Genomic DNA, 72,089 nt, shown 5'->3' with positions numbered 1-72,089 from the left:
CCACCGATGTCCATTCTTAGATGAGGCGAAGAGAGTTTTGGAAGATCGTCCGGTATCACCGTTACGACTTCCTCCTGGATACCAAAAACTCGTGCCTAATCCCTCGATAGTTGAAAATCCAGCTGGCCCGCTCAAGTGGTCAGCTGAAGTGTCAGTCATTGAGAATGAACCTGCTGAATCCAGACCAGACGAAAGTCTAAAGGTCGAAACGGCAGTTGACCCGGTTCTTCCTTCAGAGGTTTCATCCTCAAATGACACCGTCGTTGAAGATTCATCTTCAAATGACACCCTCATTGAAGAGAATAAGGATGACACCGTCCAGATTCTTTTCATCAACACAGACTCTGATGAGCATCAGGGCAATGTGCCCATTCCTTTATCACAAGAAGGAACATCGTCAGGGTCGTATCCGGCCGTGTATTCGGTCCCACCACCAAGCAACCTGGTTGTATCCTTTGATTGGAACCAACTAGGCAGACCCCGGTTACCAGCCAGTATACCATTCAGAATCATTGTCCAAATCTATAGAATGGTAATGGCTAGAACCATCATTGATGAAGGGGCATCTGTAAGTATCCTTTCCTCCATTGCTTGGAAAGCACTGGGTTCCCCGGCGCTTTTACCTGAGATGAGAAATCTATCGGGTTTTGATAAAGGAACTAGTCGCCCGTTAGGGATTCTCCCCAATGTTCCCATTACATTGAGGAAGAAGACAGTTCATATGAATGTCATGGTCGTCCAAGGACCCTTGGATTATAACCTACTCCTTGGACGGGACTATATATATTGCATGGGAGCAATAGTCTCCTCACTCTTTAGAGTAATGTGTTTTCCACACGAAGGAAAGATGGTCAAGCTCGTGGACTAACTTTCATTTCTGGGATCTCGCATCGCAAATAGTCAAATACCAACCCTAAACGGCTTATTCACTCAAGAAATGCCTCCACCCCCGGTTCTACTTCCCGATGAATGCGAGTGATTCGGAAAGATATAACTGGGACCCAGGGGGCATGCACCCTGGCCTGCCTTGGGCAGAGGAAACCTTGGGTATAAAGTTGATTTCCGCAGAAGAATATGACTAGTCCGTACCCCGTCCAAAAGAAGGAAGAGAGGGTTGTTCTAGAATAAGATTCTTTTGTCAAAGTTATGTGAGTGAGATAATCTGCTTCTCGCTCCCCTTGTCTAGATAATTAGGATACCGAGGAAGGAGATCCATTTGTGGCGGCAAGTAGCCACCATCTTTGAAGGCAAGCCTCACCCATTAAAACATATGTTTTGAAGGATAAGTAGGGGTAGCCTCCAAAGAAAGAGATGAAATTGCTGCAACAAGTGGTCACCATCTTTAGTAACCTAGTGATAGACATCGCCGGAAAAAGGGGTTTAGTTTGCGGCAGCGAACAGAACTATTTTTCGGATAATAAGTAAGAGGCAGCGCCTCGAAATTATACTTTATACTTTGGGGCATGCAAACCTTTTGGAGTGCAAGCATGGGACGACTATTTATTTTTTAAATTTTTAGGTCCTCCCTTTAAACCTGTAGGTCTAACCCGTTAAACTCGTAGGATTAGCCGTTTCCAGCTTGCATAAAGAAAGGATGTGGGGCAAAAGTTAAAACTTGCCAAATTGGAGTAACTAGTGAGGTATAGCTCCTTAAATATGACTACCTCACCTGAGGCGTTCCTTGTATTATGACTGGTATATTCGAGCAGTTTTAGCACATAGTTCATGCTCGTTAAAAAATAAATGCAAGATCCGAGCAGTTTTAGCACATAGTTCATGCTCGTTAAAAAATAAACATAAGTTGTGAGCAATCTTCCCCTAGAGTTCAAGCTCACCCAGAAAAAATGAACCGGTAAATAACCTTGGTAAATGTAACCTTTGACTGCCATATTAAAAGCCATTGGTCGTGTTTATATGCCATCACCTCCATCCGTTCATTTGGCCAATCGTTCATCTCCATATGTTTGTTTACCCATTTTGAGGAACAGCTGCGAAGAGTGATTTCACTTAGCCATCCTTGTGACACTGCCGTGATTGGAATATTCCAACCTGTACCTGGAATCTGCTGCTATCCCTGTTTATCACTCATTCCTCAAAAGACGAGTCTTCTTTGAGCTCTTTTCACTGACTCGTAAAATATGAAAAGTTTGCCGAGTTTTGGCCTTCCAGCTCGTTAAAGTGACCGGAAGAGTTATCCCTCCTCTAGATTTTAATCTTTTTGGACATGAGGGATTATTGCACAAAAAGATCGAGCGCTTGTTTTGTTCGGCTCGTTAAAGCAATCGAAAATTCATCCCTTCTGTATTGTTTTATACTTTTTCGGACTTAAGGGATTAGATGACGAAAAAGGAATTTTGGAGTTGACTTTATGTACCTTTTCAGACTCTCTAAAAATGAAAAGGACCGAGTTATCCTTGTCGTTAGACTCGTTAAATTCATTAAATAGCGACAAACTTGTCTTTAGACGAGAACGAGTTTCCCTATCGCTAGGCTTGTTAAAACATAGCGATGGGCTTGCCCGAAGGGCAGGTTATAGAACAAGCATATGTTATCCTCCTCAAGCTTGACAAAAATAAAGAGGTACTGGTCAGCAATGACTGGGGAAAAATTGGGAGAACCTCACAGCTTTAATGGTAGCAAGTCGCTCTTGAACATGACACTTTGTCCTCCGTATCACATCGGGTTGGGTTGTTTCATTCACCGGTCTCATCACCATGGTCCTCGCCACACCATCCACATTTGGGGTAATGCTACCGATCCATCACATCAGTGTCGTTATATGTTCAAGAGAAGTTGTTCTGCAAAGAGTCAACCGTGTCCCATCCACTACCATACATTGTCCTTCATCCATTTCATGACCGCCACCCTGAATCATACATCACAGTTTGTTTTCACCTCATCACAATCATTAGCTCTGTTCCGTGTCACTGATGTGGGATTCATTAAGGCCCTCCTTTGACGGATCGCTCCTTGTCGACATCAACTCATTATCCAAGGAGTTGATCTAGGAACAACCCCTTCAGTACTTTGAAGCTTGCATGCCTCAATGGCAAGTTTTTCACTTCCGGCGATAGGTATACATCAATGACCTTCGACCAGAAGATTTTGCATGGTGGTCGACGCCAAGTCCTTTATTCCCACCATGTGAATTGTACTGTTGTACCTTGAGGGTCATCATCCTTATCGGTGATTCCTCTCGCGCTTGTTAACGGTTTACATCATTGACCGGTAATCAAGCGATGTCTTTCCATGTTCGACTTCAAGAAATTCTCACATGGATCGACTTGTACATCGAGTGAAGATCGGAAGAGATTGAAGACCCCGGATCTAGTTTCATCCATCCGGGCTGCGATATATATTCAGGATATAAAGACATTTGATATGTACATCATTGCAGCAGATGATCATCCTTCTCAAAGGATGATAATTTCAGCAGAGAATTATCAGTCTACCATCAGACGATCATCTGTTCTATGTACCAAAATGAATTTATAAAGCTGAGCATGGGAATGCCCGCCTCAGCTAGATCATGAAAAAGTATGAAAAATAATGTATTGTATTGTATCTTATTACAGGACACTTCTCAGCAGATTGAATGAACTTCGGATCCTCCTAATAAAGCATTTCACCCGATAAACGACCTCATACTTTAGGGGGCATCTGTTATAGACAATTTTGTGCCTTGCAGCATCAGGCATGAATTGTCAATAATCCAAGGGATCCAAAGTCCCTAAACATGATGTTCCTACCCCTAGAGGAACAAGGTCAGCAAACCAACAGCTCTCAGATCAGTTCTCCACCTGAAAACACTCAAAAACAAGAAATCTTGAAATCAAAGCAGGTGCTCCACTAGGCTTCTGCGCTGAAACTCAACTCCTCCATGGTGTACCTGCGTTGCAAAGCAAGTGGAACAAAGGCCACCTGCGCTGAACAAGATGGGACAAGTGGCACACTGAGTCATTGCTCTGGAATCTTCCAAAAATGACACTTGGATCAGGGATTTCGCCTTGTGATGAGTCAGAGGCTCTGTTTCTCCAAGTGGAAGCAAGGTTCTCCAAGTGGACTCAAGAACTGAAGATCAACTGAAGAGAGAGAGGACACAAGGCAGCTACACATCAGTTGCAAGCTGACTCATCCTTTCTCAATTCATCTATATATTGAGCTCTCTCCTATGAGCTCAGGAGGCTGGAATTTTGTGCAAAGTAACGATATGCTGTTGGTTTCACTAGAGAACTATTGGGTGATTGCTTGAAGGAGGTGAAGAGGAGAAATTCTTTCTGCTGGGAGGTGTTGCTGGATTGGGGCCTTCAATGGTTGTAACACTCTCAGAACTTTACTTCTTCTATTAATAAAAGCTATTGAGGTTCTTCTATATACATTTGTTTCAATGATGTGTTGTGATAATTGTATATTTGATTTATGCTAATCCTTGAATCAGTTATGATTGCATGCTTCTTGTAGTTTCCTTCTTTGTTATTTTACAGGATCTCATTGTAGCTGGACCAGTAAAAGAGCAAGGAGCTGGGAGCAAGCAAGCAAAGAGAAGAGTTGGGATTCGACATTAAGCGCAAGGCAACGGTTAGTGCATTTCTTCATTCTCTCTTGTTTTCATAAAGAAGTAAACCTTAAGTAGTTTTCTTTACAGTTGTTGCTGAGGTACTATCACCCTTAGAGTGGGATAGGGTCATCCGAATCGGATACTTTTCCCTACAACAGCGTGATTAGCCAACTTGGATTCACAATGGTTGGCATAATTATTCAACACGAATTCGCGACGGTCGTCCAAAATAAAATGCGGGAAGTCTCACAGTGGAACCGAAGGAATTTTTTCCCCAAAACCACGCGACGATTTCACCTCAGGTGCGCCTTTCAAATCCTTCACTCAACATATAGGTTCCTCGACTGTGAAACGCTAATACCATGTTAAAAACCGATGTTTGAATTAATAAAAAGCAGCCACTGGTTAGCTCTACGACAGAGAGTCTGAACCAGGAGAGTCTGGCTCTGCAGAACGCTCTACATTGTCCATGTACATCACACATTAAATAGCACACATGATTTTAGGGAAGTTAGAACCATACCCTAAGAAATAGAAACTAATTCCTATCCTGAGGTATCGTGAACCAATTCACTATTCTAGGATATTCTCCATTATCTCTAACATATACAAATATAGATATTATGTACTATTATATAACCAGCCCAGATCCATCTTAAACCAGGACCTATCAAGTGCCAGAGGCATCAATTATCTTGAGGCACAAACTTTTCCTCAAGTTTTGCACTCAAAAAAAGATTTGCACCTCAAGAAATTTGATCCCACTCAATGCTCCATAGAGCAAAAGTTAAAATAGATCTAAACTAGTGAATGCATAATGATAGATTATCTTAACAATTATGTTAAAAATAATTATTCTATTTTCTTATTTGAATAAATATATAATTATTGTTTATCTCCCATGTCTTCTACATAACTATTTCGGTAATTTTATCATTGTCATATTTTATTTGGTAGAGAGGCACGTACCGAAGCCATCTGTAGAGATTTGTAATGTTAGGGAAGATATTTGTAATGTTTTTTTAACTCAAAGAGAGATTTGAGCTTTAACAAATTTGATCTCTTAGTATTTTGTAGATCCAAACTTAAAGAGGATCTAGGTTAGTTTTATGTTTAAAAGAAAAATATTTATTAATATAAATTTATTTATTATTTTATTAATTTTAATCAATTTATGTTAAATTAAAATATAAATTAATTTAGATATCATTTTTGGGGATTTAACTGTTTTAAGTAAGTCATTCATCTATGACCATTTCCATGACGGTAGTCATAACTAACTAATTTCTCATGATTTCTGAATAGTCCACTTAGCACCCATTTCCATGAGAGGTAGTTGTAACTCATTAATTTCTCATGATTTTTAAATAGTCCACTTAGCACTCATTGCCTCGGGTGATGCTCACATGGGAAAAATATATAAAAAAATAATAATTTAATTCCATTTTTGCAATTTTTAATTTCATGAAATTTGAATTAAATTTTGGTTGGAACTAAATCCCATATTTCAGATGAATTTAAATAATAAAAATATTATAAAAAATAAATTTAGTTCAAGAAAATGAAAATATTGTTGACTAGAGATGATTTTGGAATATTTATCATCCCTTTTCACTATATAATGTTATTTTCAAAGTTTTGATCCAAACACACCCGCACAAATGGACTTGATCAACTCTAGTGGCGTGAGTCAAAACAAAAATCAAACTACTTTTATATCTTTTAAATTTGATTTTGCATGTTAGATATATTAGATGTAAAATGAAACTCTAAAAATAAGTAATTAAAAAAAAAACAAAGTATATTGGGCAAAGTTTATGCTTCATCTTACATAGAAAAAGTTAAATAGTATCTTTTAAGGAGACTACAATAGAGAAAAATATGATGGGAAAAACTAGGAGTTGCCAAAACTGTGAATGGTAAATTAAGCAATTTACCTCAATTTTATTTAAATTATTAATTTCATTTGAGTCAAAATATTTAACAGAATTAGACAAAACAAGACAAGAAATTGTGAATGGTAAATTAAGCAATTTACCTCAATCTTATTTAAACTATTAATTTCATTTGAGTCAAAATGTTTAACAGAATAGATAGACAAGAAATTGTGAATGGTAAATTAAGCAATTTACCTCAATTTTATTTAAATTATTAATTTCATTTGAGTCAAAATGTTTAACAGAATAGACAGGACAAGAAATTAGAACATGTCGTCCATACTCAATAGATAGAGATACTAAACAACCTAGATCCATCTTTTACCCTAAAAAAATGTTTGCACCTCAAAAAGAAATTAGAACATCTCGTCCATACTCAATGAATAACATCTTTGGGTTCAAGTATAATTAAATAACCTAGATCTATTACTCTAAAATGTTTGCAGCTCAAAGATTTGATGCCTCTGCTTGGATAGATCTTGAGTTTAAATTGATTTAATTATCAAGTATAATTAATTATGCTTATAATTATTTATTATTATTATTATTATTATTTAATTTTTTAAGAAGTAAAAATGTTTTAATTAATTATTGATATTATTAATTATTTTATCTTTTAATTTCTTTTATTGTTATTTTTGTTTTTATATAATTTGATTTAGTGGAAATTTTAAACACTAAAGGACAAGACTGGACATTACAACATCTCAACCATACTTGATTGGAGACTTGATTGGAGAGTGCCTCTAGAAACTAGCATAGATCTATCTTCACTCTAGATCTACCAAGCTCAGAGAGAGGTCAAATCTCTTGAGATGAAAAACTCTTTTACACTGAAAAGAGAATTGATCCATCTGAATGCTTTATAGATCTTGAGTTAAAATAGATCTTTGTTGGTATAACTATTTCTGCAATTTCATCCATAATGTCTCTTATTTGTTTGTATCGATATATAACTCCTCTTATTTATCATTAATTTAAACTTTTATATTTAACTTCTCTGAGTTGTTGTCAATTAACTTTTATGATAGAATCTTACTTCAATACGATTTTTAATTTACAAATAAAAATATTTTGTCATTACCTTTTTAAATCTTTATTTTCTCAATAAAACAACTGCTTTTGAGTGAAGACTCAAATAAAAAGAATTAAATTATTAATTATAATTATTAATTTTTAATAATTAAACCACTCTAGATCTTTTATAATTATTAATTTTTAATAGTTAAATCACCCTAAATCTTTGGATCTATCAATAACCAAAAAGGATTAAATTTCTTGAGAAACAAACTTAATTAAATAATAAAATTATTAATTTTAATTTCTAATTTTTAATAATTAAACCACTCTATATCTTTGGATCTATGAAGAAGGATTAGATTCCTTGAAAAACAAACTTAATAAAATATTAAAATTATTAATTATAATTATTAATTTTCAATAATTAAACTACTTTAGATCTTCGGATCTATCAAAGACTGAGAGGGATTAAATTTATTGAGAAAAAAAGTTCTTTTAAAGTGAAAAGAGATTTGACTCCGCTGAGTGTTTGGTAGATCCAAAATTAAAATTAAGATATATCTAAATTAATTAGTTGTAAACTCAGTCAACATCTTTCATCTCCTAACATCCATAATATTAAGATTAACGTGGACTCGGGATTGATAGTCTATAGCTAGTAGTTTTGCGGACCATGGTTTTATTACAGTTATTCTTGTTCGAAAAGAAGCCTATAAATAAGCTTATTAGTCTCTATTTTAAAGTGCAATCTGCTGAGGGTTGAGCAAAGCTCCCAAAGCTAATGTAAGGGGTCAACGATTTAGCAATGAATACTGTGTGAATGTTCCTATTTATATGTTTATTTTACCTTGTCTTTTAATACCTATCTATCATCCCTATCGAGGGCAGCTTCCATTTGCTATTTATATAGTTCTTCTATTTATATGGTTTTTTTTATGTACTTTGCAGTAAGCAGATTTAACACAGTATTTGCAATCTGCTAAGGGTTCAGCATGCGAATGTGCGGACCAAGGGTTGTGCCAGGCTCCCAGGCTAATGTAGGGGGCCAGGTTTAAGCAAATTTCCAGGCAAGCTTGATCAGAGTTTTTCCCAAAGACTATGGAATTTCGTTAGTCTCCCCAAAATTATATTTTCCGTATTTCTTGATGTTTTTCACAGATCTGAATACTGTGTGATTGCTCATGTTTATATGTTTATTTTGTGTGAATGTTCATGTTTATATGTTTATTTTACCACGTCTTTTAATACATAACACATACTTATCACACCTATCCATGGCAGCTTCAATTTGCTATTTATATGGGCCTTCTATGTACTTTTTATTAAATAGATCTAACACGTGTTGTTTTTTATTCTTTTCTTTCTAGCCGTTGTTTTCCTGATACTGCTTAGTGTTTTAAACATTCTCCGCACATGTTTGTATTTCTGTTCTCCTTTCTTTAGATTAGATCGATGGAGACGGTTGAGCGCTACAGTCAGGAGGAGGAGGATTGCTTCTACTTCCGCGATTCTCCTTCGACGAGAGAATGGCGCTTGGGGATACTATCCGATTGGTCGCTGGAACTTGGATTCAAAGATAGGATTTCGCCTTTTCTGATTTTCATCAGCTTTTGATAGATATTTCTCAGCAGTGAATATTATATCTTTCTCCCCTGTAACATTTCATAGTTATGAGTTTTACATTTCTTGATATTGACGCAATGTTGAAGCTGCTTATTTAGATTAGGCTTAAGATTTAGGGTTATGATGCAGATCTAGCGGAAACTGAAATCGACTGGAGGGTTTTCCGACTTTCCTTACACATAACTCTGCTCAACTGTATGTTGTGGGTGTTATCTCTCGTGTGTGGGTGTTTTGTAGGAGTTCGAATACATCGGTTACTGGCAACATTGTCGAGAGTTTTTACAAAGACATTCTGGAATTGTTACTGGCATATTATTAGAAGGGCATTAAACAAAAGAAAGAGGGAATGGCAGTTACCATAATCAACAAGGATGATGCATACATGAACACATTGAGTACAAGCATTTTGTTCCAATGGTTGAGCTCCTGCTTCGATAGATGGGAGTTGCAAAATTGCTGACCGCAATAATTGTATTTTATGCAGAAGTGCCAAGTTTAACAGTAACTTTAGATCATACCCATAAGAGAGGGACCTCATTGCAACAATTTACATTCTATTCAACGTATTCATGTATGCATGACCCTTGTTAATCGTGGTAACTGCCCTTTCATTTCTTTCCAATACAATATGATTATTCCGGACAATGACTGCAGTAACTCCGACGAATGAAGCCCTCCTATAGATGCAGTAATAATTTTGTGAGCAGCGTCTTTTCTTCATTACTTAACGTGTGAATATTGTTGATAATATCTGTGGATGTATACCACTAATGTTCTCGGAGGTCTGCTGGGTGCATGCAAGTTGATGAAGACGAAGAAAAAGAAAGAGGTTGTCCACATAAGAATGAGGATGGAAAATCACAGCGGATGAAAATCTTATCTGGAGTTGCAAACGCTTATGATGTCAAGATTGCTGATTTTGGAACTTTGATAGACAAACGTGAGATCAAAACTCCTATTCATCAAATTCTAGTATCAACATTCAAAATCGGGTCCAGTGTTTCATTACATTGGATGCATTATATGTCTGAACATTGATGTAAAGTTCACAAGTTAAGCTTTCATGTGAAATTTTGCAATATTTGTTGGTGTTCCTGATATCAATATTTTTTAGGAAGTGGATTTTTAAATTGATGAGTTTAAATATACTAAAAGAAGTTCAATTTTGAATATTAGTCGCTATTATAGAGAATTCATTTAGTAAATTTCTGTATTTAGTTGATGGGATATTAAAGAAAACATACTGAAAAATACCACTGGAAGTCTTTTTAATAACCCCTCTCCAATACGTGTTTACAATTTTTAAAATCCTTATTTTAATCACCATATATCTTAAGTATTTAATTTTTATGTGGAATTTTGAATACCTTTGTTTATTTCTACCCCTCCATGAATAGTTACTAATCTAATCATATATTCCTAATATTGTTCATCTACCGTATTTCTATGGTTCATCTATACATTAATGTTGTAGATGTTTTTTTTTATACATTATTAAAATGTGACGCCTCGTTTTAATTTATAATATAAATCAAATTCAATTACATTTAATTATAATTAATATCATTAATCATGTGTTTATATTTAGAAAGAAATACATTAATTAATCATGTGCTTATATTTTGAAAGAAATACATTAGTAATATTAAAGAAACATAAAATCCAAGATTCACTTTCAGTTTGATTATAAATGTGAGGCAGTCATAAAAATTATGAAGAATAAGCTCAAGTAACTAGTGAGCAACCTCATCTAACAGTTTAGAGTATGAAAAAACCTATATGTCATGGCAAACATGTTCTAAGTATTGAATATCCTTCCTCATACTAGGAGAGGTCAGAGAATGATATACATCTACTATCTCTTGATCTTGTTGCTCAAAACATGGCTGAATTTGTTGTCCATAGCCCCCTGCCCTAGGATGCACGCTTGTATGTCTATGGTCTCAACATCATTACATCAATCAAATAATTAACGCTACATCAGTTATTACAAAGCCACCAACACTACATGAAACCAAGTAATTCTTCCCTAGAAACATGCAAACAAGGTGCATGTCTAGTAACGTATCCACCCCACGCACCTTCAGGAAAAACATGACTAATTTTCCCCAGGGATGCACAACTAGTCCAAATGGAAATGGTTGAGGAGACAAACCCACCGAACTAAACAAAGTGGGGCTAAAATGCTAGACTCTATGTGAAGATGTCAATAGGTACAAGAACACATAGAAGCACAAAAATAAAGATCTAGGCTGAAACAAGACATCGCACTATCACGCCTTGGAAAATTTGCACCCACTAGGTCTAAAGCAACTAAAGAATATGTGCAAGCAACAACACACAAATATCAACTAAAGGTTGAGAATTACCTAATAATGATCACAATAGGATCTCGAATACTTCCAAGGTAGAGCTCTACAAGCAAGGTTCATGGTTGTGATAATGGGCTAGCCACCTTGAGAAGGACCACCTTTTTTAGCTACCATATTTTGACCCGTATCAAATCCCACCTTCTTTGAATTACAATAACCTCCAGTATTTTGGGATATTTTAATGTTTTTGTTGAGCTTATCTATCTCTTTCCTTAATGAGACAATTTCTGCTCCAAGCTTTTCATAGTTTTCTTCCTTTTCTTCTAGCTACCTATTCAACACTTCTTCCACTCCTTTTTCTTCCTCTCTTTAAGTACTTATGAAGATAATTTCCTTGGATGGTCTCTTTTTATTTTTCCCAAGCTTATCAATTTGTTCTAATGCATGCATTAATAAATTATACTTTAAGATCCACTATGCCTTCAACTCTTTCTTCTTCTACTTTTTCATTTTTTTCCCTCTAATTTGTCTATGTTAGATTCCTCATTTATGGATAAACATAGATCTATCTTATATCATCATCATAATCATATTCTTCTTCTTTGCATAAATCATTATCTTCTTTGCAATCAGGATTTTTATTTTTCAAAAAATTCCTCTGAAGACCCCTTTTCTGGGTTATTCTTCATTTGCACTATCTTCCCTCTAAGAACACTTAGTAGAAAATGTCCTATCTTTCCATAGTTAAAATATATTATTGATAAACTACCTTTGAATTTGTATTTTCTCTTTAGGTTTATCACTAGTTGAGCCATTTCTATATCAGATTCATTAATCAAACATTTGTTAGACTTGCGTTTTCTTGACCTCTTAGATTCTTTAAACATTTCTTCTTTATGTGATGAGTTTACCATCCTAGTTTTGTATAAAGTGTGAATTTCTTGAAGCTAGTCCATTTTCAAATTAGCCAAATCTTTTAATTCTTCTATGGAAGAGACCTTGCCATTAAAAGGCAAAGGAAGAGACATCAATTTTTTTTAATAATTGTTGTTTTTCTATCTTATTCACTTAATCCTTTGAGATAATTAACCATTTCATAGACTTGAATAAAATAAGTAGCAACATATTCATCATTCATTTTCAGTCTTTCAAATGATCTCTGAAAGGAGTGAAGTTTTTCCTTCTTTACTTTTTCATCTTCATCATAGTTTCTTGCAACCTTGTCCCACTACTCTTTAGCTTATTCACACTTCATAACTCTAATAAATGATAAATATGAAAAAACTTAAATGGAGTTCATATATTTTTCATTGGAGGCATAAACCTTTCTCTAATCTTGATCATTTGGAGGATAGGATGGGATGTTATATCCATTTGTAATAGATTACTAAACTTCAGCACTAAGACACATCATATGTGTTCCCATTCTTGTCATCCAAAAGATAAAAAAAATTCCATCAAAGAAAGTAATTTTGATTGATATTGTGTGACTAGACATGGCCCTTGTAACCTCTTCTTCTAGTTGTTAGATTGTTCTTCAAGAAGCATGCTCTGATACCAATTTTTTGAAATATTGAGAGGGGAGTGAATCAATATTTTGTTATTTTTGACAATTGTTCACTCAATTAATATTGAAACTAATTTCACATCACATAATCAATCATCCATAATGTATGAACACATATATTAAAGTGGAAAAAAAAAATTGATAAAGAAATATTTGAAAAGAATCTTTAATTTTTACAATCTCTTGCAAGGACACCAATCCTCTATAAGAACAAACTTACAAAAATTTTAGGCTCTAGCTTGTCAAGAAGATGAGGACACCAATCCTTGGTAAGAACCAACTCAAAGTAATTATAGGATCCAATCTGACCTTAGCCTTGAATACATAATAACTTATACTTCAAATCAGCCCTAAAATTTTCCTTCAAGACACCATGACTTGGCCTCCAAACAAAGCCTAAATTAGACCCTCAAATGGTAGAACTCAGCCATGAAAATCATCCTTCACAGGAATAAGACTCAACCCTCAAATAAGAACTATAACTTAGTGATGAGATAGGCCCAAAACTTGACCTCTACCGGGATAAAATTTGTCCTTCAAGATAGGCTTGAAGCTCAGCCTTTCTCCTCACTAGAATCAACCTAGTTGACCGCTAGGAACACTTATACTCGACCCTAAAAAATATGCCTTAAATAAATTGTAAGCCCTTCCCAAGAAAAAGTCCAAAAACCTTTCAAAAGATGTGCAAAAATCCTTCCATAGAATGTTACTTCAACTAGGCTTCACTTCACTTCTTCTTAGTTCATGAGGTATGAAATTCAGACCTGCTCCTTTTCTCTCCTAAACAAAAAACCAAATATTGAGATGAGTGGTTAGAAACACTCATTCTCATGCCTATTTATAGTGCATTTGGATGTTGGGTTAGGGATAACTTGTCCTATGACTGGGCTAACATGTGCAACTAGAAAAATGTATAGTGAATATTCAAAAATTCATTTTGCCTCAACCATGAGGATTTAGAAGGTGTACCATATAACGTTGGAAAGAACTCGAAGTAAGGTTTCCAATTATATACCCTGTGATTCCATTTCAGCTAGGTAATTAAAGAAAAAATTCCTTCAAATACATGGTATCGAAATGGGCCATACTTGTAGTTTGGTTGGGTTATCTTCACAAAACATTTCATATCTCCTCATTCCTATGGAATTAGAGGGAGTTCAATATACCTTTGGAAAGGTCTCGAAATATGCTATTTTAATATGTAATTTACTCTTTCATTTGAATAGTCTTTCACATCAATAACATCCATTTTCAATAAATTCCTCTAGTCATAATATATTGCTTTTCAAGTATGACCACCGAGGAACAGTAGTAAAACAATTATCTATAATATCGAAATCATACAAGGATGCCCATTATTCCCCACCCTTTTTGACTTATGCATTGATAAGTTAAAAGTGTGTTTGAAGGAAGTATATTTTGTTGGCTAAACACTTATTGTCCTTAAAATGTTGGCAAAGGGTCCTTCAAATGTTGGCAAGCAACTAAAAGTCCTCCAATATTATTTTTCCAAGATGGATATGACTATTAATACCAAAAAAATCAACGCCATGATAATTAAATCCAAGACTATCACATATGATACTTTTGAACATGACAACAACAACTTCAAAGAATTTCATTCCTAAAAATATGTTTAAATCTATACGCATCACAAACTCAACTCAAATTATATCACCGTGAAAATTATTAATGAATGGTGGAAAGTTTACTGTGGACTTGAAGACAATTCTAAATCAATAGATATTTGGATATGGAATTAAAGAGGATAAAAAAATTCCTCTTTTCGTATAATGTTATTCCATGCAATTTATTTCTCGAGAGTTATCAAGAAAGATAGAAGATACCCAATAAAATTTTATAACCTATAATGTAAAAATTAAAGAAAAGATTCCCTATCCTATCCTCCTCATAAAAAAAAGCATTTACCCCATTCAGGTCATGGCCATGACCATGTATCTAATGCATAAGCATAGGTTAAACAACATGGAAGAGAATAACCTACTAAAAAATTATTGAAACTCTATCCAAAAACGCCTTAATCTCAAGGAAGATTGAGTAAGGATGCCCATTCTTGACTGGAATATTTGGGTATAAGGAAAGAGATGATTTTAAAAAGTAAGGATAATATTATAAGTATCATTACTACAAATTTTAAGGGAAAATTGTGGTGTGATAAAGAGTTAGAGGGAAAAGGGAAATTAAGTTATTATAAGGAGATAATCAACCCGAAATGTCAAAATATCTCTCTATATGGACTGATTTAAAGATGAAAATAAACATCGCTAAAATAAGAACAAATTCTCATGAGCTACATTGTGAAACTTTCCAGTGGTCAATTCCCAAAATCCCTTGGGTTGAAAGAGTTTTTCACCTTCATGACACTAGAAGGGTTAAATATAAAAAGTAATTCTCTTAGATTTTCCATTATATATTCATATTATATCCAAATTTCATTTTGTCACACTACCAATCTTATTTCAATTTTAATTTACTCAAACTATGGTGATATTGAAACACTTAGTTTAATACTTTTAAAGTATGGAAATAAACATTCAAGGAATTCAAGTAATATGTTTCCTTCTTAATTCCCATAAATCATTTTTGGTATCACATGACAATGTTCATCATTATAGCCACGAAACAAAAGATTATAGCTAATTCAACTGGGTATATCAAAGGAAAAATAAAATCACTTTCTTGTAACACTTTTAATACTCTTTAATTCATAGTAATATAAATTAATAACATATCTAATTTATGTTCATAAAATGTATATATTACGAATTTATTTTTCTTTTGTCGAGTAAAAGTTTTTTTTTCCCTAGAGTAAAAAATGTACATTCATACTTGTTGAAGTCTAATCTAGCCTACCACTAAGGAAACAAGATTTGAAACATAACTTCAATTGATTCAAAATGTCAAAAGATAAAAGCATTTTTAAAATTTGAAGAATCAAATAATAGATTCTAATTGTTTTGCAGTTAAAACCTTTCTCATCCTAAAAACTATTTAAATGAAACATGGAAAAATTAAAGACAAAGGAGTAGAAAAAAATTAATTCCTATATCTTTGAATCAGTTGCTTTGATGGGGATGGGTTCTTTGTTTCTACCTTGGGAGAATCTAGGGTTAGGAGGAATTCCCATCTTCCTTTCCATTCTCACTAGCCTGTGGTCCATTGCGAACGTATGTCACTTCATTTGATCAAAGTAAAGATGATAACTTCCTCGATTCCATTCCTATATACAAGCATTTTGCCTAGGAGAAAATTGAGATTCTAGTAGATGTCCATAATGTACATGTATTGATTATGTCGTCCTTTGGTGTTACCCACATAAAGAACCTATTATACCACTACTACAGGAACCTTTATATCTGTAAGAGTGTGACTTTCATCAATAAGCTCCCTTTCCACTTGAGTCATCTATTATTGTACTAGTTGAGGGGTCGGGTCTCTATAGCATGTGGTTGAGCTTTCAAATCGAGTCTTGGCTCTAGAGCACACTCTTTCCTAATAGTAGATAGCACCCCAATAAAATCTACACTATTTGTTGGGCATAACTATAGACCAAGAGGAGAAGAGAGTTGTGATCTAAGTGACAGACCTTGAGTTTATGGAAGAGCAACATCTCAGCCTTGAGAGCCAGTGCACATAATGTTGAGTAGGAGCAACCCAAATATATGTATTAGCTATAGTGGTAATGATTTGAATAAACAAAGTGTTAGGAATGAAAACAAAAAGGAGGAGAATCACTACATACCTAACCTCCCTTAAACAACATAACTTCGAAGGTGGTTTTCTTGGAAGGCCACACATAAATTTAGTCATTCACTAGCTAAGAGGATGGAGCAACACCTCTATAACTATAGACATGTAGTTGTGCAAAACAAAAATGCAATGAGAGAGGATGTTGTATGTGGTATGGGTTGAGGAAGCATGTTGGATATATCATCTTTTCCTACCTATCCTTTGGGCCAGAAGTCTTCCAGTTCTATTTAGATATCCATTGAACTAGGTTGGAGTAACGGGGCTCACTTCATATTTCAAAGAACTTAAGATGAAGGAGAACTAAGGACCTGTGAGCCAAAGGCCATTTCTAGAATTGATGTGGGAATTCTCCACCATGGACCAATATTTATGGACTAGCTCCCTCCCCAACGCTGGTATCCATGGTGAAATTCATATTAATATTTGGTTAATGAATCCCAAGTGTGTGAAGTGACCATGATTTCTAGGTTCACCCATGAGAGTAGTACCATCAACTATAAAATCCCACCAAAAATTTGTTGGTGTTTCCCATTTCACATTTAATAGAGATCTGTATTGAATTCCAAGTAATATCTCCTTTTGGTGGGCTATGGTGACTTTTTGTGTAAGCTACATGTTTTAATTAAATTATTTAAGGGGCATGTTTCCATGTCTCATTGGCATGTGGGCCAGTGGGATGATAGAAACACACCCCCCCATTGGAAAATGGAAAGTGGAAATTGTTAATATTATTTCCTTAACATTAAAATTTTCTTGTGAACTTATTAGCTTTCTTGTGTTCTTTTAGTTACACCTTTTATCAAACAATATCAAGATCATAAATTTCAAATATAGAGGACAAAGATATTAGGCTCTCAGTTAGGGGAAAACCCCTCAAAGGGGAAGCTCGACCTTTATCCTCACCAGAATCAACCTACTTGACCTCTAGGGACACCTGTACTTGACCCTAAAAGATATAAATAAAACAAAATAAAAATCATTCCCAAGATCAATTCCAAAAGCCTTTTAAAAGATGTGCCAAAATCCTTCTATAGAAAGTTGATTCAACTAGGCTTCACTTCACTACTTTTCAATTCATGAGGTATGAAATTTGGACCTGCTCCTTTGCTCTCCTAAAAGAAAATCCAAATATTAAGTTGAGTGGTTAAAATGCTCATTCTCATGCCTATTTATAGTTCATTTGGATGCTTAGTTAGGGATGACTTGTCCTATGGTTGGGATGACATGTGCAACTAACAAAATGTATAATCAATATTCAAAAATTTATTTTTCCTCAACCGTGATGATTTAGAAGGTGTGCCATATATCATTGGAAAGACCTCGAAGTAATATTTCCAACCATATATCCTATGCCTCAATTTCAGTAAGGTCATTAGAGAAAAAAATCCTTCAAATACATGGTATCAAAATGGGACATACTTGTACTTTGGTTGGGCTATATTCACAAAATATTTCACATCTCCTCATCACTATGGAATTAGTGGGATTGCCATATATGTTTGAAAAGGTATCAAAATATTTTATTTGATTATGTAATTTAATATTTCATTTGAATACGAATCTACCTTCCTCATCGAAAAAAATGGCAGCCAAGTGCAGAGGAGAAGTTTCTCTAAAGAATCATGGCGGTGCGACTTCATTTATCTGTGAGGGCGGTGGACTTGGCTCGTGGCTCCACCGGTCAAGGAAACCGCTTTGCAGCTTTGGATCGGTGCCGAAAGAAAGTCAAGTGCCTGGTTCTGGAATAGAACAACGTGTTTCGGCTCAAACCCTAGCGTAGGAAGAGAAGGGAAATCTTGTGGAGCGAGGAGAGTATTCTGGGGAACGAGGGGAGTCCTCCTCAAGGAGATCGAGGGCGCGTTCAGAGGATACAGATGGGTCGGCGGAGGCAAGAAATGATCACAGCGGACGCGTATGGCTGGAGCCTTTTCTTGAGGCGTCGGCCCAAGCGGTAGCACCCGAGACTACAAGTTGTGGCGGCGCGCTTGCTGTTGGGCCTGCAGTTGTGAATGTATTTCAGGAGAAAACCCCTCCCTATCCTCGCCATGGTACTAAGAAAACCTCGACCTGTTGGAGCTCGGTAGCAGGGGCCAGATCTGAACCAGATCTGCATGAAGAATCAAATGCTTTTCAGATCCAAGTCAATCTCTCGGGCAAGATGACAATGCAATGGGCACGCGCAACAGATCTCGTGTAGGATCTCTTGCAAAATCTTGAACGCCGGCTGGGGATCCCCTCCTCTTACCTCAGATTGCTATACAGGGGTAAGCAACTTATGAATCCCCTTCCTCTCTCCTATTACAACATTCATAGGGACGCTTCTATTGTGGCTACCTTTTGTTTGAGAGGTGGTTCCTTTAGGCAGACCTCCTCTACCCCTTCTTTCTCTTATAAAGATGCAGTCCCCAAAGACGCTGCCCATTCACAACCCTCTTCGACAGCAGCCCATCCATCTGGGGCTCCAAAGCCTTTTCTGGTAGACAAATCAGAGGAAATTCCTTCCATCAATCTCTCTCATCCTGGGATTGACCATCGCTATCAGCTTTTTGCAGAATCCGCACTCATATGCAGATTTAATGGGCTCTCGCCTCGCACATCAGATCTATACCAATGGATCCATACCAATTGGACTAAAAAAAGTAAGACCTACTTATGTTCAAAAGGATTCTTCATTGTGGCTTTTGACTTAAATGAAGATTACCAGAAGGCTTTAACAGGAGGCCCTTGGTTCTGGGGCTCGGCTGGGCTTTTTCTCACCCCCTGGTTTCCAGAATTCGACCCTTCTATAGCTGTCATCACCAAGATTCCCATTTGGGTCAGGCTCCTGAATCTTTCGGCACATCTATGGCATATCTTTTTCTTCTTAGCCATTGCAGACACCTTAGGACGCTACCTGGCTGTAGATTCTTCACGGAAGGAAAATGGACTCTACACCTACGGTAGAATTTGTGCAGAAATAGATATTAGCAAAGGACTGTCGGATCAGATTAATCTCACGTTTGGAGATTTCCACTGGACTCAAACCTTGGATTACGAGAATACAGCCTTCCGTTGCTGCCATTGTCATCAAACGAGGCACCTCCAGAGTTCCTGTACCCAGTTCCTCGACAAAAAGAAGAATCTGAATCGCAAACCCAAATCCAAAAGTTGGAATCCCTGTGTGCCTCCCCCTCCTATGGACGATTCAGATTCCTCTAGTTCGGATGAGGAGGAAATTGTAGCAGATGGGCAGAATGTTGAGATTTCGCTGGAAGCTCCCTTGGACGATCCGGCAAACCCCTCCGTCTCTCAGATCTCTCAGAAACGTTCTCATTTATCTTCGTCCTCAGACTCTGATAAGGATATTCCGCCGCTAGGGCATAATAGTCTACAACTTGTTACGGCTCAGCCAAACTCCACTGGATGGGTCAAAGTAAGCAAGAAAAAAGGAAAAAAATGTCGTGTGGCAGTAACTGCCCTCTCAGGGTAGATCTCTCTGCTTAGTTCCGGTTTTTTGTATTCCTGTGTTCTCTATAGCCCTCTCCTTGATTGTCTCTAAGGAGCAAGGTGGAGCCTATCACCTTCGGCTCCCATGCTTTTCTGCTTCGCTTGCATGCAAGCTTGATTGTACTATACTCTTCTTATCTTAATAGAATTAGTCTTTATTCAAAAAAAAAAAAAAATCATTTGAATAGCCTTGGACATCAATAACATCCATTTTCAACAGATTCCTCTAGTCATAGTATATTTCTTTTCAATTAGGACCATCGACATCGAGGATTGGTAGTAAAAAAATTAACTTTAATATCAAAGTCAAACAAGGATGCCCACTATTCCCCACCCTTTTTGGCTTATCCATTGATAGGTTAGAAGAGTTTTTGGAGGAAGTATATTGTGATGGCTCAACTCTCATTGTTATGGTAATCACTCTTCTTATTTATGTTCATGATATTTTTGTTTGGCAAGGAGTCCTTCAGATGTTGGAAAACAGCTAAGAATCCTCCAATATTATTTTTCCAAGATGAATATGATTATTAATACCGACAAAACCGATGTCGTGATAATTAAATCCAAAAACATCACATATGATACTTTTGTATATGACAACAACAAATTCAAATAATTTCACTCCTAAAAATATGTTAAATCGATATCTATCACAAGCTGAACTCAAATTACACGACAATTGAGTAAGGAAATAACACCTAAACATACGTTGGATTTTAGTGTTTTTCAGTTCATGAATTGGACACCTTTCATGGCACAAAAATGGGTAGGACTATGTATGTTTGTATTAGCACCATATTTTCCGTCGTAAATTGCTCCAGAAACAACGTCGGAAATAACGCCAAAAATAGCACCATAAATAATGCTTGAAACATCAACTAAAATAGCACCCCACAATTTTCCTTGACTTGCACAGTAGGTTGCGATGGAAATAACGATGTAAGTAGTATTCAGAATAACATCATAGATAACTCTTGGAATAACACCATTTTATCAACTAGCATAACATGAGAACTTACTTCCAATTTGGCTCCTAGTTTGGCTTCAAATTTAATGTCCAATTGGGCTTTTCGTTTTTCCTCCAGTTTTTCTTCCAGTGTGGCTTCCAATTTTACTTCCCATTTTTCTTCTAGTGTGGCTTCAAATTTTGCTTATTGTCTGCCTTCCAATTTTACTTCCAGTGTGGCTTCTAATTTTTCTTCTAGTATGGCTTCCAATTTTACTTCCAGTGTGGATTCCAATTTTGCTTCTAGTGTGACTTCCAATTTTTCTTCCAGTTTTTCTTCTAGTGTGGCTTCTAGTTTTGCTTCTAGTGTGGATTCTTATTTTGTGTCCCATTTTGCTTCTAGGGTGACCTCCAAATTTTCTTCTAGTTTTTCTCCTAATGTCGCTTCCAATTTTGCTTCTAGTTTGGTTTCTAGTGTACCTTCCAACTTTGGGTCCATTTTTGCTTCTAGTGTGCCTTCCAATTTTTCTTCCAATTTGGCTTCCATTGTTGCTTCTTTTTTCGCTTCCAATCATAGGAAATAATGTCAATTTTACTGCCAGTTTTAGAACTAGGTTTAGTGCTAGGTGTAGCACCAGGATATGCATCAAGTTTAGTTTATAATTTGGATTCTCATTTTACTTCTAGTGTGGCTTCCAATATGGCTTCCATTGTTGCTTCTTTGTTTGCTTCTAAAAAATGATAATTATTTTGCATATAGTTAAATTAATATGTTTCATTTCAATTAAATTAGTTAAATATATCATGTCTCTTAAATAAGTTATATCGGTATACATCATATGAATTCATTTGAAATATTTTATAAGATAACATTTATAAATGTTTTTTAGGGAAACAAACATCCATACAAATTAACAACATCATTATACTTAATAAATATCCTTCAAAATAGAATCTACAAAATCAAGTATATATAAAATAACAAGATAATTATTGTAACATGATTGTCATCTATAATTAAAACAACTCAATCAATAACTATAATTTAATTGAATTTGACAAAATCCATCCTGAGAAGTAATACGTAATAAATATGCATCCAATTCATCAACCACTTTTAACATATAAAAATTGACGAGCCAATACTAATAATATCATCATCATATATGTATTTGGAGACTCTCTCATTACAATTCAAAAATGTATCAAAATGAATCATTGCAAGGACCCAAATACAAGACCAACTCTACAAAGAATCCAATTTATCATGAATAATTTTGAAATTTTGGAGTAGCGGAACCATTCCAACAGGAGGAAGCGGACACAGTTGGTATGGAGGAACTTGGCCAAAACAATGCGGAGGGAGTCAGGTAGTTAATTTCATAGTAATAGCTAGGTAGATTATTTTATTTAGGTATGTAAGTATTAATGGGCTATTTTCGAGAAATTACAAGAGTAATGATGTAGTAAATCTGGAAAAAAACATTACTACATATCCAAAGATATTGGTCAGAGAAATTTTGGAGGTCTCTAGAAATTTGTATGCTTTTGAATGTAATGTAGCTGACCAAATTCAAGTTTGATTAATAGAAATATACATGTTCCTCTTTTTTAAAAAATAACATGTGAAAATGATGCAAGTCCAACAGTCGACATAAATCAAAATGATACATCATGTACAAATGATATAAATAAAAATAATGAATTATGTAAGACAAAATGATACAAGTCAATATGATATGTATTGTCCAAACGATATAAGTCAAAATTATACATGTCAAAATATGCAACTCAATAATATGGTATAGGAGGTTATGAAAATGATACATGTGATAGTAAACATGAAAATTAGCATCATAACAATATATATAAAAAATTATCCACAATGCAGCCTACATGATCATGAATATCACTAGTTACTACTAGCAACTACCTCATGATCATCATCACCATTGTCATAATCGCCATCATCATCATCATCTTATGTATCAGCATCGACCTTGTTGTTATATGTATATGTGTCATCATGAGCATCATCTGCCATCTCAGCATCAGAGCCAACATGATATGGATCTATGTGATGAGGATCATTCAGATCTTTTTGAAGATCCTTGCTCTTCAAAAAAAAACATTTAGAATGCAAAGTTATTATCTATTTGATGCAATAATTAATATCTCTGTTATATATCTAATATTATAACATACAAAATGAAACAATAATCATATTACACCATATTATAGTGCACATACGATAATAAAATTTCAATTAAGTTACCACTATGATGTTGTAATAGAAAATCCTATAATAATGGATGTTGTAACAACAAGCAATTTCATCTTGCTTGTCACAGCTTGAAACTGGGAAACCAGAGAGGTGTTTCTGCCACCAAACAAGAAAACAAATTGAGAAGCACAAACATAGCTAACAATGGATTGATAAATATATGTTGTAAAGTAGATGATGTAACAACAGATGTTGAAAATATTGTAACAACCATTACTATTGAAAATGTTGAAACTTTTGTAAAAAATGATGCTATAACAACTGCTACTATTGAGACTACTAAAACGATGACAATTAGAGTGAATATTGTAATAACATATGTTGTAATAATGAATGTAACAAAAAATACTGTAACAATTGAGGGGGTAGAAATCCATTTCATCTGGTTTGTCAAAGCTTGAAAGTGGGCATCCAAAGAGGCATTTCTGACACCCAACACTACACCTGCACTTGGGGGATCAAGAAAACAAATTGAGAAGAAAAACATAGGTAACATTGTATTGAGAAGCAGATGTTGTAACAAAGACTTTGTAACAATAAATTCCATAACAAATGTTGTAACAACAAGCCATTCCATTTTTCTTGTCAAATCTTAAAAGTGGGTAGCCAAAGAGGTGTTTCTTCCACCCAACACTACACCAACGCTTGGGTATCAAGAAAAATAATTGAAAAGCATTAACATATGTAACAATAGATTGAGAAGAAGATGTTGTAGCATCAGATGTTGTAGCAACGGATGTTGTATGAGTGAATGCCATAACATCATGTCAATGTTAAATATGTTGAAAATTATGCAACAATTGATACTATAACACCCATTACCTTTGAAAACTCTATAAAAGGTGATGTTATAACAATTGTTACTATTGAAACTACTAAAAAAATGACCATTACAAAGGATGTTGTAACAATGGATGTTGTAACAATGGATGTTGTAACAACAAATGTTCTAGAAATTGATGGGGTAGAAAGCCATTCCATTTTTCTTGTCAAAGCTTGAAAGTGGGCATGCAAAGAGGTGTTTTTGCCACCCAACACTACACCAAAACTTGGTGGATAAAGAAAATAAATTGAGAAGCACAAACATTGGTAACACTAGATTGGGAAGCAGATGTTGTAACAGGGGATGTGTAACATCACCCGACCCCTCATAGTATTAGAGGAATGGGATAAAACATATTATTTTTTTTCCTCTAAACTCTACTTGACTTCCCAACTTGTCATAAGGACCTCACAACTAGAGTTGTTACTCTACATGCTTATCTCTCTCTCTCTCTCTCTCTCTCTCTCTCTCTCTCTCTCTCTCTCTCTCTATATATATATATATATATATATATATATATATATATATATATATATATATATATATATATATATATATATAGATATATATCTATATCTATATATATATATATATATATATATCTATATCTATATCTATATATATATATATATATATATATATATATATATATATATATATATATATATATATATATCATGCCCTACTGGATGCAACGATCTCCACTCACTACATGAGCCTGTTGTCGACCTATCAAGAGGGTCCACTTTTGACCAATCACAGAACTTTCAAGCTAGCATGTCAGCCAACTCATCCTGGTCAATCCCATAGCTGCGCCACACAAGCCTCCAAGGTAATCTTCCAGATTTGTACCTCTGGACCACATCGTCACTTCCTCATATAATTGTGTTAAAGGAAAAATCAAGTCGCACTAATGAAGAGTCTCCATGACTAGGGTTTGGAGCGGTGCAAGGTTTTTTAAAATTTTTGTTATAGGTTTAAGGCTTCCCCTTCTACGTCGCATAAATATTTCCTTCAATCTATGCCATGGCTCGACTAAGCGATATTGACCCTATCTTAAGTAATGCATCAGACGAGGATCTTTATGACCGTCGTAAGAGCAAGTCTCGACCCAACCATAATTTCCCTGAGTTGGTTATTTCGACCATGGCTCTATCTCAGAGGTCCTGTAAACCTCTGTATCAATGCCAATACTTAGTGATGATGTCGATGTATTATTAAGCTTCCCTATGGTGCTATCCCTCCTGAGATTGAGCCAAGGGGCAGGCCTCTGGAATTTGATTGCTTAAATGTTTTCCTTAAAATACATTTTTTGGGCATTGTGAATTCAAATCCTCAGATATAAATCCAATGCCATTAGTATGTATTAGAAGCTCTCCATTCAAGTCATAAACCTAATTTTTATTCTCATCCAAATTTTTTATATCCGCCACATGGATAAAATTTACATCTGACATATCACCTCCAATGGGAATGGTTTTTGAAAGAATCAATGTAAACGAAGCTATGTACTTCTTCATACTAGCAATAGTATGTACATGCATAAAAAAGAACTGTTCCTAATGGATAGATTTGTTAAAAAAAGTATGTACTTTTTCCATCTACTTCTGTAAATGATTCAGTGCAAACAAAATATCATTTGACTGATGATGACATGGGATTTTTCCTTTTTTCCTTGCCACCATCCTTGATTAAGTGTTATAGGGAGAAGGTAGGTCTAGGTCTTAATGCAGGTGTGACATGTGGTGTAGTTGGATTTGTGCGATAAGCCACAAGGGAACCTCTAAACTGAGGGAGCTTAGGACAGTTGGGCAACTAAAATTCCTGGCTCATAATGGTAACATATAATGAGGAAGGAAACATCTAGTCCTAGGAAACTTATATCAAGAAAGGAAATATCTAAATAATATATTTATCCTTTTCCTGTTTGGAAACTCACAACAAAGGAGGAAAGTTCTAAATATATTTGTAATCTCTTTAATGTTAGAGTTTTTATCTTATTTGTGTGATTGTGTTTGATTCATTAATTCTAAGTAGAGTCTATAAAATCCAGAAGACAGGTGAGGCTTAGGGAGACTCACCTCTGATGATCTGTAGATAAATTGGTATCACAGAAGGTCGCTCCTTGGGGTCTGATCTAATGAGGAAGGAAACATCTAGTCCTAGGAAACTTATATCGAGAAATGCAGTATCTAAATAATATATTTAGCTTTTTCTTGTTTCACAACTCAGAGCAAAGGAGGAAATTTCTAACTATGTAATTGTAATCTCTTTAAAAATGGTATCAATCCTTGTGATAATACAAGTGAATTTTATAGTCGTTTATCTTATCTTGTGTATTGTGTGTGACTCATTTGTTTCTAAGAAGTTTTTGGAAGATCCAGCTGAGAGGTGAGGCTCTCTAAGCCTCACCTCTAATCAATTTCATCAATAGTGGTGCAAGTAATGGCCATAGGCCCACCAAGATAACTCACCGATTATTTCTTTCCCATTTAGTGAGATCTTACATATGCTAGATGACAATAATTCTATCTATGATCGGTATAAAGTAACCTTATTTCCTCTATTTCTTCAAGTGAAGGTAACTAAAGTTGTCTAAAGGAGAGATCTAGTAGGGCAGCAAAGTGGGTGTAAGTTGTGAATAGTTCTTGTCCTATGGATGTAGAAAGGTGAAAGTGACAAAAGGGTTGAGGGGTATAAGAGGCTCTTTATAATGCTAGCCAAAGTCAGTGAAACTAGGATTTTTTTTTTTTTGTAAAAAATAAATCACAGTAAATGAATGTGGTAGATCAGACGTCAAAATGGGTGAGGGGTATAAGAGGCTCTTTATAATGCTAGCCAAGGTCAGTGAAACCAGGAATGTTTTTTTTTGTAAACAAAAAATCACAATAAATAAATGCGCTAGATCTCACAAATGCAACATCTTTTTACCTTAGTTATCATATATTAAGATAACTAACCCAAGCATACAATGACATAAATATAGTATTATCTCACCTCAATTGGTGTCATCAATTCTAAATGCTTCTCCCAACTTGACTCCCTTGTATTCTTGTTAAATTAATATCTACACAAGATCAAAAGATTGCAATTCACTCAAAAGTGCCATTTTAATTCAGGTATTGTAAAACCTAGAATTAATAGGTACTAGAATGTACAAATTAAATTTATTCCTACAGAAAGAAAGTTGACAAATCTTCCAATGTATTAGATACAAAAGTTCTTTGTTGCGTAATATAAAATTGTAAATGATTTTAATGTTTGTAGTATTTCTGTTGAAGGTATAAACTAAATAGAAATTGAACATGTAAGCAATGGGAAACAACACAAGATCACAATTACATGTATCCCTCCTCTTGCTACTCATGATATCAACCCCATTCCATCTTTTGACCAAATAGTAACAATTAAAAACAATTAGTACACCTTTGAATTACCATTTCTCATACCTTCTTCCATCGGCAACAATATGTTCTTGCCAATCTAAAGAAATTTGTAAGTTGGAATTGCGAGGTTGTAAAACAACTCCCTTTAAAATACAGAAGAAATGTCAAGTTAGTTCAAAGATCTCCCACTCATATAACTACAAATACGGTAAGTAATGTAGTTCATTATGCATAAGCAAAAGGGCATCAACTTGAAAGTAACTTACCTTGAATGCTAAATGTAATGTTACAATTTTGATCTATTTTCTTTCAATAGTTGTTCCACTTCAACATCCAAATTGGTACTAGTTGTCCTACACATATTCATGAGGCCAATGAAGAAAACTTACATTAAATTTGACCAAATATTAAATTTAATTGTATGAATAAATAATAATTAAAAGGACTTGAATACATGAATAGATAAAAGAGCTCCTCTCGGTTTGGAGAATAAATTATTGTAATAGTTTAATATTAGAGCAAACCTCCCTCCACTCAATGAAGTAGTAGTGAAGTCAACATTGACTTTGTTGTTTCCCTATTGGATAAAGGGATTTTTTCTCCAACATTATCCAAATCCTAATTTATTCTCTATTGAACAAGGCCAAACACATGAAGGTGGAAGCTCTCACGGCCTCTGCTCCTCGTCCTCCCCACCCCACGTCACTCTCAATTCCATAGTACCCAAACTATCTACTATATAGGAAATAGTTGAAAGAAAGACATTAAGATACATATAAAAAGCAAATAGAAAACACTAATTCATTCATAGATCCACAAAATATTTCATCTTAATAAATTTTATCATAAAAAATATGTTTACATAATATGAAACAAGGTCATGTACATAAAGAAACATATAACAATTATTCATTAACATATTAAATCCATTCACTAATCATAAACACAAAATACTTCATCTCAATAAATTTTCATCTTGTTTATTAAGATTAATCTCAATGGATTGGGATTTTTAATCTAATTAAAAAAATTATGATTAAAATATTAAATTTAATTTTTATTTATAACATTAAAATATTTCTATTGCGTTACTTTTTTTATATTACATGTTTTTTAAAAATAAATATCTATCTATTTATATATCATTTTTTTTATAATTATTATCAACAATAATTTAAAATAAATTTATAATTTACTTATGTTTTTTTTTTCACTTAGCAATATAAAAATAATCATAAAATCAATATTATGATATTTATTATAAATTAATACATATTAATAGTAACTAACCATTGAATTTATACAATTATATTAATAAATATAAAAAATATCAAAATTACAATTGATATTTTATTTATAAATAATGAAATAATATAAATATAGATATAATAAAGTTATTTTAATTATATTGACACAATATTTTAATTATATCTTAATAATATGATGGGAGGATATTTTAATGATGCATTTATTTATTAATAATGAAATAATATAAATATAGATATAATAAAGCTATTTTAGAGATTGACACAATATTTTAATTATATCTTAATAATATGATGGGACGATATTTTAATGATGCATCAAAATAGGAATCAGTGGAAAATCCCCCAATCATATATAAAGACGGGAACCAATTAGTTAGAAGAAATATTTTCTATTTAATTAAATCTAGCAACCAAATTAAAAAGGAGTCGGCTATTGAGGCCGACGAATTGTCTGGACGACCAAAAATGCTTGGAATCTATGAAAAAAAATCAAAAAGTTTTATAGAGGGAGTGTTTGAATCATGGTGGAAATAGATTCAGCATCATCAAAAATTTCCAAGACACCTAAAATTATGAAGTTTGACAGCGTTTGCTTGGATTTACAAAAATCCCTACCAATTTTTTTCAAAATATTACCAGAATTTCCATAACTTTCAAGGAAAATAAACCATCTCGTTACACTACAGCAATAAAGAACACTCACCTTTCCACATTAATCTAAATAAAATAAAAAGAAAATTATTTAAATAATCCCTACTAATCTACAAGTCACCGATATTTTGAGGGACACACATATAGATATATCATAAGATACAGTGTCAAAAATAGGCTCTCGCCCTCAAATTGTTGTGTTGATTTTCTGTTCATATATAGTTTTCATATTCTTGCCACCAATAGTGTTCCATAATGTTTGCAGAATATTATGCATTTTATGATAATTTAACTAATTAACTAATGCGTTCCATAATGTGATGCGTGTTGAAAAAAATTACGCGGAGAGGCAGAGGGGAGAGTTTCGTGAAGCTGGTTTCGTGCAACTTGATTTCGTGTAGCTATACAGAGGCTTAAAAAACACAGTATTCACTCACAACAACAAAAACTCAAAGTAAAACAAAGTAAGCTTGGAGCAACAATTAAAACTTAGGATTAATTTCTAATTCATGAAAAATACATTCATATCAAACTACAGCTCATTCACCAAGTAAAACAAGGTTTACAATGTAATAACACATAGTAAAACATAGTAACTGTTGTTTTCAAGCACCCTCCAAAATTTGCTCCACGATTTTCTCCTCATAGACTCTCTCTCTTTCTCTCTCACTTGAAAAATGATTTTTACATAAATATTTATCTCAAAATACAATTTTACATTAATACATGACAGAACAAATAATTAATGCGTTGTTGTTCTTGAGTGTGGACAGTAATCGCGCAGGTGTTTGTGGCTTGTGGGAAATAATCGCGGAATGAATGCTTTCCCATATCTATTTACAAAAATACATGAAATGCCTTAAATTCTTTGCTGTGTTGCGGAATGGTTCTCTCGGTACTTTTGTTCTGGCTTGAGTCCTTTCATCTTCAAACAGAGACACAACCTACAAAAATACTTCTGACAAGTATGGCTACTATCAGGGTGTTTATTACGGTGGTTGGGATTATTATTTCCAACTCTCCCTCTTTATCACAATTGCTGCCATTGACAATTCCCAAACAGTTTCTGAGATAAACAAAACTTTCACATGCCAATGGCTTTGTGAAGATATCAACAAATTGTTCTTGTGACCTGCAGTTGATCTAAGAGGATATTGGTGGCCACTCGCCAATTCCACTTGGACCCCCACCATTGTTTCTTTCAGTTTTTCAGTTTCCTTAATTGTAGCACAGTTTACTATTTTTAGCAATTTTTCGGGTCTTGAACTTCTAAAACTGTTTTGAGGCCCTAAACAATGTTTTTTGGGAAAACTAGGAGCAACATGGGTCCAAGGACCAATGTTTTTCATTTCAAAGTTGTAGTCCTCGAATAGATCTTTCTAACAAGGAATTGTGTGTGTCAAATGGAGATCGTATGCCAAAGTTACAACCCCAGGAAGTTGATGTATCAATTTACCCAAAACGGGGCCCATAGTTTGGCGCTTCATCTCCTACGGTTAGGTTTTTGAATGTTTATGGTTTTCCATTATTTTTCAACAATAAATAGGCCTTCGAGCCTCATTGTAAGATAGTTCAGAGGCATGTTGTAGAAATTTTGAATAATATGACACACATTCACATATATTATCCTGATTATACACTTATAAGCGAAACATGCATAATACATAACCTCCTCTATTTTGATCATCAATTTACAGAAGCAGAAACATTCACAAGCGTACATAGAAGCATCAATCACACATATCAACACAGTATTTTCCCGGGGAAAGCATCTCGCTAAAAACCCCAGCTATTTGTATATTATAGTGATTGAATCATGTAACAATACATAGTACAATACTCCTCACAAGTACTCAGTACTATCTCCACATGCTACACACAATACAGCTCAGATCTGATCTCCAAATCTCCCCCGCTGCTTGCCTGCCTCCACAACTCAATACTTGCTCAAGAATGAATGAGAATGGTTTACCAAACTCGTATTTAACCTCCAAAGAATCACTCACACTAGGAAAGATGTGAGCAGAGGCTATAATACTTGGTATTGGCCAATTCATTGGCATACTCAATCCCTTTGATTGTGCAAATCATCATGCACAACTATAGTCACAACTGATAGCAATCTGATCCTCTAACACCTGTCCCCGCTGAACTGAACATGCACTGACATGCAACTGAGTTAACTGATGTATTCTATAGTTGCATTATGAGTTAATAATTAGTTTAACAACTCATCATTAGTCTATTTGCAGTTAGACTAATTACAACTAGTTTAACCAAGTCAAACTGAACACAACTCCATCAACTCTACAATCAACTCCACCAAACTCAACTGATTGAGTTCTAACTGAAGTCATGCATGTAAAAAATCAACTGACCCAAAAAGAAAGCGTACTTCCTTCTGATAGCTGCATGTGGCACATCTGTAGCTCAAACTAAAGTGCTCCAAGAGAATAAGGTCAAGTTTATAGTCCAAATATTATTATGAGACAATAATATTTGACTTTTATATTTTTGACAGCCAGTCTAAAAATATAAATTGATCACTCCTGTTATGATCACTCCTGTTGTGATTACTCCTACTGTGATCACTCATGTTGTGGTCAATCTTGCTGTGATCATCCCTGTTGTGGTCACTCCTGCTGTGATCATCCCTACTGTGGTCACTCCTGCTGTGATCATCCCTGCTGGGATCCAAAAATAGAACTTGCGCCATAATTTTCCTGCGGGCCTACTTAGTGAAGGCGACTCCTTTCCACTAAGCTCCATCATCTTGTTGCATTCTCAACAAGAATTTCTTGTTGCAGACTTTTCAACACTCCCTCTCAACAAGAAAGGCTTCCTCTCAAACCCGATCCTGTAACTCTGGAATGTTCTCCATGCAACACATCTGGCCGATCCACTTGGTCTGTCATCAAAGTCTCTGACTGCTATTGCCTCTGTTGACTGAAAACTATGCATCTCTGTGCTCTTCAGTATCTGATTGCTCTAGCCTCTGTCACTTTGATCTCTTACTGAATCTTTGCTACTGCTAGTTCTATCTCCCAGCATTGCATCCGCACTGCACCTCCCAACTGACCTCCTTGTTGGGCTAGAAAAATCCTCTGATGCTGAAGCTCTACCTGCTGCTGACAAGTGCTCCCTCTCTGACATCTGCACTACTGCAACATCTCCATGCATCTCGCACCATTGCACACCTCTCTGTGCCACCTAGCACTGTGCAAAACACTTGTGCCTCTCGCATTGCTGCAGCCTGCTAGCTATGCGTTGTCCTGGGATTCCCTGCACTGTCGCTCTCTCTGCTGCTCCATCCGCATCTGTCTCTACCTACTCAGTCAGTTCCTGCTACTCCACATCAGGGCTCTCGTAGCAAGGTCTCAACCAAGAGGTTGGGTACCTCAAGGATCCTTCCCCTCCTCCTTGGGACGATCACTCTATATCGCCCCACCTCCTATTTGGAGGTATGGCTGCATGTGATCCCTCAGCCCACCTGACTCGAAGTTTCCCCCCACTTGAGGTCTCTGCATGAGTATATGTCTCTACTCCATCTCCACACAGCTTCCCCTGTTGTGGCTGCTCCACAACCTCCTAAAGTTGCTGCACCAATCGTGGCTCCTCCACAATTGTCTGAGACTTCTTCTGGCTCTGCATGTTGAGAGGTAATATACGCTCCCTCTCAACCACCAAGTCTCCATTAGATGCCTTGTTGCTCAAGGCTTTGCATGCATCTTGAACCTCAAGAGCATACAGGTTCTTGACCCGTGAACTAATCTCATTACAACGAAAGCATCTCACCTTCGACTTGTCAACCTTCTTCCCATCACTGGAAGTACTGGATTCAGAAAGAGAAACCTTCCCCTTCCCCTTCTTCACCTTACTCGCTAAGGCACAGTTCTCCTCATCATGCATAGATGAAGAACTGTCTCTGGTGTGCCGTCTAATCTCCTCTTGCACAAGATCCGACCAAAGTCTCTCCCATCCTGGCAATTTCTCCCGTCCATTCACCGAGTCCTGGTAACTATGCCAACTCTTAGGAAGGCCAAGGAGTGCTAGACTCACCATATCCTCATCCTCAACAGTTACCCCCACACTTCCCAACTCATCTCGGCATTGGGTGAACTTCGTGAGATACTGGGGCATACTGTCTCCATTCTCACACCTAATGTTTCTGAGTTTATCCTTGAGCGCCAACTTCCTCTGGTCGCTCTTTCTTTGGAATAAATGAATTCCACCAGTTCAAAACTCAACCGCTTCTGCTCTAAAATTCGTGAGAACAAAGTATTTCTTGTACATAGATCGACTATACGGGCATTCACCGGATACCTCACCTTCCAAAAGAATGATGAATCCAGAGGCTACCTGGCCCGATTACAGACTCTGCCTGAAGAAATAAAATGTAAACTCTTTCTGAATAATAGATCCAATTATCAGTCCTCGCTTGATATCCTATAAAAATATCTTCTACAAATCAAGCAGCTCTGATACCATGTAGAAATTTTGAATAATATGACACATATTCACTGAGATTATCCTGATTATACACTTATAAGCGGAACATGCATAATACATAACCTCCTCTACGTTGATCATCAATTTACAGAAGCAAAAACATTCACAGGCGTACATAGAAGCATCATTCACACATATCAACACAGTATTTTCCCGGGAAAGCATCTCACTAAAAACCCCAACTATCTTTATATTATAGTGATTGAATCATGTAACAATACATAGTACAATACTCCTCACAAGTACTCAGTACTATCTCCGCATGCTACACACAATACAGCTCAGATCTGATCTCCAAATCTCCCCCGCTGCTTGCCTGCCTCCACAGCTCAATACTTGCTAGAGAATGAATGAGAATGGTTTACCAAACTCGTATTTAACCTCCAAAGAATCACTCACACTGGGAAAGACGTGAGCAGAGGCTGTAATACTTGGTATTGGCCAATTCATTGGCATACTCAATCCCTTTGATTGTGCAAATCATCATGCACAACTATAGTCACAACTGATAGCAATCTGATCCTCTAACACCTGTCCCTGCTGAACTGAACATGCACTGACATGAAACTGAGTTAACTAATGTATTCTATAGTTGCATTATGAGTTAATAATTATTTTAACAACTCATCATTAGTCTATTTGTAGTTAGACTAATTACAACTAGTTTAACCAAGTCAAACTGAACACAACTCCATCAACTCTACAATCAACTCCACCAAACTCAACTGATTGAGTTTTAACTGAATTCATGCATGCAACAACTCAACTGACCCACAAAGAAAGCGTACTTCCTTCTGACAACTGCATGTGCCACATCTGTAGCTCAAACTGAAGTGCTCCAAGATAATAAGATCAAGTTTATAGTCTAAATATTATTATGAGACAATAATATTTGACTTTTCTATTTTTGACAGCCAATCTAAAAATAGACTTTGATCACTCCTGTTGTGATCACTCCTGCTGTGATTACTCCTGCTGTGATCACTCTTGCTGTGGTCACTCCTGCTGTGATCATCCCTGCTGTGGTCACTCCTTCGGTGATCATCCCTGCTGGGATCCAAAAATAGAACTTGCGCCATAATTTGCCTGCGGGCCCACATAGTGAAGGCGACTCCTTTCCACTAAGCTCCATCATCTTGTTGCATTCTCAACAAGCATTTCTTGTTGCACACTTTTCAACACATGTAGCCGCCACATCTCTCCTCAAAGATAAACTACCATCGCCCAAGCTAGTTTATTTCCATTTTTTTTGTAAGCATATTTCAGTATTTTACATTAATGAAATGAAGTATTATTTATGCTGCATCTCTTTATTTATGGTTATATCTGTAATTTGTTGCGTTCCTGTTTAAATCTAGATCAGCAGTGTTGCAACACAATTTCATCATTGTTAATAAACTCTCTGACAAAATGATATTTAGCATCAATATGCTTGGTCCTCTTGTGAAAGACAAAAAATTTTGACAATGTAATTGCTGAGGTGTTGTCGCAGAAAATAGTTGTCATTCCCTCTTGGTCATGAAAAAGATCCCTCAACATCTTTCTCATCCAAATTGCCTAACACGTTGTTATTGTTGTTGTGACATATTCAGTTTCTGTTGTTGACAGTGACACTATTGGTTGCTTCTTGGAGGCCCATGAAATGACTCCAGAACCCAAATGAAAAACATATCCTGACGTGCTCTTTCTTTCATCAACACTTCCTGTCCAATCATTGTCAATGTAACCAACCAGCCTGAAATCACTTGTTGTTGTGTACAAAGCACCATATTGTTTTGTCCCATTGACATACCTTGGAATCCTTTTCGATGCTTGCCAATGTGTCTCCTTGGGTATCTCCATGAACCTCGACACCAAACTCACTGCATATATTATATCCAGCCTAGTGGCGGTCAAATAAATCAAGATACCTATGATTCTCTTGTATAATGTCGGATTGACATTGCTGCTGTAATCTTATTTGCTCAACTTCAACCCCATGACAATTGGAGTTGGTGTGGACTTGCTTTTCTTCATTTTAAACCTCTCCAAAATGTCTGCCACATACTTTTCTTGAGAGATAAAAATGCCATTTTCTGTTTGCTTCACTTCTATGCCCAAAAAATATCTTAACAATCCCAAGTCAGTCATTTCAAATTCACTCTTCATGACTTGTTTGAAATCAGCAATGAGGAAATCATCACTGCCTATAAAAATAAAATCATATTCATATAAGATGACAATGAGAATCTTACCTTTGCTCTCTTTGATGTAGAGAGTGGGTTCACCGTCACATTTGTCGAAACCATTTTCCAACAAGTAGGCATCTATCCTGTTGTACCATGTGTGCAGTGCTCACTTCAATCCATAAAGAGCTTTCTTCAACTGGTACATTTTGTCTTCTTGGCATTCTACCTCATAACCAAGCGGTTGCACAACATACACTTCCTCTTTCAGCACTCCATTCAAGAATGTTGATTTTACGTCCATTTGATACACTTTCCATTTATGCTACATGATAATCGCCACAATTGTGTGCACTGTCTCCATCCTCACAACTGGCGTGAACATCTTTGCATAATTTCTTCCATGTTGTTGCTTGTATCCTTTGACAACTAGCCTTGCTTTGTGCCTTTCAATCTTTCCCTCAATGTTGATTTTGGTCTTAAAGGCCCACTTCACTCTAATGACATGTTTTCCTTTCATAAGGCTCACTAACTCCCATGTGTCATTCTTTTCTATTGCTTCTATTTCTTCCTCCATTGTCGCAACCCATTTTTCTTCTTTGACTGCATCCTGAAAATGGATTGGGTCATCTACATGACAAAACAAGGCAAATAAGGAATTCAGACCAGTGCTACTATCAATTTCATCTTGCTCATAAATTTCATTTAAATTTCTGAATTTTGGTCTTTTTTGCGCTTGAATAGGAGTAGAGGGAGTCACTGTTGAGGAATTACTTGTTGCTGTTAATTCCTCTTTGTCCTCATGTGGTATACATGCTTTGACATTGACTTTCTTTTCTAAACTTCCATCCCATGCTTCCTCTTCTATAAATTGCACATCTCTGTTGATTATGACCTTCTTGGTTAATGGATTGTAGAGTTTGTATGCCTTGGATTCATCATTGTATCCAACAAATATACATTTCTCCCCCTTGCTATCCAACTTCTTCCTCAACTCATCCGGGACATGTGCATACGCCACACATCCAAAAACTCTCATATGGGTGATACTATGCTTTCTTCTACTCCATGCCTCTTTAGGAACTATTTTCTGGACGCTTTTGGTTGGAAATCTATTCAAGTAATAGCTTCAGCCCAATAATCATTTGGAAAATGCTTTGCCTTCATCATACTCCTTGTTATTTCCATAATGGTCCTATTCTTCCTTTCTACCACATAATTTTGCTAAGGTGTATACCTTGTTGTAAATTGCTTGTGAATTCCATGCTCCCTACAAAATCAAAGGAAGTCATTTGAGATGTATTCTCCACCTCTGTCAGTCCTGAGGACTTTGATGTAGTGTCCACTTTGCTTCTCAACAAGAGCTTTGTATTGGCGAAAGTGCTCAAACACTTCACTTTTCTGTTTTAAGAAATAGACCCATGTCTTCCTTGTGTAGTCATCTATGAAGGTCAATAAATAGTGGCTACCACCAATTGATGGTGTTTGCATTGGTCCACATAAATCTAAGTGGACAATCTCCAAAGGTGCCTTTGCCCTTACTGACTTTCCTGCTGGAAATGTCTCTCTATGTTGCTTGCCCAAGATACATCCTTCACATAGGTTGTCCGGTTTTTCTATGAGTGGTAGTCCCTTCACCATACCTTTCTTATGCAACAAATTCAAACCTCCAAAGTTGAGATGACCAAATCTCAAATGCCATAACCAATTTTCATCTTTGACCTCTGCTTGAAAGTTTACTTGTATGACAACTACATCTTTTCTTCCATTCTCTTGTGAGTTCATTGAGAGTTGTGCTTGTGCACCTTCTTTCTACAAATTTGATCTTATTTTTAGGGGAAACATTCTATTGTTTGTCATCTAAACCTTTGCAATCAGCTGTCTATTTGGAGGTCTATCCAAAATTGTGCACACATCATTTTTGAAAAAGACATTGTAGCCCTTTTGTATGAGTTGTCCAATGCTCATGAGGTTATGCTTCAGACCGGGGACAAAGTAAACATCTGAGATGTACTTCTTCTCCCCCTTCTTTGTTAGGATATTAACTCTTCCTTTTCCCATGATAGAGACTTTGCTATCAATCCCTAATGTCACTTCATATTTCACACTTTCATCTAGATTGGAAAACATTTCTATGTTTCCTGACATGTGGTTGCTACACCCTGAATCTAGATACCATATATCACTTTGTTTTTCTTGTGCTACATTACAAGCTAAAAACATGTTATCATGGTTCTGACTTTCTTTTGTGAAATTTACACTTGGTTTGTTACTAATGTCATATTGCTTCTTTCTACATTCATTTGCATAATGACCATACTTCTTATAGTAATGACATTGAACTTGAGATTTATCATACCTCTGACCTTGTGCTTGATTTTGGCTTGGACTTTGACTTGGATTTTGATTGCTGCCTCTTCCATTTGAGCTTGAAGGGCTGCTTCTTCCACCTCTATGTGGGCTTCTTCCTCTTCCTCTAGCATATGATCTTCCTCCGCCTCGATCTTGACCAAATGATATTTGTGTCTTGAAGGCGTTATCCAATGAGGAGCTTGTTGCTCTATTCATTCTATGTTCATGAGAAATCAGTGACACATTAAGCTCATCCACTAAGAACTGTGAGAGATCTTTGTCTCTTCTATGGCCATAACAATGGCATCAAACCTTGTTGGCAAACTTCTCAAAACTTTCTCAACTATTCTTCTTTCCTCAAGTGTCTCACCATGAGACCTGATTTGAGTAACCAACCCACTTACATGTGTAAAAAATGAGTCTACATTCTCAGACTCTTTTATACTAAGTGTTTCAAAGTCTCTTCTCAACATTTGAAACTTTGTTGTCTTGAGTTTTTCCATGCCTTGGTAGGTTGCCTGTGGGGTGTCCCATGCTTGCTTGGACTTCGTTGCTGCTGCAACCCTTGGGAAAGTACTTTCATTAATTTCTTGGAAAATATAGAACATGGCTTTTGAATCCTTCTTCCTGTCGTCCCTTAAAAAATCTCTTTCTACTGGAGATAAGGCATTGTATGCTACTGCATCTGCTGGTTCTTGTAAACCATTCTCCACCAAATCCCAAATGTCTTGAGAAGAAAATAGGGCCTTCATTCTAATAGCCCAATAATCATAATTTTTGCCATTAAACTGATGTATTTGAGGATTAGTCAATCTTGTGCTTGATGTTGCCATTTCTGAGCGTAAGAAAAAAAACTTTCTACCTCATAGTAAATATGCTAAAAACAATCAGCGCTTAAACAATTTTAACTGCTAGTAAAAACACTTCTTTTTGCACTAACAGAGTTTAACCCGCTCTAATACCATGTTGAAAAAATTTATGTGGAGAGGCAGAGGGGAGAGTTTTTCGAAACTGATTTCGCGCAACTTGATTTCACGCAGCTAGCTTTCATGCAGCTATACAAAGGCTTAGAAAACACAGTATTCACTTAGGCCAACAAAAAACTAAGAGTAAAACATAGTAAGCTTGGAGCAACAATAAAAACTTAGGATTAATTTCTAATTCATGAAAAACACATTCATATGAAACTACGGCTCATTCACCAAGTAAAACAAGGTTTATAGCAGAATAACACATAGTAAAACACAGTAACTGTTGTTTTCACGTGCCCACCAAAATTTGCTCCACGATTTTCTCCTCACAGACTCTCGCTCTCTTTCTCTCTAACTTGCAAAATGACTTTTACATACATATTTATCTCAACATACAATTTTACATTAATACATGATAGAGAAAATAATTAATACGTTGTTGTTGTTGAGTGTGGATAGTAATCGCGCAGGTGTTTGTGGAGTGTGGGAAATAATCACGAAATGAATGCTTTCCCATATCTATTTACCAAAATACATTAAATGCCTTAAATTCTTTGTTGTGTTGCAGAATGGTTCGTGCGGTACTTCTGTTCTGGCTTCAGTCCTTCCATCTTCAAATAGAGACATAACTTGCAAAAATACTTATGTCAAGTATGGCCGCTATCAGGGTGTTTATTGTATTGGTTGGGATTATTATTTCCAACAATGCGAACTATCACCGTCTCCACCACGACCTTTCCCTTTCTGGTTTTACAAAATCTCAAATGTTCAACAAAAATAAACATGTTCTTCCCACGCTGAGAATTTTCGAGTTTTGTAAGCACCTATTTCCATTTGTGATCATGTGAATTGTTCGCCTACTATATTGGCATGCAGCCTCATTCATTTTAAAATATAAAATTCTCACACGGAGAATTTCAAAATTCAAAATTTAAATTTTCATTCAAGTCATTCCATGGATCAAATAACATGCAAATTCTGGATTCACATTGAATAAATACAGGTCTCCATTAACGAAGAGGAAATTGGGATGAGAGGAAGATGGAAATTCCATATCTGACATCTGACAGTACAAAATGGGCATTCAACAATACCTGAGCTCTCAGTTGGCATGATGATTTATACTTCTTGAATCCATAGAATGTTATCTTGTGGGATATGCTAGTTCTTCCTCTGTTATGTTATTAAATTCGATTCCACTAGATATCTAGTGATACGCGAGTACCTTGGCTAGATATGGAGGTTTTCTTTTTTTCGAGAGGAAAAAAATATTTCTTTTCATTATAAAACAACGGTGGCATGTAGCCGAGAGTCCCTACTAATAGTAGCCAGCTCAAAATCAACTTTGTCATAACTCGAGCAACCAACGAGGGAGACAAGTGTGATTAGTGAAATATGTGTAAAATCATGCCTCCTAACTTTTACCGTTTCCATTTGACAATTTTGAGCTCATTATCTGTTATGCATTGTAAGTTGGGGCCATGCCATTGGCAACTTGCGTATCATTCATTGGAAGGAAAAGCATCTTACCCAAAAAAAAAATAAAGTTTCCTATCTGTAGTGAAATGGTTATTCGATGTACAGTACAGACCTTAAAAACATGTTACATGGTCGACGAAAAGTTCATCTAAATAAGGAATATTTGAGATATTATCCTACTATGAAATATTGATGAAGAAACGATGTAATCTATTGGATATGTCATTATCCTCCTATGGAATATTGACAAAAAAATAGTGAGCCCAGACCGGAAAAACGGAAAACAAACATATAACCTATTCTTATATGTGATTATCCTCCTATGAAATATTGACGAAAAAGCAGTGAGCCCATACAAAGAATGACCTATTCGGATTGATTTAGTGACCTATCTAACTATTTTCACGATCAAACTAGCTAGGAGATCATGGTTGGTGTTGAGGTAATGAAACTGTCTTTTCAGTTCTTGTTCTCCCTTTCTAGCTATCGAGTAGAATGCACCTTAGCTAAGGAAACAATAAATCCATAAAACCTTCAAATTTCTTTCCCTTTCTCATCTTCTACAAGATAATTTCTTTGTCATTTTAGGTTTAGAATTTATTTTGCTAAAATATCACAATTTTCTTTTAGATTTTATCTTCCATATCTGTGAGATATATGTGGACTAGTGTGCTTTGTTGAAAATCTTTGTTTAGATCTCCAAGCTATGGATACGCTTAGTTTTGGTTTGATGTTATGATCGTAATTTTAGTTGATTAGGATGAAGAGCCCCTGAAATGGACAGATGAAGGAGCGGCAAAGGTGGCGGTCTGAAGAAGATTCTCTATTACTTGCCTATGTTAAGCCATACGGGCCATGAGAATGGAAGAAAATCACAGCCCAAGTGCCTGGAACTACCACCTATTGGGGTTATTGAGTGTGGGTAGGAACAACATGTTGTTGGGTCATTTTTCTCAGTCTCTATGGGAAGAAACGATGTTCACGATAAATAGGAGGATGTGGACTCTGTTGCTTCAAGTTCAATAGCGGATGTGAATCCCAGCAAAAGAAATTTCTTAAAAGTTCAAGCGCGGATGCGAATTCCAGCAAAAGAAATTTCTGAAAAGTTCAAGCACAGATGTGAATCCCAGCAAAAGAAATTTCTGAAAAGTGGATGCATATGAACATGCTCTATTTCTTCGAGACACAACAAGCTTGGGTGTCCATAGGCTAGAGTTATGTCCTATGATTTACGAAGTCTTTTTATAGTTCAGTAACGGAGTAATAATTCTAGCCCAAGTGCCTGGAACTATCGCAGATTTTGCTACCAAAATTGAGGAGCTAGAACTTGGAAAAAAATTTAGTGAAAATTAGTTGTTATCAAGTTTGATTTAACTACTTAATTAAATTTAAAAATATATTTAAAACAACTAAATATACATATTTAAAAATATGTTCTTAGAAATTTGTTCTAGAACAAACCATGCAACACCATATCTCTGATATGCGATTAAACAATGTTAAAAATATATTTGTGTGATTAAACAATGTTAAAAATATATTTAAAACAACTAAATATATATATTTAAAAATATGTTTTTTTAAAGTTGTTCTAGAACAAACCATGCAACGCCATATCCTAAACATTTTATTAAGAAAACACATATACAACAAAGTTGTTAGTGGGCATGATCGTTTGCAACAAGTGGTGGCTACTCCAAAGTAAAATACATTTTGACTAACCATCTTTTTCATTTCACATAATTACATGAAATAGCAGTGACATGGGAATGGATATCCAGCGGTGTGGAAAATCGTCGAAGCAACTAGGGCTGAAGAATGCTTACTCACAGGTTTTCATGGTTTTTCTCTGTTGACCTAGGTTGTCATTGATGTCAATATGGCAATATTCTGGATACTAGAGGGTGACATGAAGCCAAGGGGATGCAGAGCAGATTCATGAAGAGACAGGAGCAAGCCCATTAGGATAGCCAAGCCATAAGCAAAGAGGAGTTACCTAAGGAGGCATATCAAAGCATATTACAGGATATCAGAGCAAGAGAGGCATTCATATATGCAAGGAGGCATTTGAAAGACACTGCCAAGCCAAAGGAGCCACGTTGGACTAAGAGGAGCTGCAGGAGGAACCATAAAGCAAGGAGGCATATCAAAGTCATTAGGAGCCATCAGAGGAGCAATGGAGACGAGAGGAGCAGATGGAGACGAGAGGAGCCATAGAGGAAGCAGACAGAGTTAGAGGATCCAAGAGGAGCACACAAGAGGAGACAATAGGAGCCAAGTGGAGAACACAGAATGTTGTAACAGAGTTAGAGGAGCTAAGAGGAGCACACAAGAGGAGACAAGAGGAGCCAAGTGGAGAACACAAAATGCTGTAACACTATCCACGGCATAAACATGCATATGGCAGCAAAGACTTGTATATGCATGTAACACAAATAAAGCTATTGGAGGCGGAAAACTTAGACTACTTTATCAGGCTTGTAAAACCCATGTATGCATGCTTTAACAGCTGTTGAACACTATTGAAAAAGTTGGAGAAAAGTTGTTGAAACACCAGTTTCGGCGTTGCTAAAACACCAGTTTCGGCGTTGCTGAAACACCAGTTTCGACGTTGCTGAAACACCTCCGTGACGAAATTATATTTCGACGTTGCTGAGACACCTCGGTGACGAAATTATATTTCGGTGTTGCTGAAACACCTTCGTGACGACATTATATTTTTGTGACAACACACCAATCGAATGTAAACATGAGAAAGATAAAGCGAATGGAGGAGGGAAGCCGGAAGGTCAAGTGAGTGTTGAGGAAGCCGAAGCTCAAGCGAGCGAAGAGGAGGCCAAAGAGCCATTAAGTAAGCAGAAACGAATGGACAAAGGCATGAGAATTTATAAAACAGTAAAAACAGAGAGCTGTTGTTGTTGGAGCTATTATGGTTGTGGCAAAGAACCAGAATGTATGCTAGCAGATGTAGCAGAGGTGGTTAAGCGTTGTATGAAGTTGCTGGTGAATGCTGTGAAGGCTGCTACAGCTGCTGAAAGTTGCTGAAATACGCTGTGAAGGCTGCTACAGCTGCTGAAATATGCTGTGAAGGCTGCTATAGCTGCTGAAAGTTGCTGAAATACGTTGTGAAGGCTGCTACAGCTGCTGAAAGTTGCTGAAATACACTGTGAAGGCTGCTACAGCTGCTAAAAGTTGCTGAAATATGCTGTGAAGGCTGCTACAGCTGCTGAAATACACTGGAGGAAATAGAGGCCGTGTGAGGGTCCAACAGAACAGAAAGAGGGTGCAGCAGAACATAAAGAGGGATGAAGGACCAACAGAACAGTAGGCAGTCGAAGGGGAGAAACAGCTAGCAGAGAAATAGTCATGCTGAAGCATTCACTGTGACAATGAGAACATAAGCTTGAACAAAAATTTGTTCTTTATACAGAGTTTAGTGCAGCTAACAGAAGACTGACTAAAGCTGTGTGAAGACATTATCAGAAAGAAAAATGGCTATTGGAGACTATGTGTGGGTAGTGTGAAGAGTTGTAAAGACTCATTCATAAGAAGACTGGTTGTCATTGATACTGTAGCTTGGAGACTACAATGAAGCTGTAAATAGACAGAACTCAACAGAGAAGAGTTCTGAGAGCAGAAGGATAGAAGTCCTTGGGCTGGTGCCTCAGAAGTAAGTAGGATTGGAGTCCTTGGGGTTGAAGTCTCAGAAGTAGGAAGGATTGAAGTCCTTGAGAGTTTGTGCTCCTAAGTCCAAGATTGGTGTCTTGGCAAAATAGAGTTGGTGTTCTAGAGGTTGGAGCCTCACCAAAGTCCAAGTTGGAGCTTGGCAACTGATTGCAACCATCTATATATTGTATCTATTTTACTACACAGTTTATATTAATAAAAGGATTTATTCTTGCTATTCATCTTGTGTTCTGAATATATATGTTTTAACTGGTAAAACAATAGCGGGAAAAAGAAATACTGATTCACCCCCCCCTCAGTATTTCCAACAATTAGTATCAGAGCCGGTACCTTCATTCAAAGCTTAACAGCTTGAGGGTCAACATTTAGAATGCAAATGGCGAGGTCAAGGAAGAAAGTGTCCAATCCCCCCAAGGATGTGTCTCCCCCTCCTACTAAAATAGAAGACAATCAATTTGATGAGGCTCCAAGGCTCAATGGGAACTTTAATATATGGGAAGCAAGAATGAGGAATTTCTTACAGACTCAAGGGATTGAAATCTGGAAATCAGTGATTGATGATAGCAGGATGGATAGAGAATCCAAGGAGTACAGTGCAAAAGCAGCAAAGGCAATCTTGAATGGGCTACCTGATTCTGTAAAGAACAATCTAGGAAAATGTTCATCAGCAAAGGGCATTTGGGACAAACTTCATGACCTTCACTCAAAGGGAGCACTGACCATGACCATCAATCAAGAAAGAGATCCTGTACCCATCATAGAAGCTGAACATGAGAATGATGACATCAAGGCTAAAACAGACCTAGAAGATGAAGAGAATGAAAAAGATTTTGTGGAAGAACTCCTCGCTCAACTTATGACTGCCATGGAAGAGATTAACAATTTGAAAAAGGAAAATGGCAAACTTGAAGAAGAGATTAGTCAGTACAAGGTAGAGGTCTCCTCCCTTAAGTCTCAATTACAAGAAGCCAGGAAATAGGAACAAGGAGCAGAGAAGAGAATGGAAAGCAGTCAAGCAAAGAAGGAAGAAATCTTCAAAATGAAGTCAGATATCATCTCCCTTAAAATAGAAGCAAATGAAGCTACTCGTATCAAGGAAGAAACTAAGGAAAAACTTGCTAAGAAGAATATTGAGTGTGAAAGATTGGAAGAAGAGGTTGTCTTCCTCAAAACAAAGGTTGAAGGGATGAACAAAATCTTGAAGAGCTCTCAAGCCTTGGATGACATGCTCAGCTATCACAGATGTCCATCTGATAAATTAGGTCTCGGATATGTAGGTGAATCCTCAACCAAGAATGAAAATGCTTTAAACAAAAGAGATGTGAAGAAGCCATAAATAAGTGGTGATGCTCCCAACTACAACAGCAACAACGGTAACAGCAGCAGCAACAACAGCAGCAACATCAGTAGCAGCAGTAGCAGCAACATCAACAGCAGTGATGCTCCCAGCTCCAACAAAGGCAAGGAGAAAAATCAAGGCTACAATAGAACAAATCCTGCTCCAAGAAGAAAACCAACTCCAAGAATAAATGTAGATGATGTTAAAGAGGTGAGAGGCAATGGTTTTCATCAAAGGATATCAAGGCAGAAAGGCTTCAGAAGTACATCAAGGAAATCCCCATCTCCCAGGTACCAAATTTCATTTTTTGGTTATTGTTATTCTTGTACAAACTTTGGTCACATGGAAAAAGACTGTAAAGCATATCATAAAGATAGATGTTATGGTCCCCAACCATCTCATAGAGATAGATGTTATAGTCCCCAACAATCTACAAGAAACAATTTTGCAAGAAGAAATCATGAATTCTTATTCATGTACAATGTAGAATGCTTCAAGTGTCATAACATTGGTCATATGGCACGTGATTGTAACTTAACATGGGCTCTTACACAAGCTAGAACCATGCAAAAGAAGAAAGTTACACAAGTATGGAGAAGGAAGGAAATACAATCTGAAAGTCCCTTGAGCTCTCCAGCCAACAGCATATGTCATTGGCCTAAATTTTGACAATCTAAGCATCTTATAAGAAGACTCTGCCAAAAGGAGATGATGCATACAGTTAGGGGGAGCCTGTGATTCTTGATCATTATTGCTGAAGCTATTAGTGAAAGGGTCCTTATGAAATCCTTGCTGAACTATATTAACAGTCATTCCTTGATAAAGATCATTTCTCAGGAATACTCCATTGAAGAACATGATTCTGTAATAGGGCAAATAATTATGGTGCTGATATTACAAACGCTGAATGTATTGACTCAGGAATTTTAATATGAGAACAGAGAAACTCTAGACACTAATAGAGGCAGTCTTCAAACAAACAGATACATCTGGAATAGAGTTTGAAGTAAGAGCAGCCGGGAGCATATAACAAAACTGAAGCATTGCATGAAGATGCAAATCAGCAGAACAAATTTAAAGGACAATCACAGATTGGATATCTGAATCTGCAGAGATATGTACAAGAACACAAGGAAAGGATGGCAGTGAGTTAAGAAGAAGCACAGAGACACAAATGAACTCAAATCTGAAGAAAGACAGCAAGAAAGACAATCTCAGGGGCATTTTCTCTTGATTCGGACTATGTAAGGACAACAATATTACCTATGGAGACAGCAATATGGATTGAAGTATAAAAAGCCTGGACTTGGACACTTGGTGTATGGCCGTTTGCAATCTAAATGAAAGCATTAAAGTAGAGCATCCTTAAGTATTGTTGAAGCCATGATAAAGCAATTCTGAGACATGAAGAGGGAATAATGTGCAAATTGATGATAAAATATCAATCCCTCTATCTTGAGTAAAAAGAAGAAGAGCACTATGACAGGGGGAGTCACAGACCCATGAAGATCTACCATTCAGGAAGAACAGAAGTAGTTTTATAGGGGGAGTCCCAGAGCACTCCTTTGCCATTGATGTCAAAGGGGGAGAGAAGAAGAATATTGCCATCAATAACAAAGGGGGAGATTGTTGACCTAGGTTGTCATTGATGTCAATATGGCAATATTCTGGATACTAGAGGGTGACATGAAGCCAAGGGGATGCAGAGCAGATTCATGAAGAGACAGGAGCAAGCCCATTAGGATAGCCAAGCCATAAGCAAAGAGGAGTTACCTAAGGAGGCATATCAAAGCATATTATAGGATATCAGAGCAAGAGAGGCATTCATATATGCAAGGAGGTCTTTGAAAGACACTGCCAAGCCAGAGGAGCCACATTGGACTAAGAGGAGCTGCAGGAGGAACCATAAAGCAAGGAGGCATATCAGAGTCATCAGGAGCCATCGGAGGAGCAATGGAGATGAGAGGAGCAGATGGAGACGAGAGGAGCCATAGAGGAAGCAGACAGAGTTAGAGGAGCCAAGAGGAGCACACAAGAGGAGACAAGAGGAGCCAAGTGGAGAACACAGAATGTTGTAACAGAGTTAGAGGAGCCAAGAGGAGCACACAAGAGGAGACAAGAGGAGCCAAGTTGAGAACACAGAATGTTGTAACAGAGTTAGAGGAGCCAAGAGGAGCACACAAGAGGAGACAAGAGGAGCCAAGTGGAGAACACAGAATGCTGTAACACTATCCATGGCATAAACATGCATATGGCGGCAAAGACTTGTATATGCATGTAACACAAACAGAGCTATCGGAGGCGGAAGACTTAGACTATGTGATCAGGCTTGTAAAACCCATGTATGCATGCTTTAACAGCTGTTGAATACTATTGAAAAAGTTGGAGAAAAGTTGCTGAAACATCAATTTCTCTGTTGCTGAAACACCAGTTTCGGCGTTGCTGAAACACCAGTTTCGGCGTTGCTAAAACACCTCCGTGACAAAATTATATTTCGACATTGTTGAAACACCTCCATGACGAAATTATATTTTGGTGTTGCTGAAACACCTTCCTGACGACATTATATTTTTGTGACAACACACCAATCGAAGGTAAACATGAGAAAGATAAAGCGAATGGAGGAGGGAAGTCGGAAGGTCAAGCGAGTGTTGAGGAAGCTGAAGCTCAAGCGAGCGAAGAGGAAGCTAAAGAGCCATTAAGTAAGTGGAAATGAATGGACAAAGGCATAAGAATTTATAAAATAGTAAAAACAGAGAGCTGTTGTTGTTGGAGCTATTGTGGTTGTGGCAAAGAACCAGAATGTATGCTAGCAGACGTAGGAAAGGTGGTTAAGCGTTGTATGAAGTTGCTGATGAATGCTGTGAAGGCTGCTACAGCTGCTGAAAGTTGTTGAAATATGCTGCGAAGGCTGCTACAGCTGCTGAAAGTTGTTGAAATACGCTGTGAAGGCTGCTACAGCTACTGAAAGTTGCTGAAATACGCTGTGAAGGCTGCTACAACTATTGAAAGTTGCTGAAATATGCTGTGAAGGCTGCTACAGCTGCTGAAAGTTGCTGAAATACACTGTGAAGGCTGCTACAGCTGCTGAAAGTTGCTGAAATACGCTGTGAAAGCTGCTACAGCTGCTGAAATACGCTGGAGGAAATAGAGGCCGTGTGAGGGTCCAACAAACAGAAAGAAGGTGCAGCAGAACATAAAGAGGGATGAAGGACCAACAGAACAGTAGGCAGTCGAAGGGGAGAAACAGCCAGCAGAGAAATAGTCATGCTGAAGCATTCACTGTGACAATGAGAACATAAGCTTGAACAAAAATTTGTTCTTTATACAGAGTTTAGTGCAGCTAACAGAAGACTGAATAAAGCTGTGTGAAGACATTATCAGAGAGAAAAATGGCTATTGGAGACTATGTGTGGGCAGTGTGAAGAGTTGTAAAGACCCATTCATAAGAAGACTGGTTGTCATGGATACTGTAGCTTGGAGACTACAATGAAGTTGTAAATAGATAGAACTCAGCAGAGAAGAGTTCTGAGAGCAGAAGGATAGGAGTCCTTGAGGCTGGTGCCTCAGAAGTAAGTAGGATTGGATTCCTTGGGGTTGAAGCCTCAGAAGTAGGAAGGATTGAAGTCCTTGAGAGTTTGTGCTCCTAAGTCCAAGATTGGTGTCATGGAAAAATAGAGTTGGTGTTCTAGAGGTTGGAGCCTCACCAAAGTCCAAGTTGGAGCTTGGCAACTGATTGCAACCATCTATATATTGTATCTATTTTACTACACAGTTTATATTAATAAAAGCATTTATTCTTGTTGTTCATCTTGTGTTCTGAATATATATGTTTTAACTGGTAAAACAAAAGTGGGAAAAAGAAACACTGATTCACCCCCCCCCCCTCAGTATTTCCAACATTCTCTATCTTTCATTGCTCGTGTAATTGATTTGGACATTGTTATCACAGAGGGGTAGGGCTATCTCCTACTCAAACCTAAAGTATTTAATGTATAAATTGGTGTCTACTACTCACATCATATTGCCTAAGTGCTCTTCTTACGTATTCAGTTCCAGCAAATGCTAGGAATTCCAAAATCTGAGTTTTCTCTATTTATTCTTTTTTTATTTGGAACCATACCCCTAATAGGTTAGCCAGGAAGGTCAACAATGCAACAGTCGTCGATGGGATAGTTAATGCTAGGCGATGAGAATGAAATTGAAGGTAAAGTTGGTGTCATTTCGCAAATTTCAAGCATAACGTTTCAAGACTCGACAAACATTAAGGCCCTTGGAGGCCCCTCCAAATTTCTATAAGATTCGTCATTCTTTGCTTGATTCAAAGACAAAATATGGATGGCCGCCTCCAGTCTTGAATGATTGGTCTAGGCCTGAGTATCTATCCGATTTGCTAGGAGGAAGTAGGAAGCATAAATAGATGAGGCAATTGCAGGTATAAGTGCCCATACACATTTAATCTCAATTTTATTAGTGTGCCAAGTCATGCTATAATTATAGGATGTTGAGTGAACTGTAAGGTCAGGCTTCACTTTTAATGGCTAATCCCTTCATAACTCACAACTATGTTCCTTGTTCCTCTATGCCCATATAGGAGATCGTACTGGGTTACCGATGAGGGCGACTGAGTACTTGCCTCATAAGAAAGTCAAACCACTAGGGATTGTCTCTCTCCTGGATCAGTGTGTCTCTCTGAGTGATAGCAATATCCCTCTTTGCCTGCATCTGTGCTATGTCCACTATCAGCTAAGCTCTATCTCCCTGAGCATCCTGACGCTGAGCTTGTACTTCAGCAACTATTATTTGACTAACAACATTAAGGTGAGGATCATGAAATGTAGGGCTTCCCAATCCCAAAACCTAAGGAGTGGGTACAACATTAGAAGCATTATCTTTGGTTGGTTTGCACAGTGATCATTTTTGTTCTCTCACTCTAGATATATGGGATGCATGTAAGTCGTGAAGAAAATTTTGCACAATGATCATTTTCTCTTAATACAGATATATGTATGGTATTGTCATGAAGCAAATTTTGGTACTTGTATATTTTTCCAGTGTGAATTTGATTTCTGTCAACAAAATTTCAACCAAACCAATGTAGTTTCCCAGTGTGAATTTGATTTCTATCTGCAATTTCAAACAAACCGATAACCAATTCCTGTTCCGAAGGAATTTTGAGGAAATTTCTGAGGTTATGAAGAGTACAGACTCGTTTTCCAGAGTCTTGTAGAGAACTTGTGGACTCATTGTCATGAACCTTGTAAAGAACTTGTAAAATGAGTAAATTCTATAGGCTAAAAAGAAATTAATACAAATTTACAGATGTAATAATCTCAGTAGTTTAGTCCCGAGGATGGTAGCAACTCCATGTTTTGGTTACAGTAATTGTTATGGTTTGTAAAAATTGGCTACTTCTATTGATTGTTTTCAAACTGTAAAATTAATGAGACATAAACATGTATTAAAAGATGTGGGCAAATTGTGAGAGTCTTGAGGATGGGTTGAGACAAGAATGCCCCTTGTGGGTGGTTTTGTATTCTTTCCACTATGCAAAGAGAATTAAGTTAATGAAATATTTTGTTCAGGTAAGTTTATTCATGCGATTGAAGGGATGTTATTTTACAGTTTAAATTTTGTCTTTGTTGGTTGCATGGTATTGTATCATGTATTTGATATTGTTCCTATTTGTCACACAAACTTCAAATTTTTCAAATTTCAAACTTCAAATTTTGCAAATTTCAAATTATACAAATATGTGATTTATTCAAATTTTATTTTTTTCCTAAATAATTTGTTGAATTATTCAGAAACTCTAACAAATCACAATTATGACATTACAACAGAAATAGTTTACAAAAGTACCACCATTAGATTTAAAATTTAGATAAATATGAACCATCTTATCCTTTTGTTATATGCTGCATATCATAGAATTGGACTTAAATCTAGAGCCACTTTTAGAATAGAGTTGACATGAAGAAATTACCAAAAAGTTGTGAAGTTGATAAAGTCGTAAATTCGTCACCAGTGACCATGATTGTTGTAGACATTTTTGTGCCTTACAGCATCGAGCATGAAATGTCCATAATATAAGGGATCCAAAGTCCCTAAACATGTTGTTCCTACCCCTAGAGGAACAAGGCTAACAAACCACAGCAATTCACAGAAGTTCTCCACCAGAAACTGCTCAAAAACAAGTCAATTCAGGATCAATTCAAGAGCTCCACTAGCTGTCTGCGCTGAAATGCAAAGCCTGAACTGGCTACCTGCACTGCAACGCAGGTAGAAGCACTACCAGGGTGCGTTGAGCGGGAATTGACAAATGGCAGGTTCATTCAACAAGGTGTCAAGACCCAGGAAGCTTCCAAAATCTTCCTCAATGACACTTGCCTCAGGGAATTCGACTATGATGAGTAAGAGGTTCCAAATCTCCAAGTGGAAGCAAGAACCTCCAAGTGGAATCAAGAACTGACAGAGGGAGAGGACACTAGTCAGATCTCAAGCTGACTCATCCTCTCTCCAAACATCTATATATGGATCTCTCCTCCATGAGATCTAGAGGCTGGAATTTTGTTATTGCAAAGAATTGTTGTTGGTTTGAGATCAGAATCATTGGGTGCTCAATGCTTTGAAGGGAGGTGAAGATAGGAATTCCATTTGCTGGGAAGGAGATGCTGGATTGGAGCCTTCTTGGTTGTACCTCTTCCTGAACCTTGTTATTCATCAATAAAGCTATCTTGGTTTCTCCTATATACTGATGTATCTTTGATGTATGATTGCATTAGTATGTTTAGTTTATTTCTAATCCTGAACTAGTTATGAATATGAATCCATGTCTTGTGTAGTGTTCTCTTCTTGTGATCTTGCAGAGACCTGTTGGAGCTGGGCGAGCGAGAAGGCAAGTAGCTGAGAACTCTCAAAGAGAAGGGAAACTGGATCGAGGGACAAACGGAAGACACTGGTTAGTCCATCCATCTCTCTTCATTCTAATTCATAAAGGAAGAATACTAGAATAGCTGTCTCTGTTTGTTGCTAAGGCACTGTCACACCTTAGGTGGATAGGATCGTCCTGCATAGGCATTTTTCCCCACAACAAATTGGCGACTCCGTTGGGGAGATCTGTTTAGTCATTTTACTTGTGTCTCTATCATTGTTTGTTTCATAGACTCAACAGCAACAATCGAACTGCATCTGCTATTCTCAGATGCAAAGTAGATAGCTGCTGCTTTGATCCAATCACTGGAATTGTCTATGATCTGAACAATGGACTCACAAATGATTTGATGATCCTTTGTGATAGATCTTAGTACTCCCTCAAAGCATCCCTTTGATTGTACCTTGCTTGTTGCTTTTATTTGGCCTGAAACCGTAGATTAATCAGCAAACTGTGACTCAGAACCCAGTGAGAAACTCTCATTTCTCCTTCAGCGCGAACCCTGTGAAGAGGTTCTGCATTTCAACGCAGGTCTCGTGAAGGCTACCTGTGCTGAATGTCAAAACCCCTGTGTTGAGGTTGCGCTGATCCAGTTAGGCCTTGTGCAGCTGGGGTTCTCTGCTCTATTTTGCCTTGTTTTGATCTCTGATTTTTGCAGCCTATAACCAGCATAGGTACCTGTCTGATAACTCCTTTTCTCTGCTTAAATTCCACCTCCTTTTGTACAAAAATACTGTGAGTGTTTTTATGTGTTTGTGGCGTCATTTACAATTTTCCTTTGCATGAGTGAAATAATCATCCTGTAGCCCTGGATTCAGATCTGTTGATTGTGATTTTAGGAGAGAGTTCATTGGCTGTTTACAGTTGATTATACATTTACTTTTGCTTTTGGTTTGAGTTTGTCTCTTTTAAGTGTCGAAACAAGTGTTCATTTCGAAAGTCGTAAAATGTTGTATTCTCTTCTACCCTTTCTGATTTCGAAAAAGTAAACTTGTTTGTATTTGTCATTTAAAAGCAAATTCAAAGTTGTACAAAAAGCTTTCTTTTTAGGCATCAATATTAAGAAAGCGGAAAACAAACACCTGCATTGTGCATTTGCATCTTGATAGTTTGCATGCTTGATTTAGGAAAAGTGCATTAGAGTGTGCTGATTGCTCTTTGAGAAAAGATGGTGTCTTTCTTTTCCCTTTGTAGCTAGGATTTTCATTGTTGAAAAGATATAAAAGTTTGCTTATCATCTTTAGACTGCATTTAGGAATTGTATCATACATCTCGTGGTGATCCAAAAAGGCAAACTTCTAAAAAGATCAACCCAAAATAAATTGAATGAACTTAACAACGCTTTGTAACTTAATGCACAACATAGAGGTCTAGGCTAGAGACGTGTTCCGGCGTCGTAAAGCCTGGTGACTGTCGATCTTGCTGATGGTGGGTGATTCCTCCTGAGGGACGATAGCGCCAATACGGATTGTGCTCCCACGTACCGTCGAGTATATATTGGGAGACCCCTATAGGCATAAAAACTTTATCCTTAGGAAGCCGTGTCGGCCGCCCTACTGATCGCAATGCACTGAACACAGCATTCAGGAAGATTGACCGCCCGTACCTTAAAAAGTATTCTGCGGTTTTGCGAAAAGTTTGGCACACCCTCTACCTAGAACTCCAGAGCAGTTCCTTTTGGCCTTTTTCAGACTCTATAACGGAAAAAGTCCATCCGAGCATTTGTCACTTCGGGCTCGTTAAAACATCGAAGGAGACTAGAGTCATCTTTAGCTTTTTCTCGACTCTTTAAAATTGAAAAAGCAAGTTGTGTCCGAGCGTCGTTAAAATTTATTTTAAACGGAATAATCATCACCTTTCCCTCATTGATCTTCGAAGTTAGTCTACCTTCATCACAAAGTTCTTGTAGAATCGCTAGGAAATCTTTTGGATAGACTAAATATGTCTGAACAACCGTCGACATCCAGGACTGTGTCATCCGACACAGCAGCGGCAGAGCCTCCTGCTGCTACTCCAACGATGTTCGCTGGTATACCATCTGTCCCGGCAAATTGTCAACAACAAGCTGGAGTCCGATCAGAGACTGTTTCGACGACATGGTTAGTTCCTATTTCTTCATTCGGATTATCATCTGGTATTTCTTATGTTGAAACTCAACAAATTGATCCAATGTGTCTTCAAAGGCCAATCTACCCTTTAAGTACTGGATTGCCACCATATGGAGGGCAGTATGCCTTTTCATTGTTCCCCCCGGAGAACAACCATATGGGAGTTTACAACAAAGTTCAGGTCAAACTGGAATTACATCCAGCGGATGGGTACCGATACTGCCTCAGCAACCAAGGGTTGCATATTCAATGCAACCAGTCCACCCTGTGTCGAATGTTGCCACTATACCTGGTATGGTGATTGCGTCGCAAGTACAAGCGCTACCTGTTGTATGTCAACCCCAAGTTTCTCAGGTTGCCATACAACAACCTCTTGTCTCGACAACTCAATCACAACCTCCGGTTAGTGCCTCCTTATCTGGAGCGACTCAGGCTCAAACAAGTACTATGGCTCCTCATCTTGGTCAATCATCCAATATTGGACAACAGCAAATGGTCCAACAACCAGAGCTGGTTCAAACTCATCAACCCCCATTCCAGCAATCATATCGAGGACCTGAGCAACAAGTCTTTGTAAGTAATGGGCAATCGCATTTACAAAGCGGTTACCAACAACCATATTATAATGGTTATGCCCATCAACCTTGTCAAAGTTGCCAGCATCAAATACATTATGCTGGTATGCAAAGACCCACTGCTCCGGCGATTCCATCTTATCCTGGGTATGCTTCGCCTAACCTGAATCAACAGTTGCCCTTTGTAGCAACTCTAGAATTACCAGATCTAAACCGGCTGACGAATGATCCAATTGCTTATGCCCCTTGGTGGCCAGTGATTCCGCATAAACTTCCATCAGATATTCCTAAATTTAATGGAAATCCGGGTGAAGATCTGTCGAATCATGTGATGACCTTTCATCTGTGGTGTTCATCAAACACCCTAAATGATGATTCGATTAGGCTTCGCCTTTTTCAGAGGACGTTAACTGGTCCGGCAGCAAAATGGTATATCGAATTGCCTAGAGCTTCATTCGACAACTTCAGTACCCTAGCCACGACTTTCTTAACCCATTTTCAATTACCCATAAGGTATGAAACGGGAACGGAACTCCTAACCAACTTCAAACAGACAACGGCCACTCACATATCTGATCATATACATGAGTGGCGACGTCATCGTAGGATGGTAAAAATGTACGTTCCCGATCAGCTATTAGCTGAATGGTTTATCAAGTCATTACTTCCTGCCATCACCGAAGATGTGGCAAAGAGGGGAGTCATAACGAAAGAGCAAGTCATCGCTCTTGTGCAATATCTGGACTTGGTTTACACTCAGTCTGGCACGCTCTACGACAAAATACCTGATGCCCCTAGACCGGAATTCTCAATTCCTCCTCCTCCTAAATCAAACAATGACTCTCATGCCGGCGATGGCGTGATTGGCGCAACAGACATGAAATCGACAAAGGCTATATCTAAAAAGGCCCGTAAGATTTCCGGTCAAAATGCAAATGAGGAACTTCTTGCCTCGGAAGTAAGTGTCGTGTCGGACGACAAGGGCAAACAACTGAAGCAACCAGGGGGCAAGAAGAAAAAGAAAGGGAGAAAAAGGAAACCCCCTGCGGGGTGTCATATATGCGATGAGGATCATTGGACAGCAGATTGTCCATACAAAGCTGAGCTTAAAAGATTCTTTAAGAGTTCGAAAACCTCAGCTGTGTTCACTGATCCGTTTCCAAGCCCGGGAACCGAACTGGTTGCTAATCAAAATGCTTCTCGATCCCAAGTGCTTATGTTGTCTATATCAAAGCAACAAAATGATGCTTTGACGAGGAATAAAGGTTACAGGAATCCAAAGCTGTCGAACAACAAGGCTAATGAACAACCTAGTAGTTCGACAACAACTTTGACCGAAGTTGTGCCACCCATCGTTCCTGAGCCAATGATAAAGTCGCAAAAGGGAGCAGTACACAAATCGACATTTAATCCTTATGCGAAAATAGCACAGATAGAGGACCTGGCCCAATCGCCGTCCGCTATGTCGACACTTGAGGTACCGCAAAATTGCTTCTCCCAAGAGCAAGCTTTATTATCAACAATAGGTGGGATTGACCCAATGGATTCCAATCTTGTGGCCTTTGATCATAAAGGATATGACCCTTAGTTACCAGCTCAACTAGCTTTCCTTATTCAAGTGAAAGCCCTCAACAAAACTGTTCATCGAACAATTATTGATGAGGGGGCATCTACATGCATTATGTCGATGAGTTGCTGGAAAACTTTAGGATCTCCAACCTTGTCGCGATCTTCGACAACATTAAAAGCATTCGATGGAAGGACATATACCCCATATGGTATCCTAAGTAACTTGAAAGTTGAACTACGAGGGAAAACAGTAGAAATAGATGTTGAAGTCATCGATGGGAATCTTGATTACAACATCCTACTAGGAAGACCGTGGATCTATGCCATGGCCGCAGTTGTGTCGACCTACTTCAGGAAGATTGCATTTCCCTTCCAAGGAGGAATTACAATCGTCGACCAACAAACTTTTCTCCCCAACAGTTCACAAGTTACGGGAAGCATTCCAATGATCCATGGAAGCAATCATTCGCTCCAAAATATCGGAGTAGGTCTCCTAAAAGACCCTGCTTTAATGGATACTTTTGCACTACCGCCTCCAAGTAATCTAGCGGAAGTGGCCACAGTGGAATATGAAACCTTCTACATCTAATGGATTTGGACTCCGAGGACGGTTCTTATCTCGTGTCAACCTCGTTAAAAAATGAAACAAGGAGTCATGAGGATAGTTCTTTCACTGTGTCAACCTCATTAAAAAATGAAACAACTCCCCTATGCAAATCTCAAAGGTAAACCTTCATTCCAACCACCGAGTTGAATGCAATAAATCTTGGGGGGCATGCACCTCGATTTGCGTTATTATGTTGGGGGCATGCAAACTTATCATCGAGTAGTTTTAGCACACAGTTCATGCTCGTTAAAAAATAAACGCAAGATCCGAGCAGTTTTAACGTGGACTTCATGCTCGTTAAAAAATAAACATAAGCAATGAGCAAGTGTTTCCACCAGCGTTTAAGCTCATTTTAAAATAAAAAATGAACCAATTTCTGGTAAATAACCATCTGTGAATGTAACATTATCAGCCATTAAAGCCTTGGTCGTGTTTGCACCGTCACCTCCACTTTTCATTTGGCCGATCGTTCACCTCCATATGATTGTTTACCCATTTTGAGGAACAGCTGCGAAGAGTGATTTCACTAGCCATCCTTGTGACACTGCCGTGATTGGAAAATTCCAACCTGTACCTGGAATCAGCTGCTAACCTGCTTTATCACTCGTTCCTCAAAAGACGAGTCTTCTTTAAGCTCTTTTCATCTGACTCGTAAAATATGAAAAGATTGCCGAGTTTTGGCCTTCCAGCTCGTTAAAGCGACCGGAAGTGCTATCCCTCCTCTAGATTTTAATCTTTTTGGACCTGAGGGATTATTGCACAAAAAGATCGAGCGCTTGTTTTGTTCGGCTCATTAAAACTATCGAAAACTCATCCCTTCTGTATTGTTTTATACTTTTTCGGACTTAAGGGATTAGATGACGAAAAAGGAACTTTGGAGTTATCTTTACGTACCTTTTCGGACTCTCTAAAAATGAAAAGGGACCGAGTTGTCTTTGTCGTTAGACTCGTTAAAATCATTAAATAGCGACAAACTTGTCTTTAGACGAGAACGAGTTTCACTATCGCTAGGCTCGTTAAAACATAGCGATGGGCTTGCCCGAAGGGCAGGTTATAGAACAAGCATATGTTATCCTCCTCAAGCTTGACAAAAATAAAGAGGTACTGGTCAGCAATGACTGGGGAAAAATTGGGAGAAACTAAAGACAACTTTGATGGTAGCAAGTCGCTCTTGAACATGACACTTTTCCTCCGTACCACAATCGGGTTGGGTTGTTTCATCCACCGGTCACATCATCATGGTCTCGCCATACCATTCATATTTGGGGTAATTCTACCGATCCATCGCATCAGTGTCGCCATATGTTCAAGAGAAGTCGTTCAGAAAAGTCAACCGTGTCCCATCCACTGCCATACATTATCCTTCATCCTTTCATGACCGCCACCCTGAATCATATGTCACAGATCGTTTTCACCTCCATCAAAATCATTAGCTCCATTCCGTGTCACTGATGTGGGATTCATTAAGGCCCTCCTTTGACGGATCACTTCTTGTCGACATCAGCTCATTATCCAAGAAGTTGATCTAGGAACAACCCCTTCAGTACTTTGAAGCTTGCATGCCTCAATGGCAAGTTTCTCACTTCCGGCGACAGGTATACATCAATGACCTTCGACCGAAATATTTTGCGTGGTGTTCGACGCCAAGTCCTTTATTCACACCATGTGAATTGTACTGCAGTACCTTGAGGGTCATTATCATTATCGGTGATTCCTCTCGCGCTTGTTAACGGTTTACCTCATTGACCGGTAATCAAGCGATGTCTTTCCATGTTCGACTTCAGAACATTTCTCACATGGATCGACTTGTACTTAGAGTGAATATCGAACGAGTTTGAAGACCCTGGATCTAGTTTCATCCATCTGGGCTGCGATATATATTCAGGAAAAATAAAGACATTGACATGTACATCATTGCAGCAGATAATCATCCTACTCAAAGGATGATAATTTCATCAAAATTATCAGTCTACCATCAGACGATTGTCTGTTCTATGTACAGAAAAATGAATTTATAAAGTTGAGCATGGGAATGCCCGCCTCAGCTAGATCATGAAAGCAATATGAAAAATAATGTATTGTATTGTATCTTATTACAAGTCTCCTCCCAGCATTGGATGAACTTCGGACCCTCCTGGATAAAGCATTTCACCCGATAAATGGCCTCATACTTTAGGGGGCAACTGTTATAGACATTTTTGTGCCTTACAGCATCGAGCATGAAATGTCCATAATCTAAGGGATCCAAAGTCCCTAAACATGTTGTTCCTACCCCTAGAGGAACAAGGCTAACAAACCACAGCAATTCACAGAAGTTCTCCACCAGAAACTGCTCAAAAACAAGTCAATTCAGGATCAATTCAAGAGCTCCACTAGCTGTCTGCACTGAAATGCAAAGCCTGAACTGGCTACCTACACTGCAACGCAGGTAGAAGTACTACCAGGGTGCACTGAGCGGGAATTGACAAATGGCAGGTTCATTCAACGAGGTGTCAAGACCCAGGAAGCTTCCAAAATCTTCCTCAATGACACTTGCCTCAGGGAATTCGACTATGATGAGTAAGAGGTTCCAAATCTCCAAGTGGAAGCAAGAACCTCCAAGTGGAATCAAGAACTGACAGAGGGAGAGGACACTAGTCAGATCTCAAGCTGACTCATCCTCTCTCCAAACATCTATATATGGATCTCTCCTCCATGAGATCTAGATGTAGGAATTTACAGGGTAAGTTCCACAGAAGAATACCAAAAGGACACCGCTCACAACCAGATCTCAAATCAATACACCAGTATTTTTGACGTGGTTAAAACCCTCAGAGTGCAAGGAGGGAAACAGTCCACGGCCTGTCCCAACGTGGGTACAGACAATTTATTAATCAAAGAATGAAAATTTACATAAGCTTCTCTCATGCACGGATTACCCGAACAATGACCCTCCATGCGCTTTAAATAGAACTCATGGACCAATCGGGTGTCAAGCCACGGATCAAGTGTCGGTAATACCGAGGTGAGAGTGAACCGTCGGATCACTACATATCGTGACCGTCGGATTGTAAGTTACAAAATGTACAACGGTAAAGAAACACACTATACCTAACTCTAACCTAACTCTATACTAGACCAAGTTGAACTTAACTATATCCTATGTGTCGGAATATCCTAACATCCCCCCTTAAGAACAACTTGGGATAGGATTGAAGGATTTACAAATATGACACAATAGGAGAAGGAAGGAGGCACTAGAGCCTATCCCCCCTTAGTGACAACTTCCTGAACTCCAAGCATATATCGAAGTTTGGTGAACTTCGCCTCTGTGAGAGCCTTTGTGAAGATGTCTGCAACCTGATCATCCGTTGGACAATATTGCACTTCAAGAACATGGTCAAGAATGAGCTTTCTGATGAAGTGCATGTGTAGTTCAATGTGTTTGCTGCGCTGATGCTGGACTGGATCTTTGCATAGCTGAATGGCACTTTGATTATCACACCAAAGTGTGGTTGGATGCTGCTGCTCAAAGCCAAACTCTGATAGGATCTGACGAAGCCACAAGGCTTCCTTACTAGCTTCCACGGCACCACGATACTCTGCTTCTGCTGACGAAAGAGAAATGGCAGCCTGTTTCTTACAAGCCCATGTAATAGGTCCTGAACCAAGAGTGAAGACATAACCGGCAGTAGACTTCCGATCATCAAGGTCACCAGCCCAATCAGAATCAGTGAAACCAACTAACAGAGGAGCTGCTTTGGCACTGTAATGAATCCCAAACTGTATTGTACCTCGAACATAACGAAGTATTCTTTTAGCTGCTTTCCAATGACTTTCACGGGGGTTTTGCATAAAACGAGCAACAAGGCCAACAACAAAGGAAAGATCAGGACGAGTATGGGTTAAATACAAGAGTTTTCCGACAAGTTGACGGTATAAGGTAGCATCAACTTCAGGAGAAGTACAAGAGACTGAAAGTTTGACTCCAGACTGAAAGGGAGAAGGGGCTGGCTTACAGTCTTCCATGTGAAAATGACGAAGAATATCACAAGCATACTTGGACTGGGAAAGGAAAATACCCTCTTGGGATTGCAAGACTTGAAGACCGAGAAAATAGTGTAAGTGTCCTAAGTCTGTCATTTCAAATTTCTTTTTAAGGCTGGACTTCACATGGTTTATAAGGTTGGGATCACTACCAGTAAGAATAAGATCATCAACATAAAGGACAAGGATGATGAGAGAGTTGCCCACTTTCTTGGTGTAGACAGTATTGTCAGAATGACACCTAGAAAAGCCAGATTCTAAAAGAAAGCTATCCATTTTGGCATACCAAGCTCGAGGAGCTTGCTTGAGGCCATAAAGGGATTTCTTAAGGCGACAAACGAGGCTGGAGTCTGTTTGTATGAAGCCAATGGGTTGTTCCATATAGATTTCTTCCTGCAAGTCCCCATGCAAGAAGGCAGATTTAACATCCATTTGATGTGCTTCCCATTTTAAAGAGGCAGCAAGGGAAAGAACAAGGCGGATAGAGTTCATTTTGGCAACTGGAGAGAAGGTTTCAGTGTAGTCAATGCCTTCAACCTGTGAAAAGCCCTTAGCAACTAGACGAGCTTTATGTTTGTTAACTTTCCCATCTGGTCCATACTTGGTTCTGTAAACCCATTTGCATCTAACAAGTTTGCGTCCCTTTGGTAGAGGAACAAGATCCCATGTATCATTTGTCATCAATGAATGATATTCTTCATTCATAGCTGTTTCCCAATGTGGATGGCCTGAAGCTTCTGCAAAAGTGTCAGGATCATGATTCACTGGAGCTTGAGCCAGTAAAGAAGAGGCTCTTTCAAACTGAGAACGTGTACGTCGCTGATCTGTAGGATCACCGGCAAGATCACCTGCTGCATCCCGAGTAGCACGGACCCATCTTGGAAGTTGAGGATCCTGAGAAGGTGGGGAAGGATTATCATCCTCGCTTTCATCATCAGAAGAAGAAATGTTCTTAAAGATAGAAGAGATGGGAAGAGGTGGCACATCCGCCGGACTAGGCTCGCAGGCCGATTTATTTTCATCAAATTTTACATCTCTTCTAATGATAACATTTTTGGACTTAAATGGAATAAGTCTATAGCCTTTTACATCTTCAGAATATCCAACAAAAGTACATTTCTCACTCTTAGGTTCTAAGGCTTTATGCTTTTCATCTGGAATATGGGCCCATGCTTCACTTCCAAACACACGAAAGTGACTTACATCTGGTTTAATGGAACTCCAAGCTTCTTCTGGAGTGATATTCTCTAGAACCTTAGTAGGAGTGCGATTGATTATATAATTTGCACAATTAATTGCTTCGGCCCAAAAACTAAGACTGAGTCCTTTAGATTGCAGCATACAATTAGCCATTTCCTTTAAAGTGCGATTTTTCCTTTCAGCTACACCATTTTGTTGTGGAGTGTATGGAACAGTATGTTGCATTTGAATGCCATTTTCGGTGCAAAAGGTGATGAATGCATTTTTAACATATTCTCCACCATTATCAGTTCTTAGCTTAAGAATTTGATGTCCAGATTGTTTTTCAACGAATGCTTTGAAGGCCAAAAAGGTGGTAAATACTTCGCTCTTGAGTTTTAAGAAGTATACCCAAGTGCGTCTAGAGAAATCATCAATGAAAGTTAAGAAGTACTTGCAGCCAGAGAATGAAGCAACAGGAAGAGGACCACATAAATCACTGTGCACAAGCTGTAAAGGGGCTGAGGCGTGCCAAGAGGCACGTTTGTCAAAACTGTCCCGATGATGTTTTCCGAGTACACATCCGGAACAAACACCATCTTTGCAAGATACCATAGGAAGACCTGTCACCATGTTTTCTTTACAGAGATGCTGAAGGGAGCGATAGTTTAAGTGACCATACCGCTCATGCCAAAGTTTGCTCACTTCATCATTATGAGCAACAAATACTGAGGGAAGATGGGATGACCCAAAGTTGTGAAACTTATACAACCTTTTGGAATCATCAGCAAGACCAGTAGCTAGAATCTGTTTAGGATCTTTTAGATCCTTGATTACAACATCATGAGGTGAAAATTCAACGATTTTACCTTCACCTGAATGAGTTATCTGATAGACAGATAGAAGGTTGCAGGATAAGTTTGGAACACATAATACATCATTGAACTGACCATTGTCTAGATGAACAGTTCCAGTCCCTACAACATTAAGAGATCTATCATCACCAACATATATATTTTTGGTGTTACAATCATTTAAAGAAGAAAACATGGCTTGGTTTTTGGCCATGTGACAAGAGGCTCCAGAATCAATGAGCCACTCATGAGAATGAGAAGAAGAAGAAGATACATTTAATGCATAACTAGACTGAGATGATTGACGATGACATGCAGAAAATGCCGTTCCGGAAGTTGAAGTTGAAGTAGGCTCCAGATGGATGTTATGTTTCTTCATTGCGGCTTCCAAGGCTTCCATCTTCTTAAAGCATTTAGATTCTAAGTGGCCATCTCGATTACAAAAGTTACAATGTCTTTCAGTCTTCTTCCATTTGTTTTTATTGGGCTTATCATATTGCTGAAATGATCTTTCATCTTGAGGCTGAGTTGGTTTAGGACCATTCCTTTGAGGATAAGACTTCTTAGGATTCTTTGAATTTGGATACTGCTGGGCGGCTAACGCTTTTGTGGAAGAGTTTCCAAGATTAAGAAGACCAAGGTGTAAGAGTTTTTCTTGTTCTCTTATTAAGGAATCACAAAAGGAGTCAAAGGAAGGGGGCTTGTAGTCTTTGCCTTGACAAATGAAAGCTTCCCTGGTAGAATGGAAAGTGGAAACAAATACAGAGTAGGCTGGCCCTAACTTAGTGAGGATGGAATAAATAAGGTTACCATCATCTTTCTTAACTTTAACACCTTCCAAGAGATATCTAAGGTTCTTGAATTTTGACAAGAAATCTTCAATGCAAGAAAAATTATTAGGATCCAAAGTAAGCAGCTCATTTTCAAGTTGATGGGATCTAATTTCATTTTTAATCCCAAAAACTTTAGCAAGTTTTTCTAATGCTTCATGAGGAGTTTCAATTTCTGCAATGTGGAATCTAAGATCAGGAGAAACAGACATTCCTATCAAGCCACGTGCTTGATCTTGTCGATTTTCCCATTTTTCGGCCTTGTCTTCATCTTTGGGTTTCTTCTCTTGGTCTGTGGCTATTCTGAAGAGACCTTTACTTCTAAGTAAATCTCCCATGTAGGCGACCCATTGGAAGTAGTTAGTGCTGTCAAGAATGACTTGGCATGGACTTTCCATTTTTGAAAAACAACTGAAGCTGAAGATGCTGAAAGTGAGTGGTCCAATGGATAGATCTCGAAAAAATAGGCGGTTTTAAAAAAAAACGGCTCTGAAAAAGGCTTCCGGATGAAGAAGTTATGGCTTTTTGAAAAAAAAATTGTTGACGTTGCCGGCAAAGTGCGCGAATGTGCGGGAATGAAAAAATCCGCCCCCACAAAATGGAGACTTGAACCCAAGACCTCTACTCTCTTAAAAGGTCTTTGAACCAATTGATCTATACAAAAGATTTGAGAGAGAGAGAGAGAGAGAGAGAGAGAGAGAGAGAGAGAGAGAGAGAGAGAGGGGGGGGGGGGGGGGGGGGGGGCCTCGATTTGCGTGCTTGCCTTGGGAAGACTCTTTTCCCCTACAAAACACAAAACACAAAACCCAACACGAATATCCAAAGAAAAACGAACCTTACGGCTCGAAGTTAGCTTTAGCCAAAAAACTAGAAATTTTAAAAAAAATCTCAAAGTTAGCTTTTAGCCGAAAAACTAAATATTTTCCTCAATGTTTCTGATTTTCCGAGATCACACTAAGGTGCAGGGAAAAGAGCATACGCATGAGAAAAATCCTTTCTTTCTGTTTCTGATTTGCCCAGATCGCACAGAGTCGCAGGGCAAAGAGCATACGCAGAAATGAAAGATATAGATCCGGGAAAAAAAAAGGCTAAATAAACCGAAACCGAAATAAGCAGAGAGAAAATGACAGTAAACTGCAAAAAAAACACTGTATACCTCCCGATCTGAAAAATGACGCAGCTAGGGCTACCGGAAACCTTTTCGCGTGAAACGAAAGGGGTTCCTCACTGAAACAGATGCTCCGAATGCAACAGAGCAGTCCTCTCGGCCCGAAAGCAGTCAGAAACAGCAGATCTAGGAAACGACAGCCGCATGCAGTTCTACCGGCTTCAGATTTGGATCACCAACGGACGCGGCCCTCAAATAGCTCTGATACCATGTAGGAATTTACAGGGTAAGTTCCACAGAAGAATACCAAAAGGACACCGCTCACAACCAGATCTCAAATCAATACACCAGTATTTTTGACGTGGTTAAAACCCTCAGAGTGCAAGGAGGGAAACAGTCCACGGCCTGTCCCAACGTGGGTACAGACAATTTATTAATCAAAGAATGAAAATTTACATAAGCTTCTCTCATGCACGGATTACCCGAACAATGACCCTCCATGCGCTTTAAATAGAACTCATGGACCAATCGGGTGTCAAGCCACGGATCAAGTGTCGGTAATACCGAGGTGAGAGTGAACCGTCGGATCACTACATATCGTGACCGTCGGATTGTAAGTTACAAAATGTACAACGGTAAAGAAACACACTATACCTAACTCTAACCTAACTCTATACTAGACCAAGTTGAACTTAACTATATCCTATGTGTCGGAATATCCTAACACTAGAGGCTGGAATTTTGTTATTGCAAAGAATTGTTGTTGGTTTGAGATCAGAATCATTGGGTGCTCAATGCTTTGAAGGGAGGTGAAGATAGGAATTCCATTTGCTGGGAAGGAGATGCTGGATTGGAGCCTTCTTGGTTGTACCTCTTCCTGAACCTTGTTATTCATCAATAAAGCTATCTTGGTTTCTCCTATATACTGATGTATCTTTGATGTATGATTGCATTAGTATGTTTAGTTTATTTCTAATCCTGAACTAGTTATGAATATGAATCCATGTCTTGTGTAGTGTTCTCTTCTTGTGATCTTGCAGAGACCTGTTGGAGCTGGGCGAGCGAGAAGGCAAATAGTTGAGAACTCTCAAAGAGAAGGGAAACTGGATCGAGGGACAAACGGAAGACACCGGTTAGTCCATCCATCTCTCTTCATTCTAATTCATAAAGGAAGAATACTAGAATAGCTGTCTCTGTTTGTTGCTAAGGCACTGTCACACCTTAGGTGGATAGGATCGTCCTGCATAGGCATTTTTCCCCACAACAATGATGACAACAGAAGCTACAACAAATAGGAATTGGCCAATGCTAAGAGCAAGGCCTCCAATGTGCCTCTAATGCTACCCGACATTCCAATTAAATAATTCATAGAGAATATTACAGGGCCTTCCTCCTCCCATAAATGATGCTCATGTTTAGGATGGTGTCCAATTTGATGGTCCACTGTATCACTTGCATCCATCAACTCATAGTTAGAGCTTGAAAAGAGACTCTCTTAATTCATCCAACTGATTAAAAAACAAGGGCAAGGGTTGTAGGCAGCGGTATGGGTAAGGCGGTTGGAATGAAGAGGGGGAATGGGGAAGCAGGTTGGTGGAATGAAGAGGGGGCAGGAGCATAGAAGAGGTGACAGGTGACGAGGAGAAATGGTAGGTGGCTTGTCACTAGAAGTGTGGTAGTTTTAAATTTTGGATATGTGTGGTGGTTTTAAACTTTGGTGAATGAGCTATTCTTTGTTTCCATTTAAGTTACATTAAATGACTTCAAAGTAATGCTAGCTCCAAACTAGCATTAAACTAAACCATTTTGAGATTTGAAGGTCATTATCCTATGTTTTAACAAGAATTGTGAAAATCATACTCTTTTGCTTGCAATAAGAGGTTGAAACCCAAACATTGGATAAAAAATTATTTGATTCAATATTTAAGTTTAAACATTGGTTAAAACAGGAATGCGGTGGTTGGTCAAAGAGATTTAATTTTAGTTTAACATCCAACGAATGCTATAGTCCCTGCACTGTCGTAGGCAGGGACTAATAAAAGAGGAATTACAATATCATAGATCCATAAATCTATGGTATTTTTCTACCCAACCCATATACATAAAAACAAACTTATAATTAATCTATCTATTGTTTTTATATCTTCTATGTAGCTCTGCATGCCTTCCATCACCTCTGGAGTCCATATATTTCAAGTTTATACTCTTTTTTCCACTTTATTCTTCTAAACTCAAAAATTAGCCACCCCTTCTTATCAGTGTCCAAACATAAACAGAGCATAGAAATCTCTTACAAAAAGTGATATTGTCATTCTTAATTTTGACATGATCACAAAAAAGAAAACACAAAAAATCTCTTACATAAAAGTGATATTGTCATCCTTGATTTTGATATGATTTTCAAAAACTACATAAAAGATCTTACCAGGAACAATTCTTATACCTCTTTTGGACCAAAGGCCAACAGTCGTATTTTGTTCTCTGTATACATGATCAAATTGGATGTGCAGGAAGAAGCTTACGAGGATCCTTATGCGATTCATCCAATTGGATAAAATGGGAAGATTGAATTGGTTGTGTTCCTTGACCCAATCTATGATACCCTTGCATCACCATATAACTACAATCTCTTAATCCCCAGTCACTTTGCAGCAGACAACACACCCCACAAAGTTATAAACTCGACTCTATTGTTGGTGTCTTTTCCTCCTTCCCACCAGAAATGATAATAGAAACTTAGATTTATTTTAATTAAAGCTCCACATCCACAATTTCTCTTTTCACATGCCCCATCGAAGAACCCCACAGGGAATACCCTCCATATGTTTTTAAATCTAACCTATCTATTTTTCTCCTTCCTCTTTACTGGTCCAATCTCATTGAAATATGTCGCTTCTTTTATAACATCCACATCGACTGAAACTAATTTTTTTTCAAAAATATTTGTGTTTCTGCTGCGCTATATGATCCAAAATATTTAGATAAGAAGGGAGTGATATTTCTTTTGGTTTTTATACCAATAGAGAATATAGGCTCTCAATGTTTAAAACTATCAACAAACTGAAAGTTTATAAGATCCGAGAACCCCGTCCCAAACTGTCTTAGCATGTGAGCAAGAAAGGAACAGATGTTCCATGTCTTCAGGTCCCCTATGGCATAAAATACAAATGTCTAGCCAGCAAAGCCGTAGCGCAGTAATTTTTTCCATGTCAACACACAGTCATTTAACACCAATCAATTGAAGCACTTTAACTTGTTTCACAAATCCCCTTTCCAAGTATCATGAAACCATGTGTTTTGATCAATTTCCTTCTTGGCAACAATTATATTTCCTTTATTGTCGTCGACTGCCCCTTTTTGAGTGTTCCATCCCAAACCATGCGATCTTTGTTTGCATTGAAGGAAATGCCCGCTTGTCTTAGAAGATGGAAATATGATTCCCATTTTGTAGCATAAATACCGTCAAAGTCCCATAACCTCAACTGATTTCCATCCATGTAGCACAATGTTTATATTATGATCATCATAGCTCTGATGTAGGGTAAAAATTCCTCCATTATGATTGATATCAAGTAACTGAATAGATAAGGAATGCTTCCCTATCATGCCCTTCAAAGCATATAGACCCACCTCTATCTGTGTACCATCTCCAACTTCCCATCGAGTGAAAACCATCAGCGAGTGAAGATTTTTCATCATGCTACACCAAATAGCAGACATACTTTCCTTTCTTCTAGCTCCATTTCGAATCCATGTAGATAAAGATTGTCCGCTCATATATTTTTCTCTAACAATGGTGGACCAGAGGCTGGTACTAGTCATTGCCCTCCACATGTTTTTTGTAATCATAGATTTATTGAAATTTCTGGGATCTATGATGCCCTATCCACCCTCCTCTATCCTCTATCGGCCTAGCCAACACTGTCCATCTTACCATGTGAATATTCCCCATTTGTTTACTACTTGACCACAAGAATCTAGCCATAATAGTTTCTATCATGTGCAAAATCTCCCTTGGTAGCATGAAAAGCTGCATCCAATACACTGAAATGTTTTGGAGCATTGATTTTAGCAAAATCAATCTTTCCCACCCTCATAGTTTTTTCTCAAATATGTTGGTCAACCATTCCCAATATTTGCTACCATACCTGTTTGGTTTAAGTCTGAAACCAAGGTACTCAAAACCGGAATCTATATTTTGGCATGAGATATCAAAAAGGCTACAAATTTATCTAATTTTTGAATCCTCCCTATCACCATATACTAGAATAAACTTTTTCTTGCTAATTAGTAGTCTAGAAGCCTCACCAAAGGAAGTAATGATTTTATGAATGTGTCTCCATTCTCCAAGTTCTTTCACCGCACTGAACGATAAGTAGTCCACAGAACATAGATGAGATACAACAGTGTGTCTGGTAATTTTAAGATCATATATCTCCGTCGTCTTCCTCATGTCCCTCATTTTAAGACTCAATTAATCTATAACAAGAAGGAAAACGAGAAGGATAAGGGCACACCCCTGCCTCAGACCCTGTAAGCCCTAAAGAATTAAGTGGCCATTCCCTTGATGATCACCACAAAGTTTGTAGCTTTGATAGCCATAATCCAATTTATGCTGTTAGGTGAGAGACAAATTTTTAAGCACGGTTCATCCTTGCAATCATAGGCTTTGATCAAATCCACTTTAAAAATGCATGCTTTTAACTTATCGAACTTTATTGAGTGTAAGAATGCATAGAAACTCCGGAGCCCGAAACTGGTTGCCTCCTGCAAACATATGGAGCGTGTGAATTGTACATTCCTCTTTTGCTTTTTCGCCCCAAATTTGCCCTTAACTCCTGGAGAAGTTGAGATAATTAAGGAGTCAAGTTCCAACCATCCCGAGCCCGAAACTTGATCCCAATACTGCCTCCTGCAAACATATGGAGCGTGTGAATTGATTATGCGCAATCGATGGTTTGAACCTGCCAAATGTCCCGATATGATGATACCTGGAGAAATGGAGTAGGATTGTGTCTTCAAATGAGCACCATTCGATTGACCGCGTGCAATGTACCATGAAATTCCTTAATGCGCGGTCTCCAGCGTGGTGGAGCAGGACGCCCACCACCACGTCCAATCAAAAGAAACCACATAACAGACGATGATGGGCCCCACACATTAACCGTCACAAAAAAATCGATCCTCCTAGGCCAAAAAACAGAAAAGAAAAATAGAAAAAGCCCATCGCTATCTACTTTACAATAAAACTTAACTTGGAACCGGCCGAAGTTGTTAGTGAGCTAGAAATAACGGACCACTTTAACGAAAATCTCACCAATTTTTTCCAACTTGCATGTCAGAAAAGGTGGTCAACGGCTAGCACCTTGAGAGCATTGGTGAAACGGCCCATGTCGTCCCCGTACCTCCAACTAGGTGATGGACCACGCAGGGCCTTGGACACCAACAACCAGAAATTCAAATTCTATGCCTAAAGAATCTCCCACCATCAAACTGCCGAAGGCCTGAGACAACAAAGAGATATCGAGAGACCAGAGTCTCCAAAGTTCCCAAGCACTCGTAAAAACGAGAAGCAATCAGGGATAGTATGCATCCCGATACCAAAACCAAACAGCATTCATCATCAATACCATCTGGCCCGAAAACGGTGAAAAAAGCACCTCCACTCGAAATGATAGGACGACAAAAATATACCCAACATGGTTAAAAAATGAAGAAATTGCGCTAAACACCTTTATCAGATGAGTGGTTTCAATCTTCAGAGGCTTTAACATATGCTATCTCCCTGCGATAGAAAAACCCAAAAGAACTCTAAAAAAGATAATGCAGCGAGCCTATTTTTCTCCTGTGTTGTCCGCATTACAGAGAAAGCCTATGGAGCGATCATTTAGTACTGCTCTCTATTGAACTTATAAATTATTTAAACGATCATCTAAAAATGCTATGTAGTAACTCTAACTCCCTTTGTGGTATCGTTGAAATCGATCGGCTCCGTTCTCAGAAGTCAGCTCTCTGCTCCTCGGCTCCCTCCCATATGGCCCGTGATGATGGCTCCCTCGACTCTTGGGCAAGCCGATTGGACTTCTCACAGTCAACCTCTCAGGAGCCATGTACCAGCGATCCCATAAGGCAGTCGAAATTTGTAAATGCCTCCAGCGTCGTGAA

This window comes from Pinus tabuliformis, chromosome 1_2 (assembly GCF_031772625.1).
Source record: "Pinus tabuliformis cultivar Carrire ecotype Pingquan chromosome 1_2, CPIR1, whole genome shotgun sequence".
Lineage (NCBI taxonomy): Eukaryota > Viridiplantae > Streptophyta > Pinopsida > Pinales > Pinaceae > Pinus > Pinus tabuliformis.
The sequence above is the reverse complement of the archived record's forward strand: the minus strand, read 5'-3'. Positions refer to the sequence as shown.